General features: G+C 53.7%; 2 protein-coding genes and 2 long non-coding RNA genes across 5 annotated transcripts; 2 read left to right on the top strand and 2 right to left on the bottom strand.

The window, feature by feature from the left end:
• Positions 1 to 4278: 4278 nt before the first annotated feature.
• UBE2I (ubiquitin conjugating enzyme E2 I) lies at positions 4279 to 20825 on the bottom strand. Of its 2 annotated transcripts, none has more exons than XM_037034704.1 (7): positions 20680 to 20825; positions 15405 to 15480; positions 15128 to 15211; positions 13855 to 13927; positions 9102 to 9211; positions 8929 to 9008; positions 4279 to 6361 (listed from the first exon to the last, which is right to left on the bottom strand). In XM_037034704.1, the coding sequence occupies exons 2-7, from the start codon at positions 15468 to 15470 to the stop codon at positions 6298 to 6300; spliced, it is 477 nt and encodes a 158-aa protein (XP_036890599.1). In that variant the 5' UTR covers positions 15471 to 15480; positions 20680 to 20825; the 3' UTR covers positions 4279 to 6297. The 2 variants fall into 2 exon arrangements, with proteins under 2 accessions (XP_036890599.1, XP_036890600.1); XM_037034705.1 differs by lacking the exon at positions 20680 to 20825 and adding an exon at positions 18995 to 19085.
• LOC118978906 (uncharacterized) lies at positions 7881 to 23241 on the top strand. Its single transcript, XR_005064801.1, has 3 exons — positions 7881 to 7968; positions 19207 to 19210; positions 23230 to 23241. It is a non-coding gene; the product is annotated as an uncharacterized LOC118978906 (long non-coding RNA).
• Positions 23242 to 41471: 18230 nt separating this feature from the next.
• Positions 41472 to 43746, bottom strand: LOC118978880 (uncharacterized). Its single transcript, XR_005064798.1, has 2 exons — positions 43404 to 43746; positions 41472 to 43187 (listed from the first exon to the last, which is right to left on the bottom strand). It is a non-coding gene; the product is annotated as an uncharacterized LOC118978880 (long non-coding RNA).
• Positions 43747 to 45117: 1371 nt separating this feature from the next.
• LOC118978814 (mastin-like) lies at positions 45118 to 47775 on the top strand. Its single transcript, XM_037034488.1, has 6 exons — positions 45118 to 45124; positions 45208 to 45435; positions 45621 to 45801; positions 45905 to 46176; positions 47099 to 47244; positions 47333 to 47775. The coding sequence occupies exons 1-6, from the start codon at positions 45118 to 45120 to the stop codon at positions 47495 to 47497; spliced, it is 999 nt and encodes a 332-aa protein (XP_036890383.1). The 3' UTR covers positions 47498 to 47775.
• Positions 47776 to 63905: the final 16130 nt, after the last annotated feature.

The following is a 63905-nucleotide window of genomic DNA, read 5'->3' as shown; positions in this document are numbered from 1 at the left end:
GCGCAGCCTGCCGAGCCCTAGGGCCTGAGCTGGACCCAGCCCAGGCATTTCCCAGCCCACTTTCAGTGTCCTTTCTGGGCTCCTCACTTCAAGTGCACCCGCAGCATTCTGAAGCTTGATCGTGGTCACCTAGAGAGCCTGTTGACACAGACTGCTGGGCCGTTCAAACCCACTGATTCCAAAAGCCTGGGTCGGGGCAGACAGCTGCATTTCTGAAAAGCTCCAGATGCTGCTGGGCCTCCAGGGACTGCACTCGGAGAAGCGTGGGGACTGCGCAGAGGTTCTGTCCTGAGGTGCACAGGGTCCCGATCCCAGCCCTGCCTTTGGCCGAGCCCTCTGGACCCTCGGAGCCTCTTGTTCTTGGGGACCAGGCAGAGATTTGGAGTTCTCATCCCAAAGACAGAGAGACGAGTCTGGAGCCCTCTGCAGCTCAGGCCCAGAGGCAATGATGTTTCTCTCTGGGAAGCCAGGGGTCAGGGGAGCTGAGGGAAGGGAGGGCCATGGGCTACAGGAACAGGGACCCAGAGCATAGCTCCACACAGGAAGGCACCATCCATCACAGCTGCGCCTTCCAGTGAATTGCCCACTTACAGGGTGTCTGTTCACCTGCCCCCCTTACACGAGGATGGGGTAGACACTGCTGTGATGGGGCCACCACCTGTCTCAGCTTCCAGATGCAGACTCAAATCCGAGCCGCCCTGTGCCCATCCACCTACAGTGTGCACGTGCATGTGTGCATATGTGTGCGTGTGTGCATGTTACGGCACTTCGGGGGAGTTAGAGATGGCACTTTAGGTTAGCTTTTCCCGGAAGCTCTGACCCGGGACAGCCAGGCAGATCAGGATACGCATCAACTTCTTGTTACTTGTATCCTGAGTCAGGGAAGCAGGGGAGGGGGCCTGGACATTGTACTGCCCAGCTCGTCCTTCCCTGAGTGCCTGCTGAGTCCTAGAGCCAGGATCCTGGAGCTGGTGCCCCTCACCCCTGCAGTTTTGTGTCAGGCTCTGCCAACCTGTTGGAATAAACACGCCAGTCTGGTTGCCATGGTGATTATGATGGCTTGGAAGAGCTGAGGCTGCAGCTGCTGTAAACAGGAAGTTAGGAGGGGCTGCTTGCGCCACTCACTCATGCCCTGGGGGTGCCAAGGGCAAGGCCAGTGGCATCAAAGGCAGTAGCCCTAAAACTAATTAACCTGTTGGCAGAAAGCCCTTGGAGACTTCATCGTTCTCCTTAGACAGGCAAACTGAGGCCCAGACAGGGTGAGGGACTTGAATAGGGCCATAGAGCAACAGGCTGGGTCCCAAGCGCAGCCCTGAGCCTCAGTTTCCCCAGGAAAGGTTGATCCCCAGGGCTTCCCTCCACACACACACTTCCAGGGACTGGAGAGATGGTCCCATCTGTGCCTGATCCCTTCATTCTCCCTTTCTGTTCCGAGACCGAAGTTGGGCCTATCTGAGCCAACCAGATGCCTTGTGTCCCGACATACAAGGGGCCAACACAGGGCCAACATAGACCCCTTTCCCATTGTTCCCCTCTGCTGTCCTGGGCCATAGTTTCCCTCATTCGTAAAATACCAGTGTCCATCCTGGGCGCTGCTGGGAGACCTAAGCAGGTAAGTCTCAGCATGGAGCACAGCTGGTTAGTGCCTGCTGTGTACTCTTTTCAAAAAAATGTTATTCTGCGAACCAGAGGATCGAGGTNGAGGCCCAGACAGGGTGAGGGGCTTGAATAGGGCCATAGAGCAACAGGCTGGGTCCCAAGCGCAGCCCTGAGCCTCAGTTTCCCCAGGAAAGGTTGATCCCCTGGGCTTCCCTCCACACACACACTTCCAGGGACTGGAGAGATGGTCCCATCTGTGCCTGATCCCTTCATTCTCCCTTTCTGTTCCGAGACCAAAGTTGGGCCTATCTGAGCCAACCAGACCCCTTTCCCATTGTTCCCCTCTGCTGTCCTGGGCCATAGTTTCCCTCATTCGTAAAATACCAGTGTCCATCCTGGGCGCTGCTGGGAGACCTAAGCAGGTAAGTCTTAGCATGGAGCACAGCTGGTTAGTGCCTGCTATGTACTCTTTTCAAAAAAATGTTATTCTGCGAACCAGAGGATCGAGGTTCGATTCCCAGTCAGGGCACATTCCTGGGTTGCAGGCGGGTTCCCTGCAGGCCAACTCCCAGCAGGGGATGCACAAAAGGCAACCATACATTGATGTTTCTCTCCCTCTCTCCTTCCCCTCTAAAGATAAATAAATAACTAAAATCTTTTAAAAATTTTTATTTATTTATCTTTAGAGGGGAAGGGAAGGCGAGAAGGAGAGAAATATCAATGTATGGTTGCCTCTTGCGTGTCTCCTGCTGGGAACTGGCCTGCAAGCCAGGCATGTGCCCTGACTGGGAGTTGGACCACAATCCTCCTGCTGCATGCTCTTCATTCCACAGGGACGGGAACTGTTTGGCCCCACCCCCAGTGGCCTGGGGAGCGGAACGTTTCCACCTCTGAAGTTCGGGGGTGGAAGCTGATCTTGTTGATCCCCCAGCCAGAGGAGGGCAGGGACAGTGCGGCCCCACGCTTCCTACCTGCACCCTAGACCCTGCTCCGAAGTGTCATCCTCTGCCCGACAGCAGTGCTGAGCAGCAGAGGTGGTGAGGGGAAGCGTGGGGGCACGCACGTGTCGCAGCAGGTGTCGGGACACAAGGCATTCTGCCTAAAGGAGGCCAGGGCTCTGGACTTCTGGAAGGAAAGGGCCTGACAGGTGGGAGGCCTGGCTTTTCCTCCTTCAGGCCAGGAGTAAGCGCCTGGCTGTGGGTAGCACTCTGATGACTGATGCTGAACAGGGAAAGGATGGTATGGGAGATGAGGGCACCTCAGTGAGTTCACACTAGGCTACAGGTTTTAGTAACAAACCAGCTCACCAAAGGCTCTGGTGGCAGCCTTTGGGATTGCAGGCATAGCCTCTGGGGGGCCAGGCTCCTCCCACCACTCTCTGAACCCTAGCATCTGTCCAGGACAGGCAGGGAGAGTGGGTGGGCCCTGGGATTTGGGCAAGGCTCCTTGCCTGCTCAGGGCGGGAGGATGCTGAGAACTGCGGGAACCTGTCCCATTGCCTCCGCCATCCTGAGTGGTTCTGCCAGCGGAGGTGGCTTCAGGTGGGAGAGGGCCTGCCCCAGTGCTGCCCCTTGCCTTAGATGCTGCTTCCTGGGGCATAGGTTCCATCCAGCTTCAGTGAGGGAGGGGGGGCCGGCGGGGGGATCCTGTTACCAGCACCTGCACAGGTGGAGCCTGTGCCAGGCCTAGGCCTAGGGCACAGAAGTAGTCTGTTCATTGGCCTTCCCATCAGCGTTTGGCACAGAGGCAGGTGTGCTGGGGCCACCTCCAGCAACAGCACCTTCTGCACTCAGCCCTTTGTGGGGCCTGGACAGTATCAGGAGACAGAGCTACAAGTGGGCCCAGAATTGGCTCCTCTGCAGAGCAGACATCATTCTCTGCACAAGTGAAGGCTGAGATGCCCTGGTCCCGAGCTCTGGGGGCTCCAACTTCTCCCTCCTTGGAGAAATGGAAGGGGCAGCATAAGCATCCAGCTGGCCCCTCTTCAGGAGAGCATCCTAGAAGGGGTGGGTGTCACCTGGAATGGCAGAGCCCAGGAGGGAGGAACCCAGGCCTGTGCTCTGCGACTTTGCTGCTTCCGTGTTGCCACTTGTGGGGTCTGGGGACAGTGGGGTGGATGGGACCCTGGTGCTCTAGCCCCATGGAGCCCACAGCCTCTACAGATGGGGTCCTCCCCATCTGTAGTGCCTCCCTCTGGGTGCCTCCTGAGCCCCTGCAGCAGGACACCTCCAGGTTCAGCAGAGGGGTGGCCAGGGCAGGCCCCCCAGCTGAAGCAGTCACTGCAGGGAGATGGAGGCTGAGGGCTGGCTAGCCCCCTCAGCCCTGGACACGTTACCCCGGGGGCCCCATCAGGGTCTGACCCGAGTGCCTGTGTGCACCTTGGCTCTGCAAGGATGCCCATCTAGGTGACAAGAACTGCCCCAGGTTCCCAGTGGGAAGACGCTGCTCCAGCAGGCCAGCGGCCAGCACAGGATGCCTTCCAGCCTTGCCTGCCCATGCCAGGGTCTTGAAAAGGACAGAAGGGATTTGACTGCAGTTCAAGGGAACATCACCCCCCACCCCTGGGCCAGAGGGCCTGACGCCGGAGACAGCAGAGAGAAGGCTGGAGCCCCTGGGCACGGCAGGAGCGCGGCAGCCCGTGGGCGCGGGGTAGGAAAGGACACACCCTGCAGGCAGCAGTTTGTGGAAATGTTTTAATCAGAGGATTTTTAGATACAGTGGTTAATCTATTGCCCACAATTCCTCACTAATTAGGTGCCTCATGCTGGGAGCACACTCTCTTCCCTTACAGCAGAAACAGAACGATCACATTTCAGAGTTCTCCTGTTACAAGATTCACATCTTTAAGCCAAGAACTGTGGCACAAAAGGACATTTCATTAGCCAAAGTCACGACAATGTGCTAGAAACATCGATTACTTTAGAATGCTTTAACTAGAAAATATATTGCATTTCCATATATATTAACCATATACATGTGTAACTATTACTAAGTGTAGTTCAGTCATTACAAAATAAGACATTCTGGAAGGGGCGACACACACACACACGACCCACTGAACCCCCGCGTAAGGCCCTCTGCGTTAGATAACCATGAACACTGGCCGAGAGCGCAGGGCTCAGCAACCCATCAGGTGTGTGGTTGAGCAAGTGAACAAGGCACTGGGCCCTCTGGCTGCGCTGTCAACAGAGGCACCCTTCCCGGCCAAGGGCCCCGATGACCAGCCCTCCTGTGCTCCCTGCCCCTTCGGGGACCATCCCTACCTCACTCAGTCCATGAGCTAGAGCCATAGGTAACTGGTTCTGACAAGGGTCCTCGGGGCGGGAGGGCGAGGCCGGCTGGTAGAGGCCGGCCCTGGGCCTCTGTACTGCTCAGCCGGCAGTGTGCTCACCAGGATGCAGGGCCAGGTCCCTGCCTGCCACCTCGTCTGCATCTACAGCACCTCCCTGATGAGCCAGGACCGGGACTGTTCGAGACAGAACAGCTGACTCCTGGACACTCCGCCGTGGGCTCCAGGGTTCTGAGAGCAGCTTCCTTGGGTGACTGGGTTCAGAGTGCTCCAGGAGACGGCAGCAGTATGTGACAATGGCCCTCCGAGCTGCTCTCTAGGGGTGTCCCCGTGCCAGACACCACCTGCATCTAGGGGTGAGGCTGAGGTGGCGGTGAGCACAGGGGTCGGAGGCTACATGCAGAGGTCTGCGGGCAGTGACAGATGTGAGAGGGTCACATGCTGTGGCCCAGCCACCCTGCACTGGCCCCTGAGGAGGGCGAGTGGGTTAGAGCAGTCCCCACTCCGGCTCTGCCCTGAGGCATCCCTTCCCCCCATGGCCAGGGCGGCGCACACGCAGGGTGGGTCCTGACACCGATTCCAACTTGACCAGACCTGGACTCCGGCCCTCTACAGCCCGGAGACCCAGGTGGGGCACAGAGAAACCCTGCACACATGCCGCCCCCACACACAACTATTTACAAAGGAGCCACGAGGGCCGCACAGGACCAGGCACTGGCAGCAAGACGAGCTGGGCAGGGGCCAGTGCTCTGCGGGGCCTGCAGCTGCGTGTGGGGGGCACACACCCCAAGGCTGCCTCCTCACATTTTTAATGACGATAATGCAACAAAAACCTTTATATAAACAGTTTATTTACTCTAAACAGCAACACAGACAAAACGCCATATAAACACAAAGGAAGTGGTGCGGAAACCAGAGGCCAGCTGCCTTTGGATCTGAGGCCCAGAGCAACACAGCCCGGGTTCTGCAGAGGAGGCAGAGGTGCGCGGGCAGGGGACAGGCCGGTTTCTTTTTCGTACAGCCAGCTGGAGGCTACGCGTAGCTCGGACAGTGGGAAGCATGCCTGCACCCACGAGCGAAGGGAACTAGCTCCTCAGGGACTCGTAGAAGTATAAAAGTTTATAATTTTACAGCAGTTGAAATACTGACATCAATATTAAAATAAAAGCAAGTTTTACATAACAATCAAAAATACAAAAGACGGAAGGAAGAGACCCTGTATGAAAAACTGGGCAATTCAGCGAGTGGAGAACTGTGTACCAGCGGCGGAAATGGAAAGTGGCGCCCGCCCGCCTCCCCTAGGTGACTAGTAATAGGAAATTGTATAGAGCAATGCTAGACCTGCGAACGCTGTAAACAAGTTCTTGCCAAACCAATCCCTTCCTTTTGATGTTGCCGCAGGTCGCTGCTTATGAGGGTGCAAACTTCTTGGCTTGTGCTCGAACCCTTTTCTCATATTCCACTCTGTTTTGGCTGAGGAGGTCAAGAGAGAGAGACGTTAGAACGGCCAGGCCCAGAGGTTCGGGAGTCTAACTGGCGACCAGCAGCTTTGTCTCTCGTCTGAAACAGCACTTCGGAGAGAAAATGGGGACTGCTCACGGAGTCCTGAGAACAGACAGACATCTGGTGGGCTCTCAGTCCTGAGTGGGAGGGTGTGGAAGTGGGGGCAACTTTCTGGGGAGTTGGGGGGACCTCGACTGCGCCTCCAGCATGAGGTGTCCTGCCAAGGAAAAGGGGCTGGCGGGCACTGCCCAGGCCAGCGTGACAAGCAGGACGGGCGGTAAACCTGCCACCAGAGAAGACCAGCTGCACCCAGGGATTGCTGTGACCTCCAGGTCCAAGGGTGCATGATGTTTATGAACAGGGCTCCTCGACACACCAGGTCACAGCCGTCAAACACCTTGTGGGCTGGTCAGGAGCCCTCCACGGAGCCCAGGCAGTGTGTGCTCTTGGGGGCACTTGCACCCCAGTAAGCGTGCCAAGCCTCCTTCAAAGCTGTGCTCTCAACAAGTGAGGCCTCTCAGAGCACTGGGGTCGAGGGACAGAGGGGCCACCACAAGAATTTCCCTCAGCTCTGCCCAGTGCAGAAAACACTCTGGTGCCTCAGGCCGACCTCACTGGACTCTGGAGAAAGACTGCGATGCCAGCGCCAGGGGCGGTGGACACCAGTGTCAGCACCATTCCCAGCTGAGGCCCAAGAATGAAGAACAGAGGACAGGCTTCTATGGCCAGGCTGTGCTGCCACCCTGGCCAAGGGCCCAGATTCCCAGGGTGGAGGCGGCTAGCTAGAAGAACCTGGAAGGAGCTGGAGGTGACGGCAGGGGCAGCCTAGACCAGCCCTGCCATTAACCAAGTGAGGCCAGGCACAGGCTGCATGTACTAGAGAGCACCTGCTCGTGTAGGACGCGCCCTTCCAACAGCATGAGAAAAGGGGCCTGGAGAGAGAGGTGCTTGTAAACTAGTTGCCTACTGGAGAAACAGTGTCTCATCCCTGGCACACGAGGAGCCTGGAGCACACAACCAGGACCAGGCTCGGGCACAGGGCAGCGGCCCTGAGAACCCCTGCTGCGAAGACTGCAGCTCTGCAGCCACACAGTGAGCGCCATGGCACATGGCACCACGGGCCAGGGGCATGGCACCCCCGCAGACCACTCACCCAAGGCAATGCACTCGCAGCAATGCACTCCGGGACTGGAGAGCTCTCTAAAGACCAGTGAGAGCTCACTGGCTTTGTGAGACATTCTGGATGTCTCATAAAGACATTCTGGCTTTGTGGGCCACGCGGTCTATCTATTGCAGCCGTGTGGCTCGGACAGCAAGGACCCAAGTGGCCCTATTTACAAAGAGGCGCAGGCTGACAGGGCCTGATACAGACAGAAGTCATAGTAAGAACTAACGGCATTCAGCTCAAGGGTCCAGGTATGAGGACTCCTCTCCCAGAGCCGCTGATGCACAGCAGTCACCAAGATGTGAGTCACCTCAGGCTAAGGTCTGCTGGAACTGCCCAGAGCAATTCCTTGGGCTGGGAGCCTCACAGAGAAGACAGGACAAAAGTCTGAGGCAGGGGCTGCCAGCCCAGAGTGACACCCAGTAGCATTGTGTCACTCTAAGCCACCAGGGGGCTCCCCCAGCCAACAACTCGGTTGGACCCAGGAACTAGAAGCCATTTTGGGGAGAAGGAATGTATCTCTTAGATGAACTCAGACCACCTGTGTTGCTCAGAGAGGTCTACCTGTAACTTGTTGCAATTCCAGAAAGGTCCCCTGGGAAGGAACAAATCCCTGCCTGGCCTTTCCTTGTGGGTCAGCCCCTTGGGCTCCAGGTGTCTGAACATGGGTAGGTGGAGCAGTGGGGGTCAGACCCCCAGCCCAGAGTAACACCACCCTGTCCAGAACAGCCTGGAGGGTGGGCCAGGGTCCTCCCCACTATCCACCCAACCAGCCCCACATGCCAGGTGTAGCTCTGCCACCCACACTAAACCACAGCAGGCTGCCCTCTCATAGCACCCAGCTGGGGAGGCCACAGCAGCTGGGGCACCAAAAGCAACTCAAGGGAGACACTGCCCCAATGGAACACGTCCCTCGAGTTGCTACACCCAGGCTGGGCCCAAAGAAGGGAGAGATGGGAGGTCTGGGGCCTCTTCCTACAACATCCTTCCCTGAGTTGGGCTTCTGGAGGCACAAGGTTTGCCTGGCCACAGCCCATCAGGGACAAAGCAGTCAACAGGAGCCCGTCACCTGACTCAGCCTCCCGCCATGCCCTGCCAACACTGCTCTGGCCACAGCAGCCCTGGCTGCCCATTCTTGCCACCACGGGCCTTTTGCATGTACAGCTCCTCTCCAGGTGCATCCATGGCCACCTCAGTTTCCTCTTTGTGGCACCGACCCCTGCTGCCACCACGTGAGCTTGGGTCTAGCCTGGCAGGAGCAACAGGACTGCCCACCCACTCACGGCTTCCTACCGCAGACTGGACTGGACTCCCAGGGAAGCTGTACGGGCCGATGAGCAGTAGCAGCAAGTGCGGCTAGATAGCTACTAACCAGTAAATTGTGTAGGCCTCTGCTTGAGCTGGATCTTGGATATTTGGTTCATTTAGAAGTTCCTGTATTCCTAACAAGATCTGTGTGAGAGAAAGACAAAAAGCAAGGTGGGGAGTTAGCAGTTCAAAAGGTGAACCCCAGTCCTGAGGAAGGGCGAGGCAAAGCCATCGTACCTGCTTAATTGTGATGGCTGGCCTCCAGTCCTTGTCTTCCTCGAGGATGGACAGGCACACGGTGCCGGAAGGGTACACGTTCGGGTGAAACAACGGTGGTTCAAATTTGCCTGGGCCACACGGAAGGGAACATGTTTTGGTGGCAGTTGTCCTACAGAATCATGCCCCGTCCTGATGACATCCCCGGCTCCCCTGTACTGGGACACCTTGCTGGTCATTAGGCATTTCCCAAAGACCTGTTTACAATAAACTGGCCACAAGGTGGGAGGAGGCAGGAGAGGAGCAAGGGTGCCTTCAGAGGCAGAGCCGTCCCCACCCAGGGCCTTGCTTCAGGACAGTGGGCAGCCAGAGAAAGCCCCAGGTGACCTGCTCGGGCCCCTCCCAGCCAGTCCGGCCCTGGGAAGACGGGAAGGGCCGCTGCAGCAGGTGGGAAGGCTCCTGGGGAGGCAGCCAAGGTCTTTTCCACATGAGTTGGCTGTCTTCAAAGCAGCTCATTTTGCTTCGAAAACAGAGGCTTTTAGGACCCCATATTTTTAAAGTTTATTTTCTTTTAGAAAAAGTCAATGCATGTAAAAAATAAGGAAATGTTAAAGTGCAGGAAAAAAAAAACACCTACCAGTAGCCCCACTCAGGGATCGCTCACCACAGCTGACATTCTAGCACACTATTATCTTCTAGGTACTTTCTCCCTTTCTATTTTTAAACATGAATTATACCTAGAAAAGTGCGACCAGCACAGTGTGATGAATTACCAAAAAACGAATACATCTACCAACAGCTTCCTGGAAAACTCCTTCACACCCACGCCATTTCCCCCACTAACCCAAACTGCAACCCCCGAAGAGGTCTTGAGCTGTCTGCACGTGGACCCACTTGGCACATGTGGGCCATGTCCTCACAGGCAGTGCCCCTTACTCACTCCTGCACAACACCCATGGGGCCTGGCTGCCCCACAGACTTGGTCACTTCAGTGCACACCAGAGCAAACTCTAACAGAGCAGCGACTGTTCTTGGGAGTTCCAATGCACACGTGTACATCCCGTGGAAATGCTGGACCACAGGTGTCCATGCTGAATACAGACAGACACTGCCAGTTTCCAAAGCGGCTCTACCCACTATCGCCCCACTGCTTCCTGGCTTCAACACCTGTGTGTCAGCTCTGGCTGTCGGCTGTTGTCAGGTTTGCTTCTCAGGGCTTTAAGCTGCATTTCCCTGGCAACCACCGGGGGGCGGGGGGTGAGCAACTTTCATTCATCAGGATGAAGTAGTTACTTCTTTGGAGTTCTTGTTCAAGGCTCTTGCACACTTTTCTATAGAGGTTGTCTCGCTGATTTGTAGGACCTCTTTACATATTCTGGACAGAAGCCTTTTATCAACTACATGCTTTGCAAGTATCTCTTCCCACTCCAAATTTGCTTTTGCTCTTTCAACCGTACATTTTTGTGAACACAAGTCCTTAATTTTAATTTAATCTGATTTATAAATTATGTTTCTTAGAAAAGTATACCAATGACAAATACCAACATATCCAAGCTCCCCAGCCCTGCTTCATTTGGCTGTCTTCCACACAGTCGCTCTCAGCCTCTCATGTAGCACGGCCTGTTGCTGACCTTCACAGAGGGCCTCTAGCACAAACTTCTGTGTCTGGCTATGTCCACCCAACAGTACATCCAGGAGAGCCATTCACGTGCCGTACCTGTACGTTCTTCACTCCTGCGGCGTCTCCCACTTTTGGCTCTTGCAGATGGGGCTGTCATGAACACACCCATCCATGCCTTTTGGTGAACACATGTATGCACCTCTGCTGAATACTTGAGTAAATATGTACTTGAGGAACAGCCGGGTTCTTAGGCAGGCAGAGGTAAGTTTAGCTTCAATAGAAATAGCAGACAGCTTTCCCAAGGAAATGTTCAAACTTATTTTTTCTCTAGCCTGCACCCGGGGGGACAGGCTGCTGCCAGTTCTCTCTCCTGCCTCAGTTCTCTGTCTGTTCCCTCTGTGGTTGTAACTTGTAATTCTCCAGTAAAGAAGTTAGGCATTTCTTCTATGCTGACTGGCCAGGTGGAGAACCTCTTGCAAAGGGCCTATTCCATCAAATGGTTGTTTGCCTTCTTATTGATTCGTAGATGCTCTTGACATATTCAGGATAAGTACTGACATATGTATATAATCTTACCTCTTCACTCTCAGTGGTGTCTTTCAGTGACAAGATGGCCTTAACTCCAGTGTAATCCATGTGACCGTTTTTCCCCTCTGGAGAAAGCACTTTTCATGCTATCCTGGTTAAGGAAGCCTTGCCTACACAAGTCATGAAGGCGCCCTCCTGTCTCCCTCTAAAAGCTGTACTGTCCCACTCGCCTTCCCACCAATCATCGCAGTCCATCTGGAAGGCCTCTGCTATGGCAGAAGGGAGACTGAATTCTCTACTCTTCCACTGGGACCCTTGGTTGTCCCACCCCACAACCGGGAGGATGGCATCAGAAGGCCATCCTCCCGCCGTGACCTGTAGCATCACCTCTGTCATAAACCATGCCACTGTGCCCCTGGTTTATCTGGCCTCTGCGCTCTGTGTCTCAATTACTGTTTGTCTCTGCAGGTCTCAGTCTGGTCCACGTCTTGGCCATCCTGCTAACGGGTCTGGGTACTTTTTACTCCATGAGCCCCAACCCAGGCCTCGCCATCCTCCCTTTCTAAGGCCCCGAGGGCCACGGCAACTCTCAGCGCTCCGCATTCCCTACATTTTAGAGCCCACGCAGCAATTTCCACAGAAACCTGCTTGGATTCTGATCGCGGTGACACTGAACCTGCAGAGCAGCTGGGAGAACTGACGTTTTTCTAACAGTGTGTCCTGACCCACACACACAGCCCGTCCAGCCCCGTCCCTCAGGCTGCCCTTCATTACCTCAGAAACGTTTTCATTCTTAGCACAGAGGTCTTAAACATCTTTTGTTGGAATTTATTCCAGGGTACCTAACACTACTATAAAAGGTATAGCTTTATAGCTTTTATTTGTTGCAACTGTAACAAATAAAATGGATTTTATTTGAAAATAAAACCGTATGAAAAATAAAACTGTATGAAAATGGATTTTTATATATGAGTGGGGACCCCAAAAACCCCAGGAAATTATTTCTAAAAAATTGTGTTTTTATTCTTACATTTAAACTTCAGTCACCTTCAAAGTACTCCCCATTTGATGCAATATACCTATTGAGACTTTTTTCCACTGCTCAGAACAGTTTTCGAATTTGTTGATTTTGACGCCTTTGTGCTTCTGCCATTTTTTTTTTGTTTCACCTCTTCCACATCAGCAAAATGTTTTCCTTTGAGAACCTTTTTTTTTTCATTCGGGGAAATAAAAAAAAAGTGCTTGAGGCAAAATCGGGTGAACAAGGAGGGAGGGGCATAGGGGTCATGCCTCAGTTGGTCAGAAACTTCTAAACAGTGCAGTGTGGCCAGATGCGCTCGTAAATCACCTCATGAAATGGACAAATGCACTGAAACAGTCTTCAAAAAACATTCACTGAAGCTGAACGCAGCCTCTCCCAACAATGCCAGCAGGTACACTGACACAGATGCGTTCCTAGAACACTCACCTAGCATGAGAAGCCTGTACGACAAGGGGCCCACCCTCCATAAGATAATTACAGGGTTTTTTGGGGGGAGTCATCCCCCTATTATTAACCTTTTATTCAGCAATCTTAATAAACTTAAAGATGGTCTATGATCTATGCCTTCCTTCCTCATCTCTCTGCTGGGATTTCCTTTTCCCACTTTGCGACATTTGCTTGGCATTCCAATATAATGTTAAAGAGAAGTGATGAAAGCAACTACAATTTACCTCATTTCTTATTTGAAGTAATACCTGCACATGGCAAAACAAAAACAAAACAGAAAACCAAACAGTGAAGAACCACCCCAGTGAAATGTCTCTACCCCAAAGGTGACATTGTGACTTAACAATTTAAGTAATTCCTCCGGTGGATGTCATTATAATGGGAAACATACTTCTACCCCTCAGATCACTGACCACAAGGGCCGGCGGTCACATACAGTCTTGCCTTCCCATATGCCGGGCACGTTCCCACTCCGGGGCCCATGTCAACTCATTTAATTAACTAGACATGGATAGTGTTTCTTGACTTCCAACTGCCAAAGGGGAGAGACTGGGTGGCCCCTCTTCCTGTCTTGAGTTTTGCTAAGCTGCATCACGATGGTGTAGCTGTGGAACTGTTTTACATGCAGCCTCGGCCTCTTCTTCCCGCCTCCTCCCCTGGAGGCTTTACTGTGCTGCCCGCCCAGGCTGCAGGTGCGGGCACGAGTTGGCTGTGAAACTCGGACAGACAACAGGTCAGGGCAAATAAAACCCTCTGGGGAGTGAGGTTCTCCGAATGGTGGTCCTCCTGAATGTCCAGCCCCATCCAGAACTGGTATGTGGTGTCTTCATCCCTGACAGGCACTAAGGGTTCAGGAGCCTCATCTGGATCTTACGATCCTTCCCTCTAGGACCGAGGAACTTCCCAGTCATGGAGCTGAGACCTGAGGCTTGGCCTGTTAGGTATACCCCCCACCCTGGGGTAAGAAAACTCAGGTCCACGGTCCACCGCAGCCACAGGGTTCAGAGAGCCAGGCTGCCCCACGCAGAGCAGTATGTGAGGTAGCCGACCGCCCTGGAGGTCAGGCTCTCTGAAGGGCACTCGGATCTCTGCTGGAGCGTGATCAAAACCAACCTTGAGGACGCCACTGTACTCACATTTTGGAGGTGAGGATGGATAGTCGTCTTTGAAGAGCATCCGCAGTTTAAACAAGCCTCCTTCCCAAGGGGTCTGTTGGGAAGTGAAGCTGTGATTAGGGGTGTGCCACGTTCTGCTCCAGGAGCCCAGGAGGAGGAGGGGTATGCTGCTGCTACACAGCCCCCCATGGCCCCAGTGACCCACCCGCAGCCCAATGTCCCCACAACACGACTGGCGGGACCTCTATGCGTCCTGAGGGCCAGTGGAAAAGAATCCTCCCTGGAGAGGGGCAGACAGGTGGCTCATGGCAGCTGTGCCCTCCAACCCCAGGATGGGGGTCAGGGTCTGCACCTGAGTGGCTACAGCGAAGACTTAAGTGAGCTCAAGTGTGGATGCCCTCCCAGCTCCTTAGTCCAATACTCCTGCCTGACTGGGAGGGAGACAGCTACAGCCCACTGGCCTCACCCTAAGACGAGGGCCTCAGTGGAGGCTGGGATGCATGCTGGGCTCTCCAGAGTCTCAGACACAGGGCACAACTGGACCACATCATCCTGTGAACAAAGTCTTAATCCTGCCAGCTCAGTTCCAGGGAAGGAGACCATCAGGAAGCGCAAAGGCTGAGCACAGTAGAGTCTCACAAGAGGCCATTGGTGGCAGGAAGTGGAAGTGATGAGGCCTCAACACAACCCAAACACTTCAGGGTCTCCTTCTCTCGAAGTCACCAGGAAGAACTGTACACCGGGTTACTGGAAACCCTCCATCATGCCTCAAATGAACTGGTTCTAACTAGCTCAACCCACTCAGAGAAGCCAAGGCGGCCCTACATTGCAGGGACTGTGGTTGTGTATGAGGGACACGTGGGGCCCTATGCGGCCATCACAGGTGGTCAGTGCCTGGTCTGTGCATCAGGGGTTTGCAACCATTCCAGACTCAGATGGCAGGAGGAGCACTGCAGTGTCCAGGCTGCTCCAGCTGTGCCACGCCCAGAAGGACAAACCCGGAGACCCTCAGGGCACCCCCAGTCCCTTCTCTGCCCTGTGTCCAAGACTCCCTTCACTCCCAGGGAGGCAGCAGGGTCTGGGCCCACAACCCCCGCTGCAGCCCGGCTCTTTCTTTCACAGTGAAAACTGTTGGGGGAAGAATCCCATGCTGCCCTAACTACCTTGTCCCACCACCTCCTGTCCCCTAGCTTGTGTGATGGTCACGTGTCATGCACACTGGATCCCAAGTCCTTCGGAAGGATCGGAGCGTTCCCAGCAACTTGCCCCTCGCATGAGCACGGGCACTCCTTACCCCTTTCTTTCCTGGAATGGCGCACTCCCAGTTCATGAGGTTCATCGTGCCGTCGGGATTTTTTGTTGGGACAGCCACAAACCCCTGACAGGAAAGCACACACAAGCACATCAGAGCCACGGCAGCTCCTGTCAGCTGCTCGAAGGAACTACCCTGCATCTGCCACCACATGGCGGCACAGGGCTCGCAACAGGGCCCTGTCCATCCGCGGGGGCTGGGACGTGTTGCCACGGGGGACGACCCACTGTACTACATGAAGAAATAAAGCTGTCCTTACAAATGGGTGGTCTTTTCTCCAAGCTTTCCTCTCCTGGGCAAGTCTGCTGAGGGCGATCCCCGACATATTCAACGTCCTGAAAGAGACAGCAGAGATGCAATCAGGAGGAAAACTCAGCTCCTCCGGGCCCTTTCCTCACCCCTGCCCAGTGAGCAGACTTGGTTCCCAGAAGCAGGTAAGTTGAGGGTCTCAAGTAGCCCAGAGTCTGGACAGGTATCAGGCTCCCTTGGGAGGCCCCAGCCTTTTCCCACAGGCAGGTCACCAGGGAAGACCCCGGACTCCACAGCATACCCCTCAGGCTCCATTTCCTGGTGACACAGAGTCTGGAGAGGCGAAGCCCCAGAGCCAGGTCACAGCACTGCTGGGTGCTACACAGGGAGGAATGCTGTGCACTCTCAGCGGACACCTGGCCTGTCCTGCCTGCCTTCAGTCACACCCAGCAGCAGGCTGGAGTGACAGGGATCTGGTCCTACCATCAGACTATACAGAAAAGGCAGGACGAGGTGGGGACATCCAGAGCACTGGCCTGAGACCTGGGGAGGGCAGGGATGAACTGCTTCCCTTTACTGGTGTGGGAATGTGAGGGCCATGTCAGACCCCCAGCTTAGAATCAGGGCTCAGAATTCAGATTCCGGCTCAGCCAAGAGGATGACTATTGAAGGCCACCAAGTGGAAAAGTGGTCCAGGCCAAAGGGCCACTCAACTGCATTGTGGACAAGTCCAGGGACAGGATTCCTGGCTCCAGCACCCGAAAGACCCACTTGCCACCAGGACCCCAGGCTCCTTCCTCTGTCTCCCCACCCCATCTCTTCCTACAGCCCCACCCTGGCACTCTGTGAAGACTAGGTGATCAAGGCCTAGCTCCCATTTACTCTGGGAAAGTCAATAAAAGGGGAGCAGGCTAGCCCTTAGCAGGGCCCAAGAACTCCCCAGGAATGCCAGGCAGGAGCAGGAAGACCTCGGCAGGCCGGGAACACACACGCTCAAAGCTTAGCTAGCCTCGCGCTGTTTATGAGCAGCCTAGAGCCCTCAAGCAAAGCAGCATCTGCGGGCACCTGGCACACCAGACCCAACTGCGGGTGCCGAACTGTGACCCCGGTTTCCAGCTACCATGAGAAAGCAGATGCAGAGGCGACATGGTCACAAAACCTGCTGGTGAATTTGACCTTAAGTGTGTTTGTCGGTCTTTTAAGTCCATGGAAACACTGAAGAGAGTCTGAATCAAGTATTTACCATAAACAAGGCTTTAACAAGACAAATGGTGACCGGCAGCTTCCCTAAGACCTCAGGTTTATGCTGAAGCCAGGGGACAGGTCTCCTCCCTGCCTCTGTAGGGAAAAGGTCCAGCACCTCAAGTTCCCGAGCACAATGTGTGGTGACTGCTACAACTACAACAGGGTTCTCAACCAGTTACGGCAAAACAAACCTTCAGCAAGGACAACACTTAACAACGGCCACGCCTTCCAGCCCGGCCTCGCCCACTGCCCCAGCCCCCACCAGGCCTGTACTAGAGACAGGAAGGGAGATCCGGAGTGTCTCGCCTACTAAGGGTGGAGACTCAACACAAACCCGGTGGGCTTCTGACTCCCTCAGAAGCCCCGTGGGCGGGCGGCAGAGCTACTTTCCCTGGTCCTGGGCAGCACTCCAGAGCCCTGTACCTAGTACTTCAGCCTCCCCACCCCATCTCTGCTCCAGCTGACCCGCAACTGCCTCAGCAACCCAAACCGCACCCTTCACGCCAGCTCCCTACCACTTGGCTGCCTGGCCCCGTCTCCTCGGGCTCACACTATATGCACAGGAGGGGTTAGGTCAGGCCAATAAATCGACAGCAGACATCAAATACACATTCCCAGGCCCACATCCCATGGAGTCAGGATCTCTGAGTGGGCTCCAGCGCTCCTGACAGCTGTTTTCCCAAAGAGCAGGCAGAGAATAAGGTGGGGTTTGGGACTCCCACTGCAGAAACACAGCGCCACCCAGGAGTCCAGGGCTCAGGACACTGGGCGAGACACTATCAACCACCAGACCTATTCGATGTACGTTTGCAAAAAAACAGGTATGCTTATGTTATTACAAGAAAAGTGAGGATCAGCTCTAACTGGTGTGGCTCAGTTGGTTGGGCATCACCCAACAACAACAAAAAGGGTGCTGGTTCAATTGCTGGCCAGAGCATATGCTTGGGTCACAGGTTCGATCCCCCAGTTGGGGCACATTCGAGAGGCCACAAACTGATTGATAGTTCTCTCATATTGATGTTTCTTTCCCTCTCTTTATCCCTCCCTTCCCCTCTCTAAAAAATAAGCCAAATCTTAAAAAGAAAGAAAGAAAGAGAGAGGGAGGGTTAAAACTCAAAAGCCCTCCAGTGAAGAAGCACACTGTTGGAGAGACAGGTAACAGATGTACCCATTCCAGCTGTGATCACCACCACAAAGCCCAGAGCTCTGTCCTGCCCATTCCTTTGGGGGGGGGGGGTCTGACCCCCTCACTGAGACACTCATAAAGAGCCTGCCAGGACACTGCCCTGGGGGGCTCACAGGTGAGGAAGTCCCATCCTGGGAAGTGCTAGGTGCCAGGAGATGCAAAGCAGGATTCTGGGGAGGAGAGGCACCTGCTTTTAAATATTGGCCAGGTGGCCATGGAGCACAGCCTGCAGCAATCTGGCAGGATATTGTTCCAGGCTCAGAAACAGGAGGGCCTGTGGGCCAGAGGCGTGGAAAGAGTGGGCTTGCACAAGGGAAGGGAGAGCCCTCAGGGGTGCGGGACAGAGAAGCACACCAGCCAGCTTCAGCTCCAAGTGGGCAGTGACAGTGATGGCTGACTGGGAGGCGGAGGTGGTTGCCCCAATGTCTGGAAATTCTTAATTTCTAAGTTTCTCAAGCCCTTCACTTCAACTAGTTCTTCTAAATGGTAAGACCCACTGCTATCCCCATCCCAGAGGCAATGCCCTCCCAACCCCACTTTCCAGCTTGAGAGCACCGCACATGTTAGCTTCCAGTGCACAGCCCCCGCCCACTGACTTCCTCCACCAACAGGGCTCCCAGAGGGCAGGTCTTGCATGCCTGGCCAGGGCAAAGTAGCCGATGGCACAGGCTGGTAGGACACCTCTGCTGAATCAGCTAACACAGAAGTTCAGTAACTGAAGACAAGCAACCCAGTAAATGGTTGTTTCAGTGAGGGGTAAGGTCCCTAGTGGGTCTGAGCTAGGCAGGAACCAAAACAGGTTTCTGAAGCCCCAGGCCAACTACAGAATACTGAGGAGACATGGGTTCCATGTGGGGTGACACAACGCTCAGAGGACCCCAGAGGGGCTGGGCCTGGCCCAGGCCAGGACTCAGGGGAGGGTAGCAGGGTGACCCCAAGTGCAGTCTGCCTGCCTGCTGACCCTATGCCAGAACACTGCCTCTTCTGAGATGGGACAAAGGTGCCCACGGAGGCCCTATCCTAGCACCTAGCTGTGGGTGTCGCAGGTATGAAAGGTTAATGAAGGGTCAGACAGGACCTCTGCAGCCCCCTCTTCAGGGGTGCCAACGGGCCAGACCAGGCACCAATGATTCTCTCTGCCACCAGGGCAAAGAGCTACAGGTGCTCACCTGCACTGTCTCAGGCAGACGCCTAGCCTTCAAAATAGTGCTTTTGCTCCTAGTGGCCTTTCGTGGTCCAAGGGAAAGCAGCCAAGTTATTAACATTTTAATTACAAACAGAAACACCCATTCAGAATCCCACTTAAAATAGACTCTGCCTCCCTCCCAACAGAGAAGCACTTCAGGAGCAGCATAGTGTTACTAGATGGTTTTGAGCACAGAGCTGTAGATGCAAAGATGAAGCGTCCATGAACTACCTGAGATAAAGGCTGGATTCTCCAGGCTATGTGGGGAGGTCTGCCCTCTGCGGTTCCCACAGCCCCACAGCGCCCCTCCCCCTCCCCCACGGTCTGTACTTGAACTCACTCCTCTCAGATCAGCTCTACAGGTTGACTTCAGAGGTCTTACTGGCTTTGTGAGTCTGGCAAGCTGTTCATCTCCCCCAACCTCAACTTCCTCATCTATAAAATGGGGGATGGTACTCTGACCCTACATGCTTGCCCAGGACCAACAAATAGTACATGAAATGGCCAGGATGGTCTTTTCCCACCAAACACAAACTCCCTCAGAGGGAAGGTATTCACTTTGCTTGACCCAAGCACCCTGCATCAGGACACCCTCTGCCTAAGCCTCACTTCCCGTTCTTTCCGAGGCTGTTTCTGAAGCAATGTCCCAAATCCCAAGACTCACCAGACAAAGACACAACAGCATGCAGAATTAACCCCTAAACCACTCAAAAGGTCACAAGCAAGTCAGGACAAACTAGTATCCATCTCCGTTGTCTATTGCAGTTTTTCTACCTAAAGGTAACAATTCCTTAGTAGCAAGAAACATGTAGCGCTGTATTCTTTCAAAGGAAACAAAGAGTCAACTTAGCAAGCACAGTATAGTAACTTTGCAAAGCCCGGAACTAAGCATGCTTTCAAAATACACAAACCACACCAGTTAAAACCGTGATTTAGGCGCGACTGCAGGCTGTGATCTTAACCCATCTAGTCACTCCCTTCCTTTTCTTCTCACAAAAATACCAGGTCCAACCTCCCCTCAATTGATACAATCTTAAAAACAAAAGAAAACTCTTCCTCTGGCGAAGCGCTGACGTTCAGGTTCCCACATACGGCAAGTGGAGCTCTCTACAGGTACACGAAAACTCAGACTTGTTTTGAATTTTAGACATCAACCCCATCCCCCGGCCTAATCGAGCCAGCAATTTTGCAATCCAAGACTTTTACTCTCTCTGCTGGGCCTCTCTGGCTGTCTGGAGAGCGCCACAGGTTTGTGTGCGGACCCGTGACCCCGGAAACGCACGTCCCTCGGTGGAGGGAAGCTCCTGTCAACCCCTCCTCGACCCCCCGGCCGCGCCGCCAGCGCACGCTGGAGGGGACGCCAACACTTTCACAAGGGAAAGAGACGGGAGCCCAAGGGACAAGGCCAGGACGACGTCGAGGCTGGGCCCACAGTGTCGGACTGTAGTCCACAGCGTAAACAGCTCCAAGGAGGACAGTTCCCGGGCGCGAGATCGGGATCAGGTCGGGGGTCTCGCAAGAAGTAGGGTCGAGGCCCAGGGGATCGCTGGTGGAGAAGCGCCCGCCCGGCCCGGCCCGGCCCGGCCCGACGGCGGCGGGGGCACCCCACTGCCGAGGCCTGGCCCCCACCCGGCCGCCGCACCCTGTGCGCCCCCCACCCGCGCTCACCTAGGGCGGTCGCGGCCCGGTAAGCGAGGTGGACTAGGCGGCGGCGACGGAGGCGGCGCGGCGCTTCCTTTGTCTCGGGACTTCCCTCCCGAGCCCGCTCCGCGCGCAGCCCGAGCGCTCAGAGGACCCCAGCGCGGGCGGGGCGCGGGGCGGGGCCTGTGGAGGCTGTCCGCCGCGCGCCTATACCGTGCATCGTCGCCACTTCCCCGCGTCCCGAGCGGCCCTCGCCGCCGCACGTTGCGTGCCGCCCGCGCCCCACTGCTGCGCGCCGGTGACCCAGGCTCGCCTCGGGAGCCCGGCCCAGGGGCAGTTTTCCAATTAGGCGGCGTCCTGGACACCTGCACCCTTAAAGGAGCCTTGTTTCCGATGTGAGGGAGCGTCTGCAATATCCCCTTTGCTATGCGAGCGTCCACTCAAGGACACGCCGGCAAGCAGCGAGGGAAGGCGGAGGCCAAGATCTCCAAGGGCTCCCCGGATGTTCTGCAGGCACTTTTGCGGGCACGGGTCCCATTGGCCTCCTTAGGGTTAAGGCTCAGGGTTAGGGGGCAAAGGCCACCGAGGCCTAAGGATCCCCAGAAGCGTCGCAGCACGGTGACGGACTCCTAAGTACGGAGCCCTGTGAAACCCGTTGCAATTGGCTAGCTTGGAGCGCTAGGCGGGGGGTACATAGAATCTGCCCAATGAGTTGAATCGATACAGACGGCTGAGAACCGGCCTGACCAACAGGAGGAGAAGTGTGGACGCTCCCTAACCCCGGGGTCGGCCGAGGAGGAGGAGTTCCGGAGCTGCAAGCGGCGGGGGAGGAGCCAGCCGTGACCTCGCTGCAGTCAGAGTCCGATGGAGCCCACCCCTAATGCTTTAGCAAACCCTGGCCTTTCCTGACCTCTCTGGGCATTTCTCCGAGGGCCTCTCCGCAGCCCCAGCCCTAGTCACCCAGCCTCCCCGGGCCACATTCGCTAGCTAAACCCCAGCTCTGGGTGTGGAGAGGGCACTTTCCAAGGTTAGCCTGCCCTGCCCACCGGTGGGCTCTTTGGGATCAAAGGTGGCAACAGTGGGTGTGGAGGGCTTCTGGACCAGGCCGAATGGTTGCGGGCACTGGACAGCGGAGGTTAATTGCATTCACTCACTCCATTTCCTCCCCTTTTCCTTTCTTCCCGCCATCTCCCTTCTCTCTCCTTCCTTACTTCTTTTCCCCTGAGTCTCCTCTTTGGTCCTTTGCTGAGACTATTGGCTTCCCCAAGGTCGGGGACCACAGCTCGGGTATCCTATGGCCCACATCTGGCCCAGTGCTCTTAGCAAATGCCCAGTGGCCGAATTCCATGTGCTCTCAGCCATCCTGTTCTAGGGAAGCAAAATGAGGCTGGGGGCCCAGCTTTGGTTTACAGTGGTCCTAGAACTGTGCATTGTTACAAGTGCCCCAGTTGAGCCTGTCCCACAGCACCTATGGCTGCTGAGCTGCACTTGAAGAGACCAGCTTCTTACTGAGGCACATGGGCCTATGAGTCCAACACCATCTTTCTCATTTAGATTCCAGGTGGTTTTTGCAGGGCTGCGTGGGGAACATACCCAGCAAATAGCCACAGCCAGTAAAAATTGGTGGCTATTGATAGAGTAAAGAGAACCAAGGGTCCATGCGGGCTCTACTCAGGGGGCAGAGAGGTGGGGGTGGCCTGGAGGAGTGATGGGGGGTGTAGTTTGAGGACCCTGACCAGACGTGGCCTATGATTGTGGGGGCCTGGGCCGGCAGTCATGGAAGGTTGTGGAACAGCAGATTCAGGACAGTGTTCTGGTTCCATGTTTGTGTGTGGTGAGCGTGTATCTGGAGATGGTAGAGATGTGGCCCTGGTTGCTGAGTTCCAGCAGAGAGAACTCCCATCCTGGTGGAAAGTGGTGTGAGGCTCAAAGACCCTCACACTGGAAGGAGAGTGTTGGGACTTGTGGAGAGAAGAGGGAGCTTTTCTCTGGAACATGAGTGGGAGGAGGGCAGTGGGTGGGCAAAAGGCTAACTCAGACCTGGTATCCTCAGCCCAGGAGATATTTTGATCAGCTTGCACTCTGGCACACATGTTTTTGGAGATGACCTCTTGTTCATCCATTCACTGGTTCACAACATTTATCCAGCACTGGCTTTGGCCCTGAAGAAGCACACTTCTATATTGTAGGCAGGGCCACATGGCAGAGGACGGAGGGGCGGGGTGGGGTGGGGTGGGGGGGGGAGGTGGGGCGCGGCATCCGGGAGCTGAGAATGGCCCCCTGCTGGCAGACAGCAAGAAAGCTGGGACCTTTGGCCTTCAATAACAAGGAGCTGAATGCCACCACAACCTGTGAGCCTCAGATGAGGGCTGGAGAATGCAAGCCCAGACTTTCAAGACCCTGAGCAGAGGACCCCACTAAGCCTGGGCCCCTATTGCACAGAACGCAAGTGTGCCTTGTTTAAAGCTGCTAAGTTTGTGGAGCAGTACCCAGCTGTGGGGGAAGAGCCTTCTGGGTAAAAGGAGCAGAAGTTGGGGTGATCAGGGAAAGGCCGTGTGGCTGGGGCACAGTGAGCAGGGGAGAAGGTGGCATGGGGTGGGATTGGGACAGGCTGTGGGGACCAGACCTTATGTAACATTCCCAGGGTGCTAGGGATTTTTCTATGTGTGCAGCTCAAAATGAAGCAGGAAGAGAGGGGATTTCACTGGGTTCAGCTCCCTGGGTACAAAGGAGAAACTGAGGTTTGCAGAGGCTAAGGGCTTTGTGCACTATCAGTAAATATAAGACTTGGGAGAAGGTTTCTGGCTGATTGTGCCAGGTCTTCTGCCCACCCCGTGGCGAGGGGCCAGTGTGGTTGGAGGCTGCCTGGAGTAGGAACGACCCCCAGCTCTGCTGGGGGCCAAGCTGCGGGCACATAGGTTTGTGCGCAGGGACTACTGCTCCGGGAGCTGTATTAAACAGGAAGAAGATCCGTATGCAGAAGAATGAAGTTGGACTCCTGCCCCAGACTACATACAAAACTAACTCAGCAGCCTGAACATGAGAGCCCAAACTAGAAAACTCTTAGAAGAAAACAGGGGATAATCTTCATGATAGTGGATTTGGCAACAATTTCTTGACTATGACACCAAAAGCATAGGCAGCTAAAGAAGAAAAAACATAGATTGGACTCCATGAAAATTAAAAACTGGGGCATCAAAGGACACTATTAACAGTAGTAAAAAGGCAGAATGGGAGAACATGCTTGCAGATTTTATATTGATAAGGGGTTACTATCTATAATATATAAAGAACCCTTTCAATTCAACAAAAATAGAAACAACCCAATTCGATAACGGGCCAAGAGTCTGAACAGACATTTCTCCAAAAAAGATGTACACGTGGCCAACGAGCACGTGGGAGACGCTCAATGCCCTGATCGTGATGGAAATGCAAATCAAGGCCACCGCTAGGTACTACCTCACACCCATTAGATAGTTGTTCTTTTTAAAAATGGAAAATGTTGACAAAGATGTGGAGAAAATGGAAGTCTCGTGCATTGCTGGTGGTTGTGTAAAATAGTGCAGTTGGTGTAGAAAAGTCCGGAAGGCAGGAATGCTGGGGCTTGGGAGGAGCTGGACCCACTTCCTGGGGCTTGGGAACCATTCTCGAAGGATGGGGAGTCCCGTCTTCCAGCTCAGGGAGGGTTAGTGCACGTGCGTTGCCAGGGGGTGCTGGGGGAGGCACTGGGCTGGTGCCCACTGGCCCCTCGGCCTCCCCTCCATTCCTAGCCATGGCGCCTTTGCTCCCTCTTCTAACAGCTGCATTCAGGCCACAGCCTGGGTCTCCCGGTCTTTGTGTTCTCCAGTCCAGACTGGCCAGGCTGAGCCTTTCACAGAATGTTCCTGTGTAGCAGTGATTTGGCTGTGACTCTGGCCCCACTGCCCCTCTTCCAAGGGCTCCTTTCACAAGCTCTCCAAGGGAACCCTCTGTCCCCAAAGAGCTGGGCATCCCTCAGGTCCCTAATTGGCTCCTCATCAGCCCCTGGTCTGACTCCACAGGGCACAGGAGCACCTTCTAGTGGTCCCAAGCTTAGATGCTGGCGTTGCATGAAGGTATCATGTACCCCCATTCTGTACACATGTGAAACTGGTCAGCAGCCCAGGCCTTGCTCAATCCCATCCATTACGTGGTTCCTACATTTGAACAGAGGGAGGAGCAAAGTCTGGGACCAGCTCTGTCCGCCTGTGCCATGACTGGTGGGTTTGATTGCTTCTCCAGGCCCCTGAAGAGAAAGGAAGATGGTTATTGGATGCCATCCCTGCCAACTGCTAGATCACCGCTGTCACGAAAGAGAGCGCCTGAGCACTCAGAACCTGGCTGCAGCTTACCACCTGCTGTGTGTCCCTCCCAGCCACTAATGGGTCGTGGGGACTATGGGAGGGGTGGGGTGAGGTCTCCATTTCTGCTCTAACCTGGCCAGCAAATAGCTGAGCCACCAGGGCTAAAAATATCTGAGTGTTTCCATTGAAAGTAGAGAATAAAGGGACTTCTGGTGGAGCTGGGATGTTCCCCTCACTGCTGTGCAGAAGGAACCTGGTACTGACAGTTGGCCTCCAAAACCCCTGAAACAGAGGGAAAAGGCCATGGAGCGGGATGCATGGGGTGGTAGCCTGCCTTCTGTCTCCAGACCCCTTCCCACTGAGTCATACATGTATTGCATACATGTATTCATTCATGTGTGTGTTCATTATTCCCTCCCTGTTTGTTGAATATGGGGCCACAGGAGGGTTTGTTTGTTTTTATTGAAAGAGAGAGAACACACAGGAGGATAAATGAACACTGGGCACACCTGGAGGTACCTGTTCTCATGCCAGGAAGGCACACTTGCCCATGGTGGCATTTCCAGAGTCCTCAGCCCAACCTGGTCCAACCTCTCCCTGAGATGTCCCCTCAGACTCAGGCCCCCCCCATGTCTAAACAAGGCCTTGTGAGGACCCCAGAGCTTCTTCCAGTGCCTGTCCTTGCCCATGTGAGCAAGTCAAGTCCCCACTGCAGCTAGCTCAGCCTCAAATGAGGAGGCTAAGATTCTGAGTCGTCTTACTGGGCCCACCATTCCCACACACCGGCTGCCTTTCTGCCTCCAGGCCTTTGCCCGCACTGTCCCCTCTGCCAGCAGGCATGCCCTCCCGTCTCCCAAAACTACAGCCAGGGGGCTCCCTCCCACTTGGGCTAAATCCCAGCCCTCTCCCCAGCCCTTGGGAGCCCTCCCAACGTACACTATAACCATCTGTTTATGGGGTGGGGTCTGCCTCCCAACCTGCACCCACGTGGAGAAGCAGTTCAAAATATGCCAAGCAGAAGAATGCAAGAAAACCGAGCCTGTCTACCTGGCTGGGATTGTTCCAACGTGGCATCAGCATTTTCAGGTCCCCGCACCTTGGCAGTCAGGCGGCGGCAGCAATGGAGGCAGGCTCGGCCTGCACCCTGTTTTGCGCAGCCTGCAGCCCAGCCCTGAGACCTGGCTTATTCATCCAGGTGAATAAGCGTGTGTCAAGAGGAGACTTCCTATCACAACTGAGTAGGGACAGCCCCTCTGCCTTCCTTGTGCCCACAGAACTAACAGTGCCAACTGGACCGCGCTCCTCTGTGGCCAGGTGGTTTTACTTTGCCGGCAGCACTTGGGCCTCTCCACTCCTGGCTTGTGAAAAGATGGGGTGGGAGCGGCAGAGGGCACCGAGATGTGGAGGGGTGTTGGAGTGACGTCCTTGGTCCAGGGGGGAGCCTTTCTCTTTGTTTTATTTATTTTAAAGTTTTTTTTTTTTAAGATTTTATTTATTTATCTTTAGAGGGGAAGGGAAGGAGAGAGGGAGAGAAACATCAATGTATGGTTGCCTTTCGTGTGTCCCCTGCTGGGAGTTGGCCTGCAGGGAACTGGCCTGCAACCCAGGCATGTGCCCTGACTGAGAATCGAACCGCGATCGTCTGAGTCGCAGGCCCGCGCTCAATCCACTGAGCTACACCAGCCAGGGGTCTCTTTGTTTTAATCAGAAGGGCCTTTATAAGAACTGAGAATGCCTCTTTCCATCTTTAATTCAAGGTTATTTCCTGCAGGTTGCTTGACCCTTGAGACACACCTGTGGACATGTGTTCTCCATGTCCCCACTCTGGGCCGTGTGCGTGGAGTGAACACCAGCACACTCCAAGGTCATCATGACATGCCTCCTCCCGGGTTCCTGGTGCTCTGCTTCCACATCCTGGACTCCAGGTCCCATGTGGTGCTCAGGACCACGGGTGTCAGTCCCTGCAGCCTGTCCCCCAGGACCGGGTCAGTCTCGGAGGGGCAGGACACCCTGCCCAGAGCCCTGAGGGACTCCTCTGCTGCAGGGCCAGCCCCACCACCTTCCCCATCCACTGGGGCCCTTCCCAGGGGGTTGCAGCCATGTTTGATACTTCCCTGGCCTTGCCCACCAGCTCCCCGCAGGGCAGGCTGTGATGCTGGCTCACCTCCCATGTGCCTTCTCCAGATAATGAGCTCAAACCCCCGAGGGACCTCCAACTTCATATTTATTTTCTGTTCCCTTTCAGACAACAGATTCTCACTCAACGTGTGTTCACGCTATGTGCCCAACTTGGAACTGGGGTACAAGGGGTCACGAGGGAGACGCCGTTCCTGCCACAACCAGAGCTGAAATTCCAGTGGGGAGATAGCTGAGCCACGAGGCGGGACCTTGCCACACAGTGAGATTCCCTTGACCAGAGGGGTGGAGGGAAGGCGTCGTCACGCCAGCCAGGCAGCCCTCCTGCAGGCGGGTGCTGGGGCGGGAGGTTTTCTAGGGGCGATGGCAAGGGGTATTCGGTCAGAGAGGGAGGGGCTGGGGGTGGTTCAGAATGGCCAGGGCCAGAAAATGGGGATGAGGGACCAGCAAGGAACTTAGATGTTATCCTGCGGGAGGGGAGATGGGAAGGGTTTCAGTGACATGAGTGGATTTGTGTCTTAAACTGCAGAGCGTGATGACAGTCTGGAGAGGTCTGGACCAACAGAGAAACCAGCTGACTCCTGATGGAATTGGGGTGGGAGGTTTGGTGGCCCAGACAGAGAATAGGAGAGAGGTAGGTGGGTGGGGGGATATCTAGGACTTGTGGGGGTGGGAGTGGAGGGGAAGTCAAGGGTGACACCTGGCCTTGAGGTTGGGTGGCTAGGGGCAGGAGATCCCAAGGGGGGTTCTGCGGGCCTGTGGAGCCCAGAGAGGGGGAGCCCAGTGTGGGGCGTGTTGGGTTCCGGGTGCTCTGAGACAAACCATGCGGGTGCAGACCTAGGCATCATGGTGCACATGTGTGTCTGAGGCCCTGGGATGGAGGAGACCACCCAGCAGGGGCGAAACACAGAGCAGGAAGGCCTGCTGTCAGGTGGACCTGAGACCACAGCACTCAGGTGGCAGCAAGTGACTCCCACAGAGGAGCCAGCAGAGGAGCTCGCTGGGGCGGGAGGGAAGTGGGGACAGCACCGAGGAGAACAGAGCAGCAGGGTGACACCCTGGGAGGGTAGGCAACAGGTGGAGTGGCCAAGCCATCCCAGTTTGGTCTTAACATTGAAAGTCCCCTCCCGTGTGACCCAGCAACTCCACTCTCGGGCAGAGACTCAAAAGAATTGAAACCAGGAATGCGCACTAGAACATGGCATATATATATATATATATATATATATATATATATATATATACATAAAATTGATTATGCTGTTACAGTTGTCCCATTTTTTCTCCCCTTTGTTCCCCTCCACCCTGCACCCCTGTGCCATGAACATTTCTCACCCGCCTGAGTTCACGTCCATGGGTCGTACATACAAGTTCTTTGGCTTCTCCATTTCCCACACTATTCTCAGCCTCCCTCTATTTTGTACACACCATTTGTGCTCTTACTCCCTGTGCCTCCCCCCATTTCCCCCCCCCCACTGATAACCCTCCGTGTGATCTCCATTTCTGTGATTCTGTTCCTGTTCTAGTTGTTTGCTTAGTTTGTTTCTGTTTTTATTGTGTTTTAGGTTCAGTTGTTGATAGTTGTGAGTTTGTTGTCATTTTACTCTTCATAGTTTTTATGTTCTTTTTCTTAGATAAGTCCCTTTAACATTTTATAGAATAAGGGCCTGGTGATAATCAACTCCTTTGACTTGACCTTGTCTGGGAAGCACTTTATCTGCCCTTCCATCCTAATTGAAAGCTTTGCTGGGTAGAGTAATCTTGGATGTGGGTCCTTGCCTTTCATGACTTGGAATACTTCTCTCCAGCCCCTTCTTAAGGAAGAAGGGGAGACTGTGAGTCGACTGTGGGAGACTGTGGGAGAGCCGCTGCCTTGCTCAGTGGGCAAGGGTGGGGTGGTTGGGGGCGGGAGAGAGGCTGTGGACTCAGCTGGTGGGCCACAACTGGCTGGCTGTGAGAACCCTGAGCAGGGCAAAAGCCCCTGAAGGGAAAGAGTTAGGTTGTTTTGATATGAAATCCCAGCAATTTGACTTTGTTTAAATGCTAATGAGGCCAGTGAAGGCAATGCATCGAGAAAACCTTTTTTCTCAAAATGGGGCGAGAAAAGGCGTATCAGGAAGAATGACCCCAGGGGTAGTAACCTTCATAAATGAAGCACTCACAAAAACCATTAGGAAGACACCCAAACCTGAAAAGCCGGTTGCCTGGAGAAGAGCAGCAGGCAGGGGCTTCCCGAGAGGGACGGAGACCAGGGGTGCATAGAGGGGCCCGCCGAGGCCCACCCAGGGGGAGGCCTAGACTGCAGGCGTGGGGAGCCTGGGCAGGGCCTGGGGGGCGTGCCGCGCTGGGTGCCCATCTCTGTTGAGTTTCTGGGTCTGGGTAGGCGGTGGCAAGGCTTTATGTGCCACCTTGTGGGGTGGCTGTGTGAGCAGGAGAGTTTGGGAAGCACAGCCAGCAAGGTGGGCAGCCACCGGGATGTGCCCTCACACCCAGGGTCAGGGGAGCCTCAGGTTTTAACCCTGCTGCCCCCCCCCGCCCAGGCAGGGGGTGGGGTGCCCAGATTCCACAATCAACCAGGGTCATGGTGAGGGGCGTGGTCCCCACACCCTTTGCTCTGGACTGAGTTACCCCCTGAATTCATTCGCAGAAGACCCGCCTCTAGGGGGACTGTGTCTGGCAATGGGGCTTTAGGAGGTGAGGAGGTGAAACGAGGTCATGGGCTGGGGCCCTGACCCACTAGGACTGGCAGCCTTATAAGATGAGGAAGAGGGAGAAACCTCTCTCACTCTCTGCCATGTGAGGACACCCAGGAAGGGGTTTCCGGGAAAGGGCCTTCACTGAAATGGGACCAGGCTGGCACCCTGGTCTCGTACTTCCAGCCCAAGCCCCAACCTGTGGCATTTCTTATGGTGGCCTGAGCCCCGTAAGAGACCATCCAGGGGTGTCTGAGGCCTCAGAACACACACCTCTGTCCCACTGTCAGCTGTCATTTCACTTGGCCTGCTGCCCAAAGACCACTGTTTAAAGGTTGCTATTTAAATGGCGCCCTCTGGTGGCAGGCACTGAGGAGAGCAAGAGAGGCCCACTGTTCAGTCTGGGTAGAGGGCTGACAGCCTAGGAGTAGGTGGGTGCCCACAGGGGAGTGGGAGGTAGTATGCACAGGGGCTGGAAAGATCCATGAAGCAACTGCAGAGCTGGGGACTAGCAGCCCTGGAGCAGAGGGAGTATTTAGTTACGGTGCTCAGCATGCAGCAAGAACCTTAGGAGAGGCATGTTGAATGAATGAGTGAATGAATGAATGAATGGCGTAGGTTTCTGAGAAAGGAAAGGGGATATGTGGGAGGGCTGAGAGGTCAGGGAGCCCAGAGGATTTGCTGCCAAGGCCTCAAAGGAATGAACAGCCTCCCACAGTGAGGTAGGAGGAACCTGGAGCAGGGAGCAAGCCTGCTCTCTGACAGCTGCTGTCTGTGGGAGTGGGATGGGCTCTGCCCAGCTGGTGTGGGGTCTGAAGCGAGAGAAAGTCTGGCCTGTGTGACCCCGTGTGCTGAATGCTCAGGGGTGTGGGAAGGCCACAAGCCCTGAGACACAGAGTCCCAGTGCCAGCTCTCCCCAACTGCTGGGAGGCCCTGGGAAGGTCATGCTCTGCACAGTGCCGAGTCAGGCAGCCTGGGCACCAGGGCTACTGAACAAGCTTTATTCTGCTGCAGAGCCCTGCTCGTTCTGGGCTCCCTTCAGAATCTGCAGACAAGCGGGTTTTCACTGGATAACCAGATTGGAGTACTGTCCCTGTCACAGGGGGGCACAGGTCACCAGGTTCTTGGTGATCGGGACAAAGAATTGAACCGAACACCCAGAGTGTATAGCAGAGAACATGGTTAGCAGGCCAACTCCAAGCAGAGATTGGCCTCAGTGACTGGAGGGACTCTATTCTTATAGGGCAGATCCTTCCTGGCTAGTTTAGGCAGGCTTTTACTGTGACAAGTAGTTGTATTACTTTAAAGAGACTGCACATGTGGTCTACCATGATTTTCCCTGATTGGCCGCCGGGAAAGGGGGTCCTGCTTTACTAGGTTTGCCTTTCCCATCGCACCCAAGCACCGCACCCGAAAAACTTCATGGATGAGTCACGCTTGGGCCAGGCAGGCATCTTCCAACTCTGGCTCCTGCAGTCCAGTGACCATGGTGTCGTCAGAGTGGGGGACCAGTGGGGTGCTCTGCTGGGAGGCTAGGTTATCCTGGGCAAGACAGTGGTGCCTCCTTGTGTCCCTGCGGGGCAACCTGCTTTGGTCCTCTTGTTTGATGGGGATTGGAAAGAACACAGTCAGCAGATCAGGAGTCATCTTCGCAGAGCCCGAGGCTGTGCCACTCTGTCCTCGCAAAGATGCCAGCACAGCGTCCACTGTTGATGTTAACAACACACAGCAGAGTCCACACAGTGTTCGCAGGGGTTGCACAGGGGTGTCCACAGGGCTCCGACAGGACCCCACCCCCACACCCAGAAGTCTGAGCTCGGTGCCATCTTTGCGGTTCTGCAGTGGATGTCATTGCCTCTTAGCCCAGAGTGGGGAGGGGTGTTTCCAGGGGCTTTGCTTAGCCTTTACCACCATAATGGCTCCAGGGTGGATGGAGAGTTCCCTCTGGGAGAATCAGAAGCTCATCACTCCCTCTCCTATGGGCAGGAATGGGTCCCCAGCACCTCAGTCAGCCTTGACCAGTGGCCATTCACAGTCTGACTCTGGCAGCACATTTCATCTCCTCTGTTGCAGTGTTCGTGTTGTGTTTCCAATTATGGCAAGAGACACTGTCCTTCCACTTCGGGCAGTGCTTTAGAGTTTTTATTTTGATTCCAGGTCTTAATTAAACATTTGAACAAAGGTGAAGAAAAATGGTTGAGCCGGGACTGGGTGAGGGAGTGAGTGCTGAGGGGGAGGACCCTGCAGAAGCCACAGTCTCTGCCATGGCTCTCCCCTGGTCGTTGGGCCCTGTGGGCCAGCACTACTCACTCGGGCACTTCTCTGTTCACATTTGGGTGTGCACACTCAGTGCCCATTCCGTGCCAGCTCTTGTCTCCCCATGTCCTAGGGACCCAGGGATGAACCTGATACAGTTTGGACCTGGAAGGGCTACCAGGACCCCTGGTGCTTTGGGGGAAATGGCCAGCAAGGGACTGGGGGGGAAGAACTTGCGGCTGCTCCTGGGCTGGATGAGCGCTGAGTCAATGGGGACCTGTCTGAGGGCAGTGAGGCCTGAGCCAGGAACCCTGCCTGCAGGTGGGATGGTTGTATTGGGCACTGAGGACAGGCTTGCCACCAGGACAATGGGGTCCTGAGCTCTGTGCCCTGACCTCTTGTGCCCTCTGACACTGTGCCCTGACCTCATCTGCACCATGGCCCCTGCATATGCTTGCTGCTCCACCCTCTGATCTCAGCTGCTCAGGGACCTTGTCTGTTGAGATGCTTAAGGAGGGGGGGGGGCTGTAGTTAATCCTCGTGGCCACATGGGGGCGAATCAGGGCTCACGAGCCCCTTGGAGGAGGGGTGTGGCCAAGGCTGGGAAGTTTGTGGGACAGATGCCCTACTACCTGGTGGCTGTGCAGGTGGGGGCTGGGCTGTCCTGCAGGGACTCCTAGGGAGGTGATTGACAGGCAACTGTTAAACTCGAGTCTTTCTGGGTGGCCTGCTTTGCTCCTCTGCTAAAGGCAAGCTTTAGCAGCCACAGAAACTGCTTGCATTTGTGTGCAGTAGTGTGTGTGTATATGTGTGTGTGTGTGTGATGCGCATGCTCACTGGGCATGGGCACTTTTAGAGTGCAAAATGTCTACAGTATTTTGGAGACACTAGTAACTGAGGTTAAGAAACCTGTTCCTGCTGTGCCCTCTTGTTAGTCTCGTTTAGGTTTTCGTCTCCTGCACTAGACTATTCCCATGTGTGAACACAAGTCTGTCTGCTCACCGTGTATTCCCAGCGCCTAGAACAGTGCCTGGTGTGTGGTGGTTGCTCCGTAAGTATTTGTGGGAGGAGTGAACGCATGAGCCAGCTCGGCACTGGTTAACTGAAAGTGTCTGCACTGAGTTGTCTGAGTGAGACCAGGAACTTGATATCGATTAAGAAACGAAGTTTCACTTGTGCACCCATGGTCCTTGCTGACACCTGAAGTGGTGAATGATGCTGCCGGTCCCATCTGCACAACTCGGCCTCTGGCGTCCCAGTATTCCTTCCGCCCTGAGGGCCAGGGGTTGGGGGTGTGGGTGTTAGGGCCCCCCTTCCACCTTGGGGAAGGCAGTGGGGAGCTGGGGCAGTCTGCTGGGCTGTACAGAAGAGGGGAAAGGAGCCCTGGTGGACAGACAGAGGGACCATTGGCTGAGAAGATGAGTCTCGTCCTGTGTCAGCCCTGCCTGACTCTGGGGAGGTGAATCGAGACCCACAAAAAACGACCAAGAGTCCTCTTGCTGGGTTTTAGCAGTTAGAATTTCTGTTACCAAGTGGTGCTGAATCTGCCCAGATCTTCCCACCTCTCCTTGCTGCCCCCCCTGGAGGAACTCTGCTGCAACCCTGGCTGGGGCAGAAAGTCTTTCCCTCTGACCCGCCCCCCCCCCCCCCAGCACCACCTCTGGCTCCCTGCTGGCGCTGGCCCTGGCCCAGGGGTCTGCTCTCACCCTCCTCAGGTAGGGGATTCTAGTTCAGGGGATCCTTCCCCTCACTCAGCATGATGCCGCTGGGGTCTGGCCTTGTCACTGAGCGAAATTCTACTTTGTTGCTTCCTTTTTGCTAGGGTGCCCCCTCTTTTGATGACCCACAATCTTATTCCTTGTGTGAGAGTCTTCCCTGGGTCATTTTCCCACAGGGGCAAATGTTGGGGCCAGGCACACCCCACCTCACCAAGTGTGGCTAAGTGATGTTTCCGACTGGATGCATGTACTCGTGCTCACCCCACGGTGAAGGCGGCCTGAGGGCCCGACTGTGTCCTCGTCTCCTGAACCAGCAGCAGTGACAGTGGGTGGCACATGATGGGATTCGGGGTCCTGAGAGAAGGAGCTTCTCCTGGGTCATGGGGGTGGGGCGTCCTGAAGCAGCCACATGTGCTTTTATGAGAGACACGGGGGGGACACAGAGGCGACGTGAGTGCGGAGACGGAGAATGCGGTGACGTGGCCACCACTCCCGTATAGAGAGAGGAGGGAAAAGGAACACGTTTCTGTCGCTTTCATCTGCCAGGTTGGCCGTTGCAGGAGACTCGCCTTCAGAACCCCGGAGTCTCCATTTCTCTGCGTCTTCCTAACCTGCTCTCTCGTGTCTCAAATTTTCCCTTTCTGACTATTATCTGTAGAATTATTTCCCCCGTGTTCACCAACATCAGCTTGCTTTATTTCATAACTCCGACCCACGGAACCCCCAGCCAGGGCCCTGGTGGACGGGACCTCGCAGGCAGGCTACTTCAACCTTCTGCGTGTGGGAAGGGGAGCCAGGAGCCCACATGAACCTGCTTCCTGGCAAGTGGAAAGGGCACCCGGCAGCCTTTGCTGAGATCCCTTCCGCTGCAGGCAGCCAGAGCTGTGTCTGTGGCTGGTGCCCAGGGTGTCCCTGATGCAGGAGTCAGCGGGACATGTGGCCAGGGGCCTGGCACAGGTTGGGTGTGGGGTGGACCGGGTCCAGCAAGAGACCTGACACTCCCCTCCCTCTCCCTGCTGGTTCAGCCTGGCTCCCCCAGAGACACATAACATCCCACCCGCACATTCCTGCATGTCTCTGCCGATGACATGGAGCGTCCTGCAGGCTGGACCCTGGCTGTCCAGTCAGTGGAGGTTGTGGACCAGACCATCCTCTTGCCCTGGTCTTCCCACAACCACAGCAAACCGTCATAGCCCATGGATGTGTCCCTGAAACTTGGAAGATGTCATGGATACCAGACCCCGCCCCCCCCCCCACCTTCGCTCTGCAGACCTGCTCACCAGGGGTGTTCTGCAGCTCTGCCATGCGACAAAGTCCACTTCTCTCTCACACGGCCCCTGTGGGCAGGCTGGTGAGGACCTCCCTGCCACTCTGTCCCTTCCAAGGCCCTCCCCAGCAATTCCACACGCAGCCATTCACGTCTTCCCAGGACGCTGTGCACCCAGCTGCTCCCCCTGGTGGCGTCTGCACATCCACTGCAGGTCTGCTCGGTGCCGGTAGCTCGGTGCCTCGGTGCTCCGAGCTCCACCTCCCCACCTCCTCGCCTCCCACCTGCCACCTCCCTCAGCTTCCTCTTTGCCTTGAGCCCACATCAGACCTTTTCTGTCTTCATAAATGAAAAACATTAAAATAGATTTTATGTTTTAGAGCATGCTTAGGTTCATAGACAATTGTGTACAAAGCCCAGCTGCCATGTGCATGGTTCCCCTTCCGTGAACGATGCTCTTAGTGCGGCGCGTGTGTGACAGCTAATGAACCAACAGGGACACAATTGTAGTAGCTGAACCCCACAGCTTGCCTCAGGACCCCTCCTTGTGAGTTCTATGGCTGTGACAAGTGCACAATGACACGTACCCGCGGTCACGCTATGCCTTCCTCCTGGAGGCCCCACCCAGCTCCTCCCCAACAGACCCTGGCAGTCCCCAGGGATGCTTTTCTCACGGAAAGTTCCAACCTGACACCCATAGGAAAGCATCTTGTTTACAAGGCTGCACACTCAGGTGCTGTGGAGGTGCAGCCCCCACCCCGGAAGTGTCCAAATGCTCACACTCCCCACTCAGCCCTCTGGACGGGCAGCCAGCTCTCAGTGCGCCCTCTGTGCCCCCCTCTCACTTCTTATCCCATGGCAGCCAGCTCCACCCTGCAGCCGGAGCTTCGTTGTTTTCTCAGGTGAAAACACACCTGGTGGGAGAAGCACATCGAAGCCACACCGAGACCCCCTTATCTGGTCAGCAGATTGGCAGATACTGAGAGGCTAGAGCTCACCAATGTCAGGTGCGGCTGGCTGGGTGGGACTCACAGAACGCTGGTGGGCGTGAATTTGGGAAAGCCACCTGGGGAACAACAGTCACCAGGTGGACCTCCTGCAAGGTCCCCTTCTGGGTGGAGAAGCTCTTGCCTGGGTCCCCCAGGGGACAGGCACCGTCACGTCTGAGGCAATGCTGGCCTTTCACAGTCATGCTGCTGGCTTTGGCCTGTGCCAGGTCTGCCGGCGTCATGGGGGGAAGATGTACAGGCATGAACCCACAGGGCAACAAGAGGGCACGGCAATATCAGTGCCCGAGCCGGGGGTCTCCTCAACGCCACACAGACCCAAGGACAGATGTCGGGAAGGGTCATCTACCACCTGATTCTGAAAGCAGCCTCACTGTTTGGGGACATGTGTGTGCAACTGGGAAAAGTAGAAAGAAAAGCAGCAGAAGTCAGGGCTGGGGTGTCCAAGCAGTGGCCCTTGGGTCGGTGTGGGCCCTGGGTGTCCCTCGGCCCAGCCTGGCCCCTCTCAGCCCAGGGCCCTGGGCCCCTGTGGGATCTGAGCCAGGCTGTGTGGGCAGTGGGGGTCCCTGGGGGCTTCAGAGCCCGCCCTCCTGGCAGGGGTAGCAGGTCACCCTGCAGGTTCCCACCCCCTGGTAGTAGATTTTAGCTGAGAAGCAAACTCCACCCAGTGTGCTCCGCCATCCTTTCATCTCTTCAGATTTGTCCAAAGTGTATTACCTGTTCAGTCTTCTCTGAGTAGGAGATCTCGCCCTGGGGACGGGCTTCCAAGTGCAGGCCAGGTCTGGGGGGCCGGGGGGGCGGGGGGACTGTGCTCCCAGCCAGCTGGTGGGCGGGACCACGTAGTGCTCCACCTGAGCACGGGAGCACAGAGAACGCCCTCCCGCCGGAGGGAGAGAGGTTTTTAAATTCCAGGTTTAGCCCTGACTGGTGTGGCTGGCTCAGTGGGTTGGTTGTCATCCTACAAAGTGAGAGGTGGGCTTGACTCCTGGTCAGGGCCTGAGTCTGGGCTGTGGGTTCAGTCCTTGGTCAGGTGCGTTCGAGAGGCAACTGATGGATGTTTCTGTCTTATATCGGTGTTTCTCTCCCTCTCTTTCTCCCTCCCTTTCCTTCTCTAAATATAAAGAATAAAAAAACTTCAGGTTTTATTAGTCATTTGATCAAACATACCACTTACATAAAAATGTGAAGCATTTCAATGACAGCTGACATACAATATTATGTTGGTTTCAGGTCTACAACATGGAGGTTGGACGTTCACACATGTTACGTCGTGACTCACCAACCCACGGCCCCCACGAGTCCAGCAGTCATCTCACACCACCCGTCGCCGCTACGACATCGTTACTCAGACTTCCTACGCTGCACTTCACATTCCTGTGGGTTTCTATCACTGGCAATGTGTGCAACACCTGATCGAGTTTAAGGAGAAGACCTGGAGCCAGGGCAGGGGGAGGGTCTGGCGCTCTGCCCTCTCCCCCTGGCCCCCCCCACTCTGGCAGCTCTGTCCTGAGGGACAGGTGCCCTCACTCGCTGGGGGCCGTTGTCTGCTCACATTTGGGGGTGAAAACTGAGCTCAGACTCTCTGCCCAGCCCTCCCCTATTATCCTGGGGTTCAAGGGCAAACCTGAGATGTGGCCCTGCTGTCCCAGGGCTCCCAGGACAGCTGGTGCTTTGGGGGAAGTGGCTGGTGAGAAGCTGAGGGGGAAAGTGCAGTTTCCCCTCGTTGGGGTTCACTGTTCAGACAGTGGGGAGCCCTCTGTGGACACCAGGGTCTGGGCGGGGGGGGGGGCGACACCCCCTGGGGGCTCCGGTATGTTGGGCACCTGGACAGAGACAGGGGCTGGGAGATGCTGAGGACCTTGCTGAGGAAGGGCCCAGCGCTCGATCCCCTTCTTCCCTGGGAGCTTCCTGCAAAGACACTGACACATCCACCCAGTGTACGAACAGTGGCTTGTTCAGGCGGTCTCCGTGGCCTCCCGTGCCGCACCTTTACCCTGGGGATGCCCCCAGCCTGGAATGCTGGCTGTGAGAGTAGGGTGTGAATCTGCTGATGGAAGTAATGACGGTACTTGCCCTGATAAGCTTCCCAGGGTTTCATACTTGAATAGTTGATGGCCATTTACCAGTTATGGTAGGTTGCATAAGCAAACCCTGGGCAAGAGCCTCCCCCACGGGCCCAGGAGAGCGCACCAGCGGGGGCCAATTTGAGTTTCCAGGGGCCAGGTTAATACACTAGCTTCAGGGTGTTCGTCCTGGGGTGCTGGCAACGATGGGTAAGACCTTCCCAGAGAGGTCCCACCTTGGTGCCCGTTGTTGGAACCCGCGCTCTCAGGGGCGACGCCTCTGGAATGCTGCAGGTGGGGCTGGCTGGGCTTTTCACTCACGGGCAGCGGGACATTGGAGAGTCTCATGGTCCCAGTGATGTCCACTCCATGGACGGAATATTTCTTGTCTATTCCTGAACTGAGAGACTTTCCACCTTTGGTTGGTGTGAATCACGCTGCTGTGAACTTGTGTGTTCAAGCAACTGCTGAGAGCTTTGTGGGCATTTCTCAACAGTCCATTGTAACGTTCTGTCAGTCACCATTCAGTATTGGGGCTCTCAGCCCCCACTTGTGTATAGTGTCCCATAAATTGAGTCCCTTGGTCACCTTCAGTGGCGTGTGAAGTGCCACACAAAACCAGAAGTTTCCGTAAGCCTCTGGTAGCCCCCTGCCTATGTCCTCCTGCCTCTTCCATCCAAACAGCTTCTGTGAGGGGCCGGCACACAATGGCTTGCCATCTGGGGGGCTGCCCTTTGCAGGAGCCAGCAGCACACCATGCTCGGGTGGCACTGGAACCGCGCCAGCTTTCACTGGCGAGGGGCCATCAGGCTCTTCCTTGTGTTTCTTTTCAGCACGTCCCCCTGACCCCAAGGTGACTGGCCCAACAACACCTGCAGGTCCTGGTTAAGAGGGGATGTNCTTCTGTGAGGGGCCGGCACACAATGGCTTGCCATCTGGGGGGCTGCCCTTTGCAGGAGCCAGCAGCACGCCATGCTCGGGTGGCACTGGAACCACGCCAGCTTTCACTGGCGAGGGGCCATCAGGCTCTTCCTTGTGTTTCTTTTCAGCACGTCCCCCTGACCCCAAGGTGACTGGCCCAACAACACCTGCAGGTCCTGGTTAAGAGGGGATGTTGCACGGAGGCGTCTCTGTTGCAGGTAAACACCCGTTTCACTGCAGTTTGCGTCTGTGCTACACCAGCCTTCAGAGTGTGAGGCAGGTGGTGCTGTCACCCCTCGATGGGACAGGTGGTCCGCACCATCACAGCAGAGCTTCCGAAGGTTAGAGGCTCGGGGGCTTGCGGGGCTTGGGAGGCGGCACAGAGCTGTATCTGCATTAGCCTGAATCTGTCTTCAGCCCCGTTCCGCAGCTGGGGCCCAAACCCAGTTGGCTGCAGAGCCTCCCCCGCTGTTGCCACCCCGTGACACCCCCCCCCCCCGGGTTACGTGTACATCCAGCTCTCCAGGCTGGGCCGGCCCATAGACACCAAGCACCTGGGCCTGTTGAACTGTCCTTTGCTTCCTCCGCAGCCCGCTGATGCTGCTCCTGCCGATCGCCCTGTCGTCCTTCCCTGACACGAGCGCACAAAGGTGGCCGTGTCTGGGCTACACGAGGGAGAAAGTCTCTCCAGTAACCTAGTACCCCACAAATTCTTGCGACATTTTCCTCCTAGTGGGTGAGGGATAAGCTTGTGTTTTATCTGTAAGAGCATTGCGGACTGCTTTCGTCTTACCAGACCAGATAACACCCAAGAACATGACAGATGGTCTTTTTTTTATTCTGGTTGTTAAGAAATCAGGAAGACCCATTTTTTCGGTCTTTCTGTTCCATTTTTAAGATGTTTTCTTGAGTTAACTTTTCAACTATTCTATTGAATATTTAATTATATTTTTATTGAATTGAATATTTATTATATTTTTGAATAACTTTATATCTAATTGAGTATTTATTTATATTTAATGAAATATTTATTATATTTTTAGTGTCCAAGGGCAGTTGGTTGTCATTTATTTGGTATATGATATTAGTACAAAACACTATGTAATTATGTAATCCTTGTTTCATAAATGCGTTATCTTCTCCCATCTCCCTGAAAATTAACTCCGACTTCTTCTATTTTTCTTCATTGTTAGCTGACTAGCTTTGTTTTTGTTTTCTTTTTTTTTAAAGATTTTATTTATTTACTTTTAGACAGAGGGGAAAGGAGGGAGAAAAGGAGGGACAGAAACATTAATGCGCGGTTGCCTCTTGGACACCCGGCAACAGGGACCTGGCCCACAGCCCAGGCCCAGGCCCTGACCGGGAATTGAACCCGTGTCCCTTTGGTTTGCAGGCCGGAACTCAGTCCACTGAGCCACACCAGCCAGAGCTGTTAGCTGAACAGCTTTGAATAACTTTTTTTCCTCAGCTCTTTTTACTTTGCTTTCTAACTTTCCGATTTAAAGCTTCCCTGGTCAGCCCCAGCTGTTATCTTCATATTGAAGAAGAAATCGGGCGGACTTCTGACCAAGATGGACATGTAGGTAGTTATACTTTGCCTACTTGCACAACCAAAAGAAGAAAAACAACAAATTTAAAAACAAAAAATAATCAGAACTACCAGAAAATCAAACGGTATGCAAGTCTGACAACCAAGGAGTTAAAGAAGAAACATTCATGTAGACTGGGAGGAGGGCCCAGACCCGCAGCCAGGGCACAGGAGACACATGGCCAGGTGGTGGCTGGAGGACCCAGCGAGCTAGACAGCAGCTGGTGGTCCACATTTGGGTGAGGGTAAATCTGGAGGAACAGGTCAGAAAGTGAGACAGACCACGCAACCCAGGGTTCCAGCTCAGGGAAATAAGGCCTCAAAACCTGTGACTGTAAACACTTGTGGGGGTTGAGGCAGCAGAAGAAACTCCGAGCCTCACGGGAGATTTCACTGGAGAGACCCACAGGGTCCTAGAACATACACAAACCTGTCTACCTGGGAACCAGCACCAGAAGCACCCAACTGGCTTGTGGGTAGTGGGGGAAGTGACTGAAAGCCGGGGAGAGCTGAGCAAGCAGCATGGTTCCCTCTCAGACCCCTCCCCACAGACAGCGTCACAACGGAGCAATGGGGGTTGCCCCGCCCTGGTGAGCACATAACACTCCACTGCTTACAACGTAACAGGCGTGCTGAGACAAAGAAATGTGGCCCAAATGAAAGGACAGATCAACTCCAGAAAAAGAACTGAGCAATAAGGAGATAGACAGCCTATCAGATGCACAGTTCAAAACGCTGGTAACAGGATTCTCACAGAAATGGTTGAGTATGGTCGCAACATAGAGGAAAAACTGAAGGCTATGAAAAATGGGGTAGTTTATGCCAAAAATCACCACCATAACTAAGTATACTTTGCTGACAAACAAGAACAACTGTTTTTATTAACAGTTCAAACATGACTGAGGTTCTCTCTCTCTGTTTCATGTGAAGACAAAGATCTGTGTTTTCGGTAGCGTTACAGGTCATTGAATAATAAACCATTTATCCCCAAATTCCTACTCTTTGCTGTTTGTCTAATTTGCGGCTTCTTTTCTTCTTTTTATTATTGTTATTCTACTGCAGTTGTCCTGATGGTCCCCCTTTGTGCCCTCCGCCCCTCCCCCCACAGTCCACCCCACACGGCTGTCTGTGTCCGTGGTCACTTGTACGTGTTCTCCGAATGATGCTTCCCCCTCTGTCCCACCATTCCCCATCCCACGAGTGAGGTTCTCAAATGCTGACTCGAATCTGTCAGCTGGGTTGGCTGCCGGACCAATTGGTTTTGCTCTGAGGCAACTGGGCCACAAGCCATTCCTTGCAGTTGCCGTCCTGCATTGCTTGGGGGCCAGCGTTTCTCAGGGGATGGGCCCTCCAGGCTGGCCTTGGGGGGTAGCCCCAGCTGCAGGTGGAGGGGCGGGGGCCGGGTCCTGATCACGGCAGTTTTCCCTTGGTTCCTAGTCCCACCCTCGGGCCTCCGCTGCCCCTTCCTCTGCTCCTCTGTGCTGGGTGACAGCCTCTGGTTGCCTCCCCTTCAGCCTCTGGTTCACCTTCTTCAGAACACAGTCTGGGCCCGTTTCCTGGGGTGGGTGGGTGGGGGGCTCAACTGACTGTCCTAATGAGGCCCTGAAGCTGCGTGTCCAGACCTTCAACAACCTCCCTGTTCACCGTCCCCGCGTCAATGCCACCCCTTCAGCGCCTGCTGAGAGTGAGGTGCCTGGATCCCTCAGGGACCAAGTGGCCCTGTCTTCATGTGTTCTGGCAGTGGGAGGGGGCTGCAAACCAACCACCAGAAAAGAGGGCTGTACTTCTCCCCACCCCCAGCTTCCTCACCCCCTGCATCTGATTCCCAGGGTCCATCAGTGATGCCATCGTCTCCCTCTTTCTTCCCTCTGAGTTCACACCACGTATTTGTCTGCTGCTGGGCCCTCGCTGCAGCGGGGGTGTGATGAGGGGACGCAGGCCCGGCCTCCGGCCCACTCTGCTGTGCTGGAGGGCCACCTAGTCTCCATTTTCACAACTTCTGATGCCAGCTGCATAATTTGCCCCCAATGCCTTGTGGCTCCTGGGACATCCTCACCTGTATTTTTCCGCAGACACACTTGGGCATCTCTCTTGACATTTGTTAATTGAATCAGCCCTGGCCACTGTGGCTCATTTGGTTGGAACTTGGCCCCACAAACCAAAGGGTTGTGGGTTCGGCCCCTGGTCAGGTGAGGACCACAAAGAAATGTCTGCAAACAACAGATCCGCCTGCAGCGTGTGTTCTGTTGAGGTTTCCCAAGAGCTGGTGTTTGACGACGGCGTCTCTTTCCAGCAACTTTGAATGGCGTTTTATTTCCTGGTGCTTCCCTTCTGAGGAAAGCTCTGTGGCGCCCCGGCCCCTGAAACACCCCAGTGAGGCCATTCTCAGTGCCGGTCAGTGGGAGCGCCCGGATGCTCTGGGCACTGCGTCTGCACGGGCACGGCGGGCACCTCACTAGCTGGTACTGAGATTAAAAAGGTGAGTTTCTTCTTCTTGCTCTCCTTATTTGTGTGTAAAGCATTTCTCTTCTATCTAGAAACCTTGAGAAACTTAATCTTAAAACCTTTTCAGGCCCTGGCTGGTGTAGCTCAGTGGATTGAGCACGGGCCTGTGAACCACACGATCGAGGTTCAATTCCCGGTCAGGGCACATGCCTGGGTTGCAGGCCAGTTCCCGGCAGGGGACTCACGAGAAGCAACCATACATTGATATTTCTCTCTCTCTCTCTCTCCTTCCCTTCCCCTCTAAGATAAATAAATAAAATCTTAAAAAAAAAAACCTTTTCAGTTGAGGCCTTTGGCTTTTCTGGGAGGAAGATTGTATCATCTGCCAACGACTGTCACGAGACATCCCCCAGGCCTCATGATCCTCTTGCTTCTGCTTCTGGTAGCCCTGCTCCTAAGGCTCAAATGCTGTCTTTGTCCTCCGGTCGGTCGGGCCCAGCTGGTTATCACTCAGCCTGGGGCTGGGGGACAGGAAGACTAGGTCCAGTGCCAGGCTGGGGTCTGGGACCTGTGGCTTCTTGCTGACACATCTGTGGCTTGTCTTCCTGTCACCTGGCCTGGGAGCCATCCCCAAACCCACATCCGCAGCTGAGGGTGGGTGAAGGCTGGGGTCTAGTCCAGACCAGCGGCGGGGGTAGTGGAGGAAGTCCCGTCCTCACCAACTGGAAGGTTTGTCCCAGGGGCCTGTGGGCCCAGCCCCTCCTCTCTTGGTTGCTCACAACACCCTCTATGACGGGCCCCCTGGCCTTGTTGGACCCTGATTGTGTCACCTGAAGACTCCGGGTGCCCCCAAAGTAGCCACAGCCTCAGCGAAGATGACATGACTCTGGTCCCAAGAGGGAATGATGAGGTTCTAGAGTCCTGAGCTCTCCCGAGTGCTGAGAAGCAGCCCTAGACGACCTCATTACCTGGCTCCCTGGGGACAGGGCCGTGGTTCAGGAGTGTGGGCACCCCTCTCCTCTTGCTTCTCCTCTCGAACCATTGGCTGGCCCCACTCCACAGATGGGGAAGAATGAGTCCCAGAATGTCAAAGGGCAGAAAAGTCTGTGCCTGGCCCGGTCACGCCGGCCACTGCCTGGGGTTGGATTTGAGGGACAGAGCTGCTCTGTTCAGAAAGCAGGAAGCGTGGGTGGGGTGGGGGGTGCTCCCAGCACTGTGGGGGTGGGCTGCATCCCTGGAAGCCTGCAGCAGTCGCCCTGGGACGTGAGGAGAGGTGAGGAGAAGAGCATCACGCTGGCACCTCTCTCGCTGTTTGCTGTGCATTTTGACAAAGTTGGACTGTGCATGCGATGCATTAGGGCAGTGGAACAAGAGAGCGGGAGTGTCCTGGGCGGCGGAACAGACACCGCGACCCTGAGCCTCTCACGACAGAAACGTGTCCTGTCAGTGGTGGAGGCCGGGAGTCTAACACTCAGGTGTTGGCAGGGCCCCACCCCTCCAAAGGCTCCAGGGAAGGGTCCCTCCTGCCTCTTCCAACTCCCGGTGTTGCTGGCAAGTTTTGACTCCTGCTCCAGCAAGTCTGCTCTTCTCCAAGGAGGAGGAGGACGTGCACCTCAAAAGAAGGGGAGCACTGGAAGTGCGGGGTCGCCTAGCACCTAGCTCTTGGCTCAGGTGCAAAGCCCCCTATTCCATTCATGCCTTTACTCTGTTTTATTTGTTTCATCTTTTTTTAAAAGATTTTATTTATTTATCTTTAGAGGGGAAGGGAAGGAGAGAGGGAGAGAAATATCAATATATGGTTCCCTCTCGTGCGTCCCCCGCCGGGAACTGGCCTGCAACCCAGGCATGTGCCCCGACTGGGAATCGAACCGCCGTCCTTTGGTTCGCAGGCCCGCGCTCAGTCCATTGAGCTATACCAGCCAGGGCTTATTTGTTTCATCTTTAAAATTTTTTTTCAAGTGCATACTATTTATCTCACTACCAATATATCTCCAGCACTGGGTCGTCTGGTGGGCTCAGAGAAGACACTCAGTGTTTCTTGCTGGACAGATGGCCTGTTGGTCACCACTAGTCCCACTAAAAGGCTAAGCCCTGCCTCCTCCCATTCCCCACCCCCAAGGAGGGCGGGCTTTCCCCTAGCCCACTTCCTGGGCAAGGGGGATAAAGGGGCTCAGAGGGGTCCAGGAGCAGGATGCAGAGAAACCAGGCATGGTGAGGGTGCTGCTCAGCCACCCACCCCTGTCGTGCCAGTCGCTGGGGTCCTGCCCCACATCTCCCCTCACTCTGGCTCTCCTCTCTCCCTGCAGACGCTGTGGCTGCTACTCCTGACCCTCCCCTGCTTGGGGGGCTCCATGCCTGTGACCTCAGGTGAGTCCTGATCCCCAAGCCTGCCCTGTCTCCAAACTCCTAACCCTGGTGTCTCGGAGGCCACCCCCGGGATTTGGTGGCAGTCCCCACACGGGGACGACCCTGGGGGGACTGAGTATGGGGGCCATGCTGAGTTCCGGGCAGGGGTGCCTGGGTCCCTGATGGCCCCCCCTCTGCTTCCCCAGGCCCCAGCCCAGGCAGTGAGCTGGTGAGCATCGTGGGAGGGCACAGTGCCCCCCCTGGGAGGTGGCCGTGGCAGGTGAGCCTGTGGACCTGGTCCTGGGAAGATAAGACGTGGTACTTCTTGTGTGGGGGCTCCCTCATCCACCCCCAGTGGGTGCTGACCGCTGCCCACTGCATTCCAGGGTAAGTCCCCACCTGCCAGCCCCTGGGGGTGGCACACAACGTCAGGAAGGTCCTTCCTGCTCTGCCACAGCCTTTTAGAAGCTTCTGGTCTTCTGTCCCCCAGGAGAAACCCAGCGCCTCAGCACTTCAGGGTCCAAGTGGGACAAGTGAGGCTCTCAAACAGTCCCACTGTGCAAGTGGCCGTGGTCATCCGCCACCCCAAGTACAACCTTACACGGGAGGCAGAAGGTGGGGCCGACGTGGCACTTCTCAAGCTGACGGGCCCCGTGAGACCGTCTAACCTGGTCAAGTATATCACCCTCCCACCAGCGGGGCTCACAGTCCCCTCAGGCACGAGGTGCTGGGTGACAGGCTGGGGAGACATTGCCTTCAATGGTAAGAATCAGGATGATGAGTTGAAACGAGTAGAGGCGACTGCGGGGCAGACCCAGTGGGGGGATGGCCAGGCTTTACAGATGAGGCCTTAGCTGGGACACTTGCTGGAGGCTCTCCTGGGAGCAGGAGGCAGGCAGCCCGCCAGGACTCTGTTAAGGAGCAGAGACCAGAGGGGCCAGCGCCAGGCCAGGCCATGGGCGTTTCTCGGCTCTCATTCTGTGCCAGGCCCTGTGTGTGCCCTCACGTGGGTCCCCCACTTTCTCAGTGCCCATTCTCCCTGCAGTCTTGATGGGGGGTTGGAGAATGAGGGGAGGGAGAACTTGAGTGACTTGCTTGAGGATCGATTATTAAAAGGACAAAGTAAAATTTCACTCACATTCAAAACTCACTATGCGTTTCTTGGGGGGGAAACACTTGCTCTGGCTTTTTAAGAATAATTATTTGTGGGTGAAAGAGCAACGTGCCCTGGCTGGTGTGACTCGGTGGACTGAGCGCCGGCCTGCGGACTGAAAGGTTGCTGGTTGGGTTCCCAGGCAGGGCGCACGCCTGGGTTGTGATTCAGGTCCCCAGCTGGGGGTGTGCAAGAAGCGACTAATCGGTGTTTCTCTCTCACAGGAGTGTTTTTTCTCCTTCTCTCTCTCCCTCCCTTCCTCTCTCTCTAAAAATAAATAAATAAAGGCTTTTAAAAAACAAAAAGCAAGCAAAAAATGTATCCCTCTGCTTCTTTTTGGAGCCTGGTGCCCACAGTGTCAGCCTAGAGATTATCAGCCCCTGACCTGGAATGACCCCGGGGAGGTGAAGCCCTGGGGAACTCCCACCCAGCGTCCCCTGGGGCACTGAGGCTCGGAGTGTGGTCCTGGCACCGATGACCGATGACTGTCTGCCCCTCAGGACCACTGGCTCACTTGGCTTCTTTTCGCAGAGCCATTGCCCCCACCCTACCACCTGCGGGAGGTGGAGGTCCCCATCGTGGCAGACCAGACCTGCAGGCGGCAGTACCTCCAGATCAAACTGCCTATCAAGGACGACATGCTGTGTGCGGGGAGCCAGGGCCGGGACTCCTGCCAGGTGAGACCCCTGTCCGACTGTGGCCTCCACCCATTGCTACTGCTCACAGGGACCTTGAGTACTGAACATCTGTTTCTTCTTCCCACAGAATGACTCTGGGGGCCCTTTGGTCTGTAAGTGGAGGGGCACCTGGTTGCAGGTTGGAGTGGTGAGTTGGGGCGAAGGCTGTGGCAAACGCAACTTTCCTGGAGTCTATGCCCGAGTGACCTCCTTCGTGCCCTGGATCCGTCACCATCTCCACTCCTCCACTTGAGCCCAGGACTCGGACAGGGATGCTGCCCACATGCAGTGAAGACAGTCCCTCTACGGCGACTGGGGACCCTCCCAGCTCCTTCCCCAAAGCTAGCTCTTCATTGCACCTATGACCCTCCTCCATGCCCCTGCTCTGAGATCCTTCTGCCTCTGTCCCCTCCTTCAGCATTCCTCTCTCCCCTGACAGGTAAAAGGGAGAGACGGGACTGGGGTCGGGGTGGGAGGCAGCATCCCAGGACTCCTGCCCACTCTGTAGCTCATTAAACTGCATCAAAAACAGGCTCTGGACTGAGTGCACTTCCCTGTGGGTGTGGCCGAAGCAGCTGGTGGGTGGGGTCTTCCTGGTGGGGGAGCCCAGGCTACAGAAGGTGGACAGTGTTGAGGCAGGCAGGTAGTCAACCTTGACCGCAGCGTGGAAGAGGGCCACGTGGGTGGGTTCTTTTGGTGGGGTGAGGAACGGATTTCTGCCCTGGCTCTGAAACCTCGGCACAGAGGACTGCTCCCACCATGGTCCCGCAGGGAACTCCATCCTTCTTCCTTCACTCACAATCAGCCTGTAACTGATGTTTTGAATGACTCGACTTGGCAATATAAAAGCAGAAAGATTTGTGTTTCCATTGTCACCCCTGCTGTTTCTGACTCGGGGCACCTAATCCTCGTTCTCCAGTTTGATCAGCTTCTCGGACCAAATAAAGTGCAGTCCCATTTCTGGGGGTGAAAAAGTCTACCTGCTCCAATGCAGAACCTCAGTCTCTCATTCAGAGCTTCTCCTGAGCAGGAGAATCTGCAAAAGGCCAGGGACAAATCGAGTTTTCCGTTCTTTCCATCCCAAGTCCTTGCGCCCCCTTCACTCCTGGGTCCTCTTTGGTTGGAAGTGGCCAGAGAGGAGAAGTGAAGAGGCGAAAGTTCATCCTTCACCAAGACCGTTCTCCTGGTGTTGGCGCCCCCTGCTGGAGAGAAACCGAGCTGCATCCTCCTCCCAATCCTTTGCGGAGCTCCTCTCTTTTTCCCATGGGTGGGACAGGGTTCCAGTGCACCAGAAAAGCTCCCCGTTTCAAATCTAGTCAGCGGTGAAGCCACTCCCCAACCCGAGGCAGCGATGTGCACAGTCCTGCTGAACCCAGCCTGTTCCTGGGTGGGTCCCTGCACCTTCAGGTTGGGCCAAGACCCACGAGAGCCCTTGCAGCCCGATGCAGCCCTGTATTGTGGGAGAGGGGCCTCCACACCCTATAGAGACAGGCTGGTCCCCAGAGTCTCACTTTGGAGACTTGATGGCAGTCTTTGAGACCTTTCAGTAACCAAACCCCTGCCCCCTGGGGCCAGGGGGAAAACAGTCCTCTTCTCTGACTGTGACCTGGGTGCTTGGTGGGGGGGGGGGGGAGGTTGGACTCTGGAGTTAGGGGCAGTAAAATTTCGAGAGAGGGTGCGTCAGCAGCTGCTTCCCCCTTGGGCCCAGGGACTGAAGCCTGGCTTTCCTGGGAGTCAGTACCTCTCCGCAAATCCCTTCTCTGGGAAAATGAGGCCTGAGATTCGGCTGGAAGGCACCACTGTGCAAATAGACCCGCTTTGGGGGTCTGCTCCACCCTGGCAGAGAGAGGGGCTGACACAAGCTTAGCCTGGCACTGTCCTCCTTGGAGTTCCAGGCACACGTCAATGGGGCCACGCTGAAGGGCAGCTGTTGGGTGATGCACCCAGATCCAGTTCGCCCTCTGCCTGCAGGAGGGTGTGGGTATGCCTGCCTTGCCTGGTTCTGTGGGATCGTGAATCTGTCTGCAGCCAGTGAAAGCTTTCCTGCGCTGGTGGGAGGCGTGGTCAGAACTTTAGTGTTTGCAGGGTGAAGAATGAGGGTCTGAGAGACTCGGGCTGAGCTCCCAAGGGAGGGGGAGGGACCTGGCTGGGACCTGGTGTTGGAGGCGGGGCCAGGTCTGCTGGACCTGAGCTGAGGCTGTGTCTGCAGGCGCAGCCAAAGGGTGGGCCGGCGGGGCTCTCTCTCCTGAGATGGGCCCAGGGCCCTGCCCCCATCTGACTGAAATCACCGCCAGAGCACCTCACCTCCTGGGCTTGGCTGTCCTGCAAGGCGGGCTGAACCAGGAGGCCTGGGCTGGAGATGCAGGCTGGGGATGGCGTGTTGCTTCCAGTCTCTGAGATCTGTTCTAACGGGGCTCTGGCCTGGCAGAGGTGGGTGCTGGGATAGATGGGCCAGCAGGACATTGTCACCCCAAAGAGGCCCTTCTAGGACCAGGTCAGTGCCCATGGGGACTCTGGGGTAAGGGCTCACAGGTGTTGGCCTCTTCCCCTTGTCCTAGGTAGTGAGAGACAGGGTCAAGGCTTGGACGTGCGTTCTACCTGGGGGCACGCCCTTCCCTCGAGGTGGAGAATACATCAGTTGCTAGCAGGCTCTCCCACCTGTGCTGGTGTCCTGGGGTCGAAGTAACAAAAACCCACCGGTGGTGGGGAATGTGCTCAAAACAACACAAATCCATCCCCTTACTTTCTGGAGGCCAGGAGTCCGAAATAAGGTGTCTGGGGCCACACCTATTTCGAAGCTCTGGCCTCTTCCACTTCTGGTGAAGCTGGTAATCCTTGATTGTGGCTGAGTTTCCCCCATTCCACCTCCCGCCCCTCCCTGTCTCCTCTGTGTCTGTCTGCATCCTCACCTCTTCTTACAAGGACATACATCCTTGGATTTCGGGCCCACCCTAGTCCAGTGTGATCTCAACACCTGCAGTTCCACCTGCAGTGCCCCTGTTACCAAAACAGGCCGGGCTCTGAGGTCTGGGCTTCACTGACCTGCACGGATCTGCCTCAGCGGGGAGGGTCTATGTTAGGCTGTGTGCTGCTGGGAGGGGGGCTCCGCCCTGAGGAGATGCAGGGGCTTGCCACACTAAATATTTAGGGGTCCCTGGTCAAGCATACAGGGCGCCCCCTTCACAATAACAGATGGGTGATAACATCTGAACCTCTCACAGGTAGCAGCGTGCCCCACCCCCCCAGAGTGCTGCTCAGCCGGGGAGGTCGGCAACACAAAAGGCTGCCAGTCCCGAGGGGGCCCAGTGCTGGGAGGGGGCCCGCTGCAGGTCCAGGCTGTCGTCTGCGCCCGGGACTCGGCAGACACGCGGCGTCAGAGTGTTGGTGTGGGCAAGCCCCGGTGGGGGTGTGACAAGGTACGGGCCACTCGAAATTCACTGAGGAATATTATCATTATTATTATTGTTATTATTTTGTCCTCACCCCAGTACATTTTTTCCATTGGTTTTTACAGAGAGGAAGGGAGAGAAACGATGATGCGAGAGAGAAGCACGGTCACTCGCCTCCCTCGCCTGCCCAGACCAGGGATCCTCCCCATCTGGACCGGGGTCACACGCTCCTGCACCCAGACTGGGGGTCAGACCTGCAGGCTGGGTAGGTGCCCTGACTGGGAATTGAACCTGCAACCTCTCTGTATGGGATGGTGCTCCGACCAGCTGAGCCACGCTGGCCAGGGTCCAAGGAATATTACTGAGGTGTAAAGTTACAATGGTGCCTGGACGTGTTGAGTTTCTTGTGTCAGGCCAGTGAGCAAGGAGGGCCACCATCTCGGTAAGGACAATGACACTGACCTGTAGGAGGAGGAAGGGCTGTGGTGTCACAATGGAGGGCCGGGAAGATGAGAGCACTTCTGTGTCCCTGGGCACCTCCTCCGCGACTGCAATGGCAGATGGACAGCTGCAGCTACCTGTCCTGAGAAGTCCATGTGACCAGACAGAGCTCAGACCCTCGGGGATGGGGGTCTGCCTTGTGCTACCAGGTCAGAGCCAGAGTCCAGAGCAAAGGGGGGAGATCCACATGGATAGCGGAGAGGCCCCGATGTCCTCAGTTGCACTCTGACCTCTCCTTGCAAGCTTGCGTGGGCAGAGAGGTCCTCTGTGGTCCTGCAGCAGCTGTCCCCAGTACATGAGGCAGAGGAGGGTGGGCAGTGCTGGACACAGAGAGGGGCCTCCAGTGCTCCCTCCAGGACAGGCCTTGGCGACCAGCGTCTGGGAGGGCGGGCACCTCCCTGTGGTTGTGTCACCCCATCAGGTCCCTCTTGGTCCCTGCAGGAAGAGGTAAGGGCTGGCATTCTGTTGCAGTGAGGACCATGGACACTCGGTGTCCCTGTGGGTTGGCCAAGGCGCTGTCAGCCCTGCATTATGCTCCAGCCCCTCCCTTGGCCCTGCTTTGCTCTGTCCATCTACCTTGCAGATGCCTCTCCCCAATTTGTACCCTGCATGAAACACCCTGTGTCAGGGCCAGCTCTGGAGAGTTCAGCCTGTGGAGAGGACAGTGTGCCATGTCCCTCAGCAGGTGGCAGTGAGGGTGGCTACAGGTCCTGTGTCAGTCAGGCGGCTGCAGCGCTGGCAGCAGCTGCCCCACTCTGGTCAGAGGGTGGCGCGCTCCATGCCACCCCCTGGGGTTCAGTGCACTGAGGGGCTGCCCTGCAGCTCTGGTGGCCTAGCGCCTGGTGTCTCTGCCTCCCCTGTCCTGCCTGTCTGAGCCCCGCACTCCAGGGCTTCTTCCAGCAAACCCTCTTGACATCCTGTCCTCTGCTCATTTCTGTGGGCCTGATTGTTCTGAGGCTGAGGTCCTTGCAGCTGTAGTGTACTGTTCCCCAATGACAGCCTGGAGGTGGGTCTGGTGGCAGGAGCTCTGTGTTGCCTGTTGACTGAGTCACAGACCTGGGCTGAGCCTGAGAATGTAGAAGCTCCACTTCCTGCCCACAGCCCAACCAAGGGGCTGACCCCTCCTGCCCCCTCCTCTGCCAGGGAGTAAAGGGGCTCAGCGAGCCCCGAGAGGAGTGAGAGGAGGTCTCCACCGGGGTGTGGGTGCCCCTGCTCAGACCCGGGCTTCTCCGTTTCCCACCAGGGTCCTGGCCCCCAGGGGCCTCACCCAGGCCCCTGCCCACCGCCCCAGATGCTGGGCTGCTGTTCCTGACCATCCCCGGCCTGGGGGCTCTGTGTCTCTTTTCCCAGGTGAGTCCTGACTCCCGGCTCCTGTCTTCTGCCTCGGGCTGCTCAGAACCCTCAGCACCAGCTCAGGGTGGGACTGGCTGGCCCCCTCCTGGGACGGACTGAGGGTGAGAGGCCGTGCTGGGGTCTATGATGGTGCCTCCTTTTGGCTTCCCAGATCCCAGCTCAAGGAGAAAGCCACACACATGTGGGGGCTCCCTCATCCACCAGCCATGGGTGCTAGCTGCTGTCCACTGTGCCCCGTGGTGAGTCACATGGCTTGATGCCCCGGGCAGTGGTGGGGGTGGGGAACACGCAAAGCGGTGATTGGAGTGGGTTTGGGGCAGGTCCCTGGGACACAGGGAAAGCCACCCTTGTGGACGGCCGAGTTCTTGCTGCTGTGCTGAGACGGGGCCTGTCCCCTGGCCTCCCCTGAGAACCTCCTGGTTCCTGTCCCTTAGGGAGGCTTATGCCGTCAGGGTCCGAGTTGGGCAGCTGAGACTCTGCCCAGGACAAACTGACAAATGTGACTCAGGTCATCTGCCACCCCAAGTTCAACTGCACGCAGCCTGTCTGCCTAGGCGGGGCAGACATTGCCCTCCTGAACCCGGAGGCCCTGGTGACACTTCCAAGCACATCGGCCCGGTCACCCACCCACCTGCCTGTCTAAAGGTCCCTGAGAAGATGTGCTGGGTGATCGGTTGGGTTACATCAGCCTCGGAGGTAAGGCTCAGGGAGGCCTGGTCGGGTGTGCAGATGCGGGGACCCCCACTGGCTATGTGGGAGTGGCTTTGCTGAAGGTGCTTTATTCCCTGCAGTTTTTGGGAATCCTCCGCCCTGGCTGTGGCAAAGTGCGCAGAGGAAACCTGACCATGGTAACCGCGGTTAGGCACACAGGTCAGTGACGTCTGCACACTCACACTGCTATGCGGCCGTCGCCACCGCCTCCTCCAGGACATCCTCGCCCGCCCAGACAGAAGCTTTGTCCCCCCTCAGTGATGACTCTGCTCCCTGGGCCGTGGTCACCACAACCTGCTTTCTGTTTCTGTTGATCCACTGTATTTTTCAGAGTATAAGATGCATCCTCCCAAATTTGGGGAAAAAATGGGGATGCGTCTTAAAGTCCGAAAGCAGCTTACCTGGCTCACTGTGGGGGGCGGCTTGGCGGAGGAGTGGGGTCAAAGGAGGCAGGAGCCTTCTATTTTGTTTTTCGTACTCTGAAATGTAGTGCGTCTTATAGTCTGAAAAATACGGTACCTGTTCTGGACATTTCATGTAAATGGGAATCATACAATGTGTGTGTTTGTGTGTGTCTGTGGCTTCTTTCACTTAGCATGATCTTTTTTTCAAGGTTTAACTGCCTTAAAGCATGTGTCAGGATGTTGAGCATCTTTTTATATGTCTGTTGGCCATTTGTCTGTCCTCTTCTTAAAAACAATTAAACGTATTGGGACGACATTGGTACTGAGACTGTAGGGGGTTCAAGGGTATAATTCTATGATACGTTTTATGCATATCTTACTGAACAGCAAGTGAGGTCCCAGTGCCCCCCCCCCTCCCCAGGCAAAATTCCAGAGGCAAAGCTTCCGGGACAAACGAAAGGAGCCTTTATTCCAAAGCTTCATAGTTTTGGAAAAACAGCTTCCCACGTGCATTAGCCACTTGAGCCTGTCAATTAAGACTAAGTTCTTTAACACCTGAGTTCTCCCATCATTCCCTGTTAGTTTGACTTTTCAGAGCATCGTGGTTGGAGTACGTGCTTGGTACGATGTTAATTTTCTTAAATTCACAGAGGCTGGTTATGTGTTCCAACATATAGCCTAACCTTGAGAATGTTCCTCGTCCCCTGGAGAAGAATGTATAATCTGGTGTTCTGGGGTGAAAGGCCCTGTAGATGTCAGTCATGTCCATTCGGCTTAATGTGCTATTTAAGGCTGACATATCATGTGTGTGTGTGTGTGTATCATTGATTATGCTATTACAGTTGTCCCATTTTTTTCTCCTCTTTATTCCTCTTCACCCTGCACCCCCCACCAGTGTTCCCACCCCCTTAGCTCATGNTGGCTCACTGTGGGGGGCGGCTTGGCGGAGGAGTGGGGTCAAAGGAGGCAGGAGCCTTCTATTTTGTTTTTCGTACTCTGAAATGTAGTGCGTCTTATAGTCTGAAAAATACGGTACCTGTTCTGGACATTTCATGTAAATGGGAATCATACAATGTGTGTGTTTGTGTGTGTCTGTGGCTTCTTTCACTTAGCATGATCTTTTTTTCAAGGTTTAACTGCCTTAAAGCACGTGTCAGGATGTTGAGCATCTTTTTATATGTCTGTTGGCCATTTGTCTGTCCTCTTCTTAAAAACAATTAAATGTATTGGGACGACATTGGTACTGAGACTGTAGGGGTTTCAAGGGTATAATTCTATGATACGTTTTATGCATATCTTACTGAACAGCAAGTGAGGTCCCAGTGCCCCCCCCTCCCTCCCCAGGCAAAATTCCAGAGGCAAAGCTTCCGGGACAAACGAAAGGAGCCTTTATTCCAAAGCTTCATAGTTTTGGAAAAACAGCTTCCCATGTGCATTAGCCACTTGAGCCTGTCAATTAAGACTAAGTTCTTTAACACCTGAGTTCTCCCATCATTCCCTGTTAGTTTGACTTTTCAGAGCATTGTGGTTGGAGTACGTGCTTGGTACGATGTTAATTTTCTTAAAGTCACAGAGGCTGGTTATGTGTTCCAACATATAGTCTAACCTTGAGAATGTTCCTCGTCCCCTGGAGAAGAATGTATAATCTGATGTTCTGGGGTGAAAGGCCCTGTAGATGTCAGTCATGTCCATTCGGCCTAATGTGCTATTTAAGGCTGACATATCATGTGTGTGTGTGTGTGTGTATTATTGATTATGCTATTACAGTTGTCCCATTTTTTTCTCCTCTTTATTTCTCTTCACCCTGCACCCCTCACCAGTGTTCCCACCCCCTTAGCTCATGTCCATGGGTCATACATGTAAGTTCCTTGGCTTCTCCATTTCCTATACTATTCTTTTTTTATTATTTTTATTTATTTATCTTTAGAGGGGAAGGGAAGGAGAGATGGAGAGAAACATCAATGTATGATTGCCTCTTGTGTGTCCCCTGCCTGGGAACTGGCCCACAACTCAGGCATGTGCCCTGACCAGGAATCGAACCTCGATCTCTCGGTTCGCAGGCCCCCTGCTCAATCCACTGAGCCACACCAGCCAGGGCCCATTTCCTATACTATTCTTAACCTCCTCGTTTCTAGTTCATGCATACCGATCCTGCTTATTACTCCCTGTACCTTTTCCCCATTCTCCCCTCTCCCCTTCCCCACTAATAACCCTCCATGTGATCTCCGTTTCTGTGATTCTGTTCCTGTTCTACTTGTTTGGTTAGTCCGTTTTAGTTTTTTAGGTTCAGTTGTTGATAGTTGTGAGTTTGTTGTCATTTTACTGTCTGTAGTTTTGATCTTCTTCTTTTTCTTAGATAAATCCCTTTAACATTTTCTATGATAAGGGCTTGGTGATGATGAACTCTTTCAACTTGACCTTATCTGGAAAGCACTTTATCTGCCCTTCCATTTTAAGTGACAGCTTTGCTGGATAGAGCAATCTTGAATATAGGTCCTTGCCTTTCATGACTTTGAATACTTCTCTCCAGCCCCTTGTTGCCTGCAAGGTTATTTTTGAAAAATTACCTTATAGTCTTATGGGCACTTCTTTGTAGGAAACTGTCTCCTTTTCTCTTGATGCTTTTAAGATTCTCTCCTTATCTTTAATCTTCAGTAATGTAATTATGATGTGCCTTGGTGTGTGCTTTGCTTTCTTGGGTCCAACTTCTTTGGGACTCTCTGAGCTTCCTGAGCTTCCTAGAAGTCTATTTTCTTTGTCAGATTGGGGAAGTTCTCCTTCATTACTTTTTCAAATAAGTTTTCCATTTCTTGTTCTTCCTCTTCTCCTTCTGGCATGCCCATGATTCGAATGTTGGAACATTTAAAGTCGTCCCAGAGATTCCTAAGCCTCTCCTCAGTGTTTTGAATTCTTGTTTCTTCATTCTGTTCTGGTTGAATGTTTATTTCTTCCTTCTGCTCCAAATTGTTGATTTGAATCCTGGTTTCCTTCCCTTCACTATTGGTTTCCTGCATATTTTTATTTCACTTTGCATAGCCTTCATGTCTTCTTCTATTTTGTGACCATACTCAACTATTTCTGTGAGCATCCTGATTATCAGTGTTTTAAACTGTGCATCTGATAGGTTGGCTATCTCCTCATTGCTTAGTTTCTTTTCTGGAGTTTTGATCTGTTCTTTCTTTTGGACCATATTTCTTTGTCTCAGTGCACCTGTTTACATTGTAAAGGGTGGAGTGTTAGGTATTCACCAGGGCAGGGCTGCGTGTGGTGCTGTCCGTGGGGAGGGGTCTGAGAGGGAACAATTTGGTCTGCTCAGCTCTCCACCCACTTTCAGTGAGTTCCTCTGCTTCCCACAAGCAAATTGGGCCCTTCTGGTGCTGATTCCCGGGTGAGTGGGTTTGTGTATGTTCTGGGACCCTGTGGGTCTTTCCAACAAACTCTCCTGTGAGGCTGGGAGTTTCTCTCACTGCTGCAACCTCCACAGATTTTTACAGTCAAAAGTTTTGAGGCTTTATTTACCAGTGCTGGAGCCCTGGGGTGCGAGGTCTGTCTTGCTCCTCCATCGTTCCTCCTGGTTTATCTGTATGGGAATGTGGGACCACCCGGTCTGCCTGCCACCACCTCTCCCACCTTGTCCTCCACCTGCCACCTTTCCGTGAGCATTCTCTTCTCCCTGGCTGCCCATCTCTGCCCCTCCTACCAGTCTGGATGAATGTTTCTTCTTTAACTCCTTGGTTGCTGGACTTCTGCACAGTTTGATTTTCTGGCAGCTCTGGTGGTTTCTGTTTTTGAATTTGTTGTTGTCCTTCTTTTGGTTGTATGTGGAGGCAAAGCGTAAGTACCTATTCCTTCATCTTAGCTGGAGGTCTCATTATTTTGTTCTTTTTTTAAAAATATTTTATTTATTTATCTTTAGAGGGGAAGGGAAGGAGAGAGGGAGAGAAACATCAATGTATGGTTGCCTTTCGTGCGTCCCCTGCTGGGAGTTGGCCTGCAGGGAACTGGCCTGCAACCCAGGCATGTGCCCTGACTGGGAATCAAACCGCGATCGCCTGGTTCGCAGGTCCGCGCTCAATCCACTGAGCTACACCAGCCAGGTATTTTGTTCTTTTTTATAGACTTTATTGGGGCGACACAGTAAAACTATATAGGTTTCACATGTACAATTTGTATAATATATCATCTGTATATTGTATTGCGTGTTCACCACCCAATCAAGTCTCTGTACATCACCATTTGTTCCCACCGTTTCCTCTTCTACCTCCACCCACCTTTCCCTCTGGTAATCACGGTGCTGGCGTCTGTGTCTAGGAGTTCTGTTTGTTTGTTTGTTTTTGTTTAATCACTTCACCCTTTTTATCTATCCCCACAACCTCCCTCCCCTCTGACAGTTTTCAGTCTGTTTATATCTATGAGTCTGTTTCTGTTTTGTCTGTTTGTTTATTTTGCTCATTAGATTCCACATATGATTGAAATTATATGGAGCTTGTCTTTCTCTAGCTGGCTTATTTAACTTAGTATAATGCTCTCCATGTCTATCCATGGTGCTGCAAAGGGTAAAATTTCCTTCTTTTTTATGGCTGAGTAATATTCCATTGTGTAAATGTACTACAGCTTTTTTTTATCTATTCATTTACTTAATGGACACTTGGGCTGCTTCCAAATATTAGCTATTGTAAATAATGCTGCAATGAACTTAGGGGTGCATATATTATTTTGAATTAGTATTTCAGGTTTATTTGGCTATATTCCCAGAATTGGAATCACTGGGTTATAAGGCAGTTCCATTTTTAATTTTTCGAGGTAACACCAAATTGCTTTCCATGGTGGTTGCACTAATCTGCCTTCTCACCAACAGTGCATGAGGATTCCCTTTTCTCCACATCTTAGTTAATTTATTGATGATAGGCATTCTGATGGATATGAAGTGATATCTCATTGTACTTTTAATTTGTATTTCTCTGATGATTACTGGTATTGAACATCTTTGCATGTTTATTGGCCATTTATATGTCCTCTTTGGAGAAGTGTCTACTTAGGTCCTTTGCTCAATTTTTAAATTGGATTTTTTTTGGTCATATAAGTTCTTTATAAATATTGGATATTAACCTCTTATCAGATGTATCACTGGTGAATATATTCTTCCATTCAGTGGGTTGTCTCTTCATTTTGTTAATGGTTTCCTTTGTTGTGCAAAGCTTTTTTAGTTTTACGTACCTCCTTTGTTGATTTTTCTTTTGTTTCCCTTGCCTGAGGTGTTGTATCAGAAAAAATATTGATGAGAAATGTCCAAGATCTTACTGCCCATGTTTTCTTCTATGATTTTTATGGTTTTGACTCTAACACTTAAGTCTTTAACCCATTTTGAGTTTACTCTTGTGTCAGATAAGAAAGTTGCCTAATTTCATTTTTTTTCACTATTCTGTTCAATTTTGCCTTATCATATGTTTTTGCCTCCTTTGCCTAATACTAATTGACTATAAAGGCATGACTTTATTTCTGGGTTCTCTATTGTGTTCCATTGATCTATACATCTGTTTTTATGCCAGTACCATGCTGTTTGGATTACTATGATCTTGTAGGATAGTTTGATATCAGAAGCGTGATTCTTCCAAATTTGTTCTTTTTCAAGATTGCTGTGGCTATTCAAAGCCTATTGTGGTTCCACATAAATTTTTGGAATATTTGTTCTAGTTCATGAAATATGCTGTTGGCGTTTTGGTAGAAGTTGTGTTGAACCTATAGATTGCTTTGGGTAGTGTGGGCATTTTACTGATGTTAATTCTTTCTATCCATGAACACATATATGCTTCCTCCTATCTGTAACTTCTTCAATTACTTTCTTCAGTGTCTTAAATTTTCTGAGTATAGATATTTTCTAAAAACATTTTATTTATTTATTTATTTATAGAGACTGGGGAAGGGAAAGAGAAAGAGAGAGAGAGAAACATCAATGGGTGATTACCTCTTGTGCGCCCCCAACTGGGGAATTGGCCTGCAACTCAGGCATGTGTCCTGACTGGGAATTGAACCCATGCCCTTTGGTTTTCAGGCCAGCTCTCAAACCACTGAGCCATGTCAGCCAGGGCAAGTCTTTTAAATTCTTGGTCAAATTTATTCCTAGGTATTTTATTTTATTTTATTTTTTAAAATATATTTTATTGATTATACCATTACAGTTGTTTTATTCCCCCTCTTCATTCCCCTCCACCCTGCACACCCCTCCCCCACCCTTCCCCCCATTTAGTTTATGACCACGTGTCTCAAGTTCTTTAGATTCTATATTTTCCCTACTATTCTTGCCCTCCCCCTATCTATTTTCTACCTACTGTCTATGCTATTTTCTGTATCTTCTCCTCCTCCCACTCTCCTGTTGCTAACCCTCCACGTGTTCTTCATTTTATGGTTCTGCTCCTGATCTAGCTGTCCTCTTGGTTTGCTTTTGTTTTAGGTGTGGTTGTTAATAACTGTATGTTTGCTGTCCTTTCACTGTTCATGTTTTTTATCTTCTTTTTCTTAGCTAAGTTCCTTTAACATTTCATATAATAAGGGCTTGGTGATGATGAACTCCTTGAATTTGACCTTATCTGAGAAGCACTTTATCTGTCCTTTCATTCTCAATGAAAGCTTTGCTGGATAGGGCAATCTTGGCTGTAGGTCTTTGGATTTCATGCTTTGGAATACTTCTTTCCAGCCCCTTTTTGCCTGTAAGGTCTCTTTGGAGAAATCCGCTGATAGTCTGATTAGAACTCCTTTGTAGGTGACTGTCCCCTTATCCCTTGCTGCTTCTAGGATTCTCTTCTTCATTTTAATCTTGGGTAGTGTAATTATGATGTGCCTTGGTATGTTCCTTCTTGGGCCCAACTTCTTTGGCACTCTCCGAGCTTCTTGGATTTCCTGGAAGTCTATTTCCTTTACCAGGCTGGGGAAGTTCTCCTTTATTATTTGTTCAAATAAGTTTTCCACTCATGGATGTTTCTTTTCCCCTTCTGGTACCCCTATAATTTGGATGTTGGAATGTTTAAAGATGTCCTGGACGTTCCTAAGCCTCTCCTCATTTTTTTGAATTCTTGTTACTTCACATTTTTCTATTTGGTCATTTCTTCCTTCCTTCTGGTCCACTCCCTTGATTTGAGTCCCACTTTCCTTTCCATCACTATTGGTTCCCTGTGCATTTCCCTTCCTTTTAATTAGTTTAGCCTTCATTTGTTCCTCTAATTTGTGACAAAAATCGACCAGTTCTGTGAGCATCCTGATCACCAGTATTTTGAACTGTGCATCTGAGAGGTTCGCTATTTCTTGGTCGCTTAGACTTATTGGCTCTTGGACTTTGCGTTCTTCTTGAGCCATAGTTTGGACTGTTCGTGCCTATTACATATGAGGAGCGGAGCCCTAGGTGTTCACCAGGGCAGGGTGACCCAGTCACTGGGTTGTGATGCTGTATGTGGGGGCGGGATCAAAGGGGAACAATGGCGGCCCTCTCTGCTGCTTCCCACCGCTGGGGCATGCGGGGGTCTGTCTCACTGCTCACTGCTCACTCCTTTGCTGGTTTATCTGAGCGCAAACGTGTGACCACGGCCAGCCTGCCACCCTGTGCCCTCACTGGGTCTGCCCGATGCTACCCAGGCTGCCTGGACGCCTGGGGTCGGGGGATCTTTCCTGCCCAACCATGCTCCACTGCTGGCTCTGCCCCTCTTACCGGTCTGGTTGAATGGTTCGTTGTTTTTGGACTTCCGTATAATTCAGTCTTCTGGTCTTTGGGTGTGTCCTTGTTCTCCAAACCTTTGTTGTATTCAAACTTGGTATTCAAACCATTGTGGGAGAAGGCACAGTGTTTCCACCTACGCCTCCATCTTGGCGGAAGTCCTAAAAATAGATTCTTGATTGCTTCCTCTCCTTCTGTTACCCCTATGATGCAGATATTGTTAAACTTCATGTTGTCACAAAGGTTCCTTAAACTATCCTCACTTTTTAAATTCTTTTTTTTCTTGCCTCTGTGATTGGGCATTTTTTTAAACTTGTCTTTTAAATTGCTGCTTCTATCCTTTGTTATACCCAATCTATTGTTTATTCCTTCCAGTGCATTCTTTTTTTTTAATTTTTATTTTATTTTTATGTATTTATCTCTAGAGAGGAAGGGAAGGAGAGAGGGAGAGAAATATCAATGTATGGTTGCCTCTCGTGTGTCCCCTGATGGGAACTGGCCTGCAACCCAGGCATGTGCCCTGACTGGTAATTGAACCGCGATCGTGTGGTTCTCAGGCCCGCGCTCAATCCACTGAGCTACACCAGCCAGGGCTCCAGTGCATTCTTCATTTGAGATATTGTATTCTTCATTTCTGCCTGGTCTTTTTAAATGATATGTAGATCCTTTTTCATGTTGTTGAGCATCCTTTTATAATTATTACTGTGAATCTGATAAATTGTTTGTCTCCATTTTATTTAGCTCTTTCTGGAGATTTCTCCTTTATTTCTTCTGGGCATGCTTCTTTGTCTTCCCATTTTGACTGCCTCTTTGTATTTGCTTCTATGTATTAGATAGATCCCCTATGACTCCCAGTCTTTGTGGGTGGCCTTATGTAGTGCCTGTCCTGTGGAGTCCAATGGTGCTATCTCCTTAATCACCTGAGCTGCGTGCTCCAGAAATGTCCCTTGTGTGTGTTATGTATGTTCTCCTATTGTAATTGAGTCTTGATTGCTATTGGCCCATTTGTGCCTGGGATCAACCCTTAGGTGGCTGAGCACGCGGCTCAACTTTGACCATGGTGTGCAAGCTGCCATATAGGTGCTGACCACAAAAAGCAGAATTCATCTTAGCAGAGTTTGGTACCTGTTGAGATTTCTCTTTTCATATGCTGCTTGTGAAGCTTATTGGATCCTGCTCTGATGTTTGATGCTGGCTACTGGGTGTGGTTGGTCCTTGGGCTCTTGGGAGGGACTCTGTTTCAGATCAATGTCAGACAGTCTGTGACTGGTCCTGTGTGACCTGTTTGGAACTACAAGTGATCCACAGTTTGTGACTGCCTCTATTGGGCTGGAGTTTGCACAGGAGGGACTAAGCTGTACACCAAGGCCAAGTTTTACCAGAACCAAGCCTGGGGGTAGATTGGAAAAATCCCAAAGTACCCTGTGATTTGCCTCTGCCTGCCTCCACCAGCTGTCTGCCTGTTAGGGTGAGTCACTGAAAGAGCCTCTAGTTGTAGTCAAATTGCATGAGGTAGGTTCATACGAGTTATGAGGTAGAGGTGAGTAGGTATCCTGTGGAGGGGAGATGCTGGCCAGCTTTGGGGAAAGTGGGGGGTGGCCCCCACCCAGAGCCACACTATTCAGTCTGCCCCAGATTTTGCCTCAACCTCAGCAGGATAGAGTCACTAGGAACTGGGCAGCTGGGACCTCCAGAGCCCAGAGAGAGGGTCTGCCGGAGGCCTGGAGGTTCTAGCAGATCTCTCATGAGGAGAAGGTGCCTTTCAGGTTCATGGGAAAGTGGAGAGAATGGCCCCACCCCAAAGCCACTCAGCCCAGTCACTGACATCCCCTGCTCAGCCCTGTACTCCCTTGCCAAGGCAGCTGACTCCTCAGCAGAGTGTAAGCTCCTCAGAGTAGGGTGTGAGGGAGTCCAGAGAGTGGAACCGTTGCTTTCTCTGAGGCTGATGCCACGTGAAGGGGAGTGCTCCACCCAAGAGAGATGGTGTCAGCAGTGCAGGAGAATGACTCGGCCCAGGGATCCCGGCAGTTGTCCCTTCAGCTCTTTCCTGAGAACCACAAACCCCAGTTTTCCTCACGTAGCTCTAGTCCACTCCACCTTCCGTCCACAGGAAGCCTGCGTGAGGGGCTGCAAATGAAATTAGGTGGCTTGGCCCCTTAAGAAGGTGCTTATGTCTCTAGTGGACTCACGTCTCTCCCCAGAGGACAGAAACCCTGCTGCTTTCCGTCAGATGTTCTGTGGGTGCCACTTTCCGGCTCTGGCGCTCTAGGTCAGGGAGCGTGGCTTGGCGTTGAGGCCCTGCTCTTCCCAAAGAAACCTCTGCAGCTGAGATATTCCTGTGGAAGCTCAGTTGCCTTCCACAGCTCAGCCCTTTTCACATCTCTGCTTTTTCTACCAGTCTCTTCAGCTAGTCTTCAGTTGGTTATTTAGATGATTTTCTATGATTTAGTTGTAATTCCAGTTTGGTCCTGGGAGGTGGTGAGTGTAGCTTCCACCTACTCTGTCACCACCTGGAATTTTCTTCAAATTTTGAGTTTTTGTTTTTTTCCCCTCAAGTTCCTTTTTTCTTCCCTCTGCATAGCTTCTAGATTTCTATTT

The sequence above is a fragment of the Sturnira hondurensis genome, unplaced genomic scaffold (assembly GCF_014824575.4).
Source record: "Sturnira hondurensis isolate 20B ecotype Veracruz unplaced genomic scaffold, ASM1482457v3 Scaffold0022179, whole genome shotgun sequence".
NCBI classification, from domain to species: Eukaryota; Metazoa; Chordata; class Mammalia; order Chiroptera; family Phyllostomidae; genus Sturnira; species Sturnira hondurensis.
Note: the sequence above shows the minus strand (reverse complement) of the source record. Positions and strands in the feature narration are given on the sequence as shown.

What these genes read in the sequence shown, in the direction of transcription:
- UBE2I (XM_037034704.1), bottom strand. Translation starts at nt 15,470, where the DNA reads ATGTCGGGGATCGCCCTCAGCAGACTTGCCCAGGAGAGGAAAGCTTGG. An exon ending in TCCATCCTCACCTCCAAAAT is followed by an intron (nt 9,212 to 13,854) that starts GTGAGTACAGTG and finishes CGTGTGGCCCAG; the next exon opens with GCAAATTTGAACCACCGTTG. An exon ending in CAGCCATCACAATTAAGCAG is followed by an intron (nt 9,009 to 9,101) that starts GTACGATGGCTT and finishes TCTCTCACACAG; the next exon opens with ATCTTGTTAGGAATACAGGA.
- LOC118978814 (XM_037034488.1), top strand. An exon ending in GCTGCCCACTGCATTCCAGG is followed by an intron (nt 45,802 to 45,904) that starts GTAAGTCCCCAC and finishes TCTGTCCCCCAG; the next exon opens with GAGAAACCCAGCGCCTCAGC. An exon ending in AGGGCCGGGACTCCTGCCAG is followed by an intron (nt 47,245 to 47,332) that starts GTGAGACCCCTG and finishes TTCTTCCCACAG; the next exon opens with AATGACTCTGGGGGCCCTTT.